The following is a 72,089-nucleotide window of genomic DNA, read 5'->3' as shown; positions in this document are numbered from 1 at the left end:
AATTCATATTCAAAATGAGTTTAAAAGTCTAAAATCTTCATTTAAAATGAAATTATGGTTATTTGAATATAATAAGAAAATAAAAGAAATATTAAGTAAAATATTCTATTTTCTTATAAAACAATATTTATAGAGTTATACGTGAATAATTTTTATAGCGTAAAAGCTAAATAAATTTATACATACTTAAATACAGTAAGCTAAAATATTTAATTTAATTTACAATAACAAGAGTGCCCCCGAATAAACAAAAGTAAAGAAGACTGTGATCCTACGATTTGGAAAATGCAGATCCCACTGTAGTCCTCGATGAGATCAGCTATCTACAGTCTATACTGAACCTAAAATGGGTGGAAAGGAGGGTGGTGAGATTATAAAATCTCAATGAGTAAACAGACATCATCATAAACATCTAAAGTTGAGTACATGGAGATAATAAAGTAAATCATCGTAAACTGGGTTATACAATTAGAACACATCTCGTTCAAAATGCGTAAAAAGGCTTATGAATCTCACAAAAATCTAGGCTTGTGCCATAAATCTATTCTCGGGGACACCTTGGCCGAGGCATCCTACCGAGACCGCCAAGGCTATTAAAACTCACATTTCACATAAATCATGTTTTTGTTTTGAAAACATAACCGTTCATTGGCGTTGGCTGAGTTCCCCCTTACGTGGTGGTTTAACGTGAAGTGAACCCTAAGCTTTACCCCAGGAGATACCCTACGCGCCTCTCCGTTCAAGGTAAGAATATAATGGGGTTTACCGTGCCCCTCTAAAAGGCTGGTCCACAGAAACCCCCTACTGTAGTGATTAATTAATATATAATCCACCATATAATAAAACTCAATAACATGATATGGCAATTTTGTAATTCGCAGTTTTTCAAGGCAACCAAACAATTCGCATTTCAATACAATTGCCAACTAGCCAATCATGCTCGATTTATCATAAGCCAGTCAATTTAAACAATCAAATTGTCACAATTAACAATCTTCGTGTACTCTATTTTTCAAAATCATTATTAATTCCAAAATAATTTATAAATTAATTTCATTGAAACTCATTTATTCATAAAACATGAAAATTTACCTTTTTAAATTCCTTTTTCCATAGAATTCAGGAAAGCATCTAAAAACCACCCTAGATAATTAAAATGACAGTAAGTTTTACTCACAATGTCTAGAATGTAGACTTTCGAAGCACTCTGTCTACTGGTCCTCGGATGCAATTTCCTTGCCTTTATCGGAGGACTCACCACCTTGACACAGTACAAAATCGAGAATTTCACCAAGTTGGTACTAAATCAAAATTAAACTAATTTCAACTATCAATGCATGATATGGAATGCAAAAATGCACTGGTAACTATCTAAACTCAATATTGGCCTAATTCGTCTTATCACCCGATTAAATTCCTAACGCGTTCGTTTAAATTCCAATTTAATTCTTTTCAGTTTCTATACCTCAATTGCACCCAAATTAACTTAATGTCCCTCAGTGTGGTGCAAATTATCAGTCTTGATAGTAAATTATGAAAATACCCCTAGTGGGAAAAATTCATATTTTTGCTCCAAAAATTCCCATTATTTTTCTAGGCTTATAATTCATTATTCCTTAACCAATTCTCCTAGAATAAAATCAAACTCATCCTTACTCACTACATGGTAAATTCAGCCATTAATGGTTGGGGGAGAAAATAAATTCTTTTCTTATTGTTTTGTTTCTAAATATGCTAAATTAACTAAAAACACTAACATAAATTAAAATCAAATAAATCCAACAACTTTCTCTCTCCTAATCCATTTTTTCAGAATTGAATTCATCATGAAAACATGTAATTTAATCCTGGAAAATAAAGAGAAATGCTTGGGAATAAGAAAACTCAAGCTTAATAGAAAAATCTCATCTTTTTCACTTAATTTCCTTGAAAATTCACACTTTTTCTTTGATTTTCTCTCTCTAGGGTTTTGTTTTTGTTTTCTCTCTCTTCTTGCTGGTTTGGCCGGCCATGGGGTGGAAGATGAGCTGATTTTTGTGCCTTTTAAAAAGGAAAATAATAAATTAATAAAGGCATGACACGTGGCATCATGTCATTGGTCCGTTTTTAAATTTTTAAAAATTTAAACATTTTATCTCCACCACATGATTAGTCAAGGGTCCAAGATGAAGATAAAGGAAGACCATGTGCTGGAAAAATATCCTGGTGGTGGAAAATTACAATTTTGCCCCTGAGATGGTAAAATTACTATTTTACCCTTTTACTCTAAATTATACCGAAATTAAAACTTTTCACTTTTAAACCTTAAATCATACTCCAATAAGTCAAATGGGGTCAAAAAAATCTTTTCTAAAATTTCCACTTTGTCCCCAGGTGGCAAATGATCATTTTACCCCTGGTTAGTGAAAATTCTTATTTGACTCCAAATTGATCTTCAAACTCCAAATTACCATTTTAAGTCATCCATGAACTATGAAACTCTTAATCTCACCTTAAAATTCTTATTTGATCTAGTTCGAGGATTAAATAAACTTTGTTGTACTTCTAGGTACAATACCGACTTTTGTAAATTTTTCGAGACTCTCTTAGCATGCAATCATGCTATCATCACATGTATGTCATGAATAGTATTTTATAAGGTCGGGCTTTACAAATATGTTCACACAGGCTGAGAACACAATTGTGAAAGAGAAACCTTCAGTTCATCTTGTCTTTTATAAGAAAAATGAAAACAAGAAAAGAAAATTTTCTAAGAAAGACCAAGGTGAAAAGGCATCAACTTCGAAAGGTATAAAGCCTACTGGAGGAGTGTAGAAGGACAAGGACAAGGACAATGACAAATGTCTTTTTTGTGGCAAACTAGGGCATTAGAAGCGCAATTGCAAGGATTATCTTGAATCCGTCAAGAGGAAGAAACAAAAGGAAGCTTCCACATCAGGTATGAATCATATGATGATTTATTTTTCACTACTTGATATATGGTACCTTACTTTTTATTAATGGTTTTAATATGTATCACATATTAAAGGAACTAATGATCTAGAGCAATGAAGAATAGGACCATGAAGCCAACAACCTTAGTTGATGGTGGTCAAGCTTGTCGACTTAGATTTTATTGTGGAACAATAAATAATTTTAGAATATTGAATGTTTTCATGGCATGATTGTTAAGATGAGATGCTTTGTTTATAGGTCTATGAATGAATATTTTATTTTATATTTAGGAAACATAGATTTATATTTTTCTAGCATGAGATCCTTAGCTTATATATATTTATATATTTACATTACATCTCATTTTATTTTGAAATTGTTCTAAATTATTTATCCTTACGTATAGCTTTGCATACATGATAATCAATACTAAGTCATAAGATCATTGTGAGATTTTTTTTCTTTTGTTTATAAATCCGAAAGGAAATTAATGAGAGGACTTAGATAAAATTGAGCCATAACTCAATAAATTCATAATAGGATTATCAACAAATTTAGTTAAGAAGCATTTTTATTAAGATAAAATATCTAAATTAAGATTGCTTAGAGCTAAATAACAATTGATTATTATATTGGATTCATAAGAAATGAATTACAAAGCATTCCAAACCCAATTAATTGGATGAATTAACCTTTGAGATGATTTCATCCCATAACCAATGATTAACGACTTATGATATGAAAGTATACATGAAAGTTATTGTCACGACCCGGTATACCCCTTGAGCCTGTGACAACCGCCGCGGTGTCCCGGTAGACACTCATTTGTCCGGAATGTCAACCCGAAACCCCGCAAGGCTTTACTATCAGTTTTTCTGTTTCCTTGTGAGCAACCATTGTCAAATATCGTGTTCTAAAAGATTTTAAGCCATTTCCAACTTAAAACAAATAAAATATAAATTTTCGTCTCACAAGGATATTTTGGTCATTTTTCTAAAAAATTTTGAAATTGGCTAAAATGTAATATACAAGTACAAAAGACATAATTCATAATCAAAATGAGTTTAAAAGTCTAAAATCTTCATTTAAAATGAAATTATGGTTATTTGAATATAATAAGAAAATAAAAGAAATATTAAGTAAAATATTCTATTTTCTTATAAAACAATATTTATAGAGTTATACGTAAATAATTTTTGTAGCGTAAAAGCTAAATAAATTTATACATACTGCAATACAGTAAGCCAAAATATTTAATTTAATTTACAATAACAAGAGGGCCCCCGAATAAACAAAAGTAAAGAGGACTGTGAACCTACGGTTTGGAAAATGCAGATCCCTCGGTAGTCTTCGATGAGGTCAGCTATCTACAGTCTATACTGAATCTGAAATGGGTGGAAAAGAGGGTGGTGAGATTATAAAATCCCAATGAGTAAACAGACATCATCATAAACATCTAGAGTTGAGTACATGGAGACAATAAAGTAAATCATCATAAACTAGGTTATAGCATTAGAACACATTTTGTTCAAAACACGTAAAGAGGCTTATGAATCTCATAAAAACTAGGCTTGTGCCATAAATCCATTCTCAGGGACACCTTGGCCGAGGCATCCTACCGAGACCGCCAAGGCTATTAAAATTCACATTTCACATAAATCATGTTTTTGTTTTGAAAACATAGTCGTTCCTTGGCGTTGGCTGAGCTCCCCCTCACATGGTGGTTTAGCGTGAAGTGAACCCTAAACTTTACCCCAAGAGATACCCTACGCACCTCTCCGTTCCACGTAAGAATATAATGGGGTTTACCGTGCCCCTCTAAAAGGCTGATCCACAGAAATCCCATACTGTAGTGATTAATTAATATATAATCCACCATATAATAAAACTCAATAACATGATATGGTAATTTTGTAATTCGCAGTCTTTCAAGGCAACCAAACAATTCGCATTTCAATACAATTGCCAACTAGCCAATCATGCCCGATTTATCATAAGCCAATCAATTTAAACAATCAAATTGCCACAATTAACAGTCTCCGTGTACTCTATTTTTCAAAATCATTATTAATTCCAAAATAATTTATAAATTAATTTCATTGAAACTCATTTATTCATAAAACATGAAAATTTACCTTTTAAAATTCATTTTTTCATAGAATTCATGAAAGCATCTAAAAACCACCCTAGCTAATTAAAATGACAGTAAGTTTACTCACAATGTCTAGAATGCAAACTTTCGAAGTACTTTATCTATTGGTCCTCGGATGCAATTTCCTCGCCTTTATTGGAGAACTCGCGACCTTGACACTGTACAAAATCGAGAATTTCACTAAATTGGTACTAAATCAAAATTAAACTAATTTAGACTACCAATGCATGATATGGAATGCAAAAATGCACTGGTAACTATCTAAACCCGGTATTGGTCTAATTCGTCTTCTCACCTGATTAAATTCCTAACGCATCCGTTTAAACTCTAAATTAATTTTTTTCAGTTTCTATACCACAATTGCACCCAAATTGACTCAATTTCCCTCAGTATGGTGCAAATTATCAGTCTTGGTAGCAAATTACGAAAATACCCCTAGTGGGTAAAAATTCATATTTTTGCTCCGAAAATTTCCGTTATTTTTCTAGGCTCATAATTCATCATTCCTTAACCAATTCTCCTAGAATAAAAATCAAACTCATCCTCACTCACTACATGGTAAATTCGGCCACTAATGGTTGTGGGAGAAAATAAATTCTTTTCTTGTTGTTTTGTTTCTAAATATGCTAAACTAACTAAAAACACTAACATAAATTAAAATTAAATAAATCCAACAACTTTCTCTTTCCTAACCCATTTTGATCAGCCAACAATTCATCATAAAAACATGTAATTTAAGCATGGAAAATGAAGAGAAATGCTTAAGGAAAATAGATTTCAAGCTCAAGTTGAAAAATCCTACCTTTTTCACTTGTTTTCCTTGATTTTCCACACTTTTTCTCTTGAAATTCCTCACCTAGGTTTTGTTTTTCCTTTCTTTCCCTCTCTTCCTTGCTTGGCCGAATATTTGGGGAATAATGGGCTGATTTATGCTGATTTTTAAGTCCAAATTGATCCTTAAGCTCCGAATTACCATTTTGAGTCATCTTTGGACTGTGACGCTCTTAATCTCACCTTAAAATTCCTATTTGATCTAGTTCGAGGATTAAATCAACTTTGTTGTACCTTTAGGTACAATGCAGACTTTTGTAATTTTTTCGGGACTCTTCTAGCATGCAATCATGCTATCATCACATGTATGTAATGACTAGTATTTTATAAGGTCAGGCTTTACAGTTATAGTGTCATGACCTGGAACTCCCATCGGGCCCGTGACAACCGTCGCGACGTCCCGATAAGCACTCATTACCCCGAATGCCGATCAGAATCCCGCAAGGCTTAGCATCAACTTTCGCATCTTCCTGGTGAGCGACAGTTATTAAATCTCACATTTCAAGAAATCATAAGTCGTTTCCAACTCAAAACAATAAAATATTATTTTCTAGCTCACAAGGGCATTTTCGTCTTTTTTCTTCAAAAATACTGAAACCCGCCAAAAACATGGTGTAAAAGATAAATATGTTCATACATACTTTAAATCAAATAACTAAAGTATAAACTTACTTTTACAATGACACGGGGGCCCCTAACTAACTAAGAAGATCTAGGGCTACGAACCCTTACTTTCTAAGATGCAACTCCGAGATTAATTCTCATCTTGATCAACTATGAACAAACTGTCCTGAGCCTGAAAAATAGATAAAAAGAGTGGTGAGATTAAATAATCCCAGTGAGTAAACAATTACCATCAAAAGCATCTAAAGCCGAGTAGATGGAGACAATATAAAAACGTTATATCTCAATAATGTTCATAACACAAATTTCGTTTCAATCTATACCAAACAATTTATTTTCATCAAAATTTCCCGGCTTACGAATTTCTTAAACTTGGCCCCTGTTAGAATCATTCTCACGAGTACCTTCGTCAAGGTATCCCACTGAGACCGCCAAGGCTGTTCAATGACCCATACCCATAAACATGTTTTCACATCTAACACACAGCCGTTCCTTGGCGTTGGTTGAGTCTCACTCTCACGTGGTGGCCCGAACGTGAGGTGCACTGAAATCATACCTTAGGAGATACTTCACCCAACATCTCCCCCTAGAGGTAAGTATATAATTGAGTTACTGTGCCCCTCTCATAGGTAGTTCACGGAAACCCCCACCACTGCAGTGACCATTTAATATACCACCAGACCCATAAAATTTTCAGTAGCATAATATGGCGAATAAAATTTAATCCAATCTATCGAGACCAATCCAAAACTGTTCATATATTTCATGAGAACCCCAAAAATTTAGCCATCATGCTACCATAGTGTCATAAGCCCCAATTTCAATAACATATAAAATCATAAATTCCAACACAGTCTCCATATACTCAATTTTCCCAAAACAATATTTGATTTCAAAACCAGTATAAATCTCATTTTTATTAAAAAAAACATTTTAATTAGAAAACATAATATTTTATAATTTAAGCTCACCATTCAATAACAGCATCAAACAAGTATAATAACTCTAGATATTTAAGACGATAAGTTGTCCACTCACAGTTCTAGGAGTCGATATACTCTTAATCCTAGTCTTCAAGCACAATCTCTGTACTTTTACCAGTGTAATTTGCTCACCACCTATCCACAATGTACAATACATAATTCACCACATCAATGCTTGACCATTATAAAATCAATTCAGGCTTGGTATATATGCATGATATGATATACAACTTATCCGACTACCGCTTAAATGCGGTACTGACCTAATTCGACCTATTACTCGATTAAATCGATATACGCATCCGTTTAAACTCCAAATTAATTTTTTTTTTCAGTTTCTATACCTCAATTGCACCCAAATTGACTTAATGTCCCTCAGTGTGGTAAAAATTATCAGTCCCGATAGCAAATTACGAAAATACCCCTAATGGGTAAAAATTCATATTTTTGCTCCGAAAATTTCTATTATTTTTCTAGACTCATAATTCATCATTATTCATCAAATAAACATCAAGATTGTAAAACCCGACCCTATAAATACATGTCATGACATACATGCATTGAGTAGCATGTTATTACGCTAGAAAAGCACCTAAGAATAAACGAAACCCGATATTGTACCTAACGGTACACTTAAATTGATTTAACCTCGAACTAGTTCAAATAGGAATTGTAGGATGAAATTTAATATTTTATAGTCCAGGAATGACTAAAAATGATTGTTCGGAGTTCGAGGGTTCATTTGGGGTAAAATTAGAAATTTTGATATTCAAGGGCAAAATCGTCATTTTGCCACCTAAGATAATAATTTGATCATGGAGTGAAATTTTTGACCAAGATTAACTATTTGGAGTATAATTTAATGATAGGAAGTGCAAAAGTTTAATTCTGGTGATTTTTGGAATGTAGGGGCAAAATCGTAATGTTGCCACCCACGGACAAAATTTGAGATTTTGAGAGAATTTAGATCAATTTTGACAAATTGGAGAATGGTATGAGTATAAGAGATGAAAAATATGTCTATGGGCAATTTTTCAATTTTTGGGGCAAAAATGTAATTTTTGACTTTTACGGGGGTAAAAGTGTAAATTTCAAAAATTACTCCACCGAGACTTTGGATGAGTCTGAGAATTTTATCTAAGCTATGAATATATGAGACAAGTGTATGTTGAAAATTTGGAAACAAATGGATGAAATTTTAAAAATGGGCCAATGGGAAAGTGACACGTGGTATTTTTTTTAATGAAATAATATTATTTTAATGAAAAGTCAGCCCATTTAAACCCAAATTTTGAGTGCTGGCCGGCCATAAGGAAGAACAAGAGAGGAAATAGAGAGGAAAGGAAGAAAAAAAGAAAAACCAAAGAGAAACAAGAAAATTCAAAGGGAAATTCGCGTTTTTCGCCCTTTTACACGTCTAACGATAAGATTTTTCGATTTTAGCTTGATTTCTACCTTTCCTATGCCTTTATTTCCATTTAGCATGCTTGAGGAGAGAGATCAAAAAGTGATATCAAGGTCTGGACGAAGTTCTAGGGGAGAGAAATTGAAATTTTTAGGTTTTGATTTTTAGTTAAATTGATAGTTTTAGTTAGTTAAATTGATAGTTTTAGTTAGTTAAATGTGTTTAGAAATTAAATTGGGCAAGAAATCATTGAATTTTCACAATACCCACTCTTGGCTGGATGCTCAATGCTGTACAATGATGATGAATTGATTTTATTCTAAGGAAAATGAAGAGAAAATGATGAAAAATGATTAAACGTGATAGAAAAACAAAGTAGAAAATTAACCGAGTTAATGTCCAATTTTTGGCCGAATTTTCCAAGGAAGGGAGTGAGCTGATTTTGTTGTTTTTAGAAGGTTATTGGCTGATATTTAATGGTTAGAAATGTTGGAGAGAGAATGGGATGATTTAGAGCTAAAATGGAGCGCGTTAGCAATTTATCGGGCAAAGTGCCAAAAATAGGTTAATACCGCATTTAAGCCGTTTTAGGCTATTGCATTTCATACCATGCATTAGTATAGGATTTAAGTTAATTATATAGTGATTTAGCATCAATGTGATGAATTGTGTAAATTTTTGTAATGTGTCTAGGAGGAGAGCCTTCCGGAAAAGGCAAAGAAGTCGTACCCGACGAGTAGTGATCGGGGCGCTTAGAAAGCTTTTAGTTTGTACAAACGGTGAGTAAACTTATTATTATTGTAAATTATCTATAGTTTATTTTTAAATGCCTTTTATGTATTTTATGAAATGAAAACGAGATTTTTGATGTTTTAGGAATAAATGTGATAGATAAAAATATATTGTATTGATTATGAAATTGAGTAATTGGAGGCTGCAAACTGACTTGAAAAATATATGTTTTCCTAGGAATGGCTTATGAGAAATGAGTATATGTGGCTATATTTTGTGAGTGCATTTGGGAAAGTTATGTAAGTTGATTTTACTATGCAAGCTGGATAAATAAATAAAAGCCACGTTATACTGTCGAAATTTTGTTAAAATTGGTGGGTTAGTCACTGCAGTAACGGGTTTCCATGGACTGCCTATTAGAGGGGCACGGTAAACCCAGTTATATAGTTACTCCGGTTGTAGAGGCGAGGAGGGTAACTCCTGGGGTAGTATTAGAGCTCACTTCACGTCGAACCCCCACGTGAATGTGTAACTCGGCCAACACCAAGGAACGGCTGGTTTTTAAAAATAAAAATGTGTTTCACGTGTGAATATTTTAACACCCTTGGCAGACTCGGTTAGATGCCTCGACCAAGGTATCCCCCAAGATTAGTTTTGGCTTGAGCCTTGTTTTAATAAAAAACATAAGCCTTAACAATTGTTTTGGTAAATTACAAATATTTTATGGTTTAAGAAATAAATTGAAAACATTATGAAATGAGTTGAAATTTGTTGTTTAACCTTGCCTCTATTTTACTCGCCTTTAGATATTTATGATAATGTCTGTTTACTCATTGGGATTGCAAAATCTCACCCAACTCCTTTCCACCCATTTCAGGTTCAGTATAGACTGTAGATAGCTGATCTCATTGAGGACTACCATTGGATCTGCATTTTCCAAACCGTAGGTTCACAGTCCTCTTTATTTTTGTTTATTCGGGGGCCCTCTTGTTATTGTAAATTAAATTAAATATTTTGGCTTACTTTATTTCAGTATGTATAAATTTATTTAGCTTTTACGCTATAAAAATTATTCACGTATAACTCTATAAATGTTGTTTTATAAGAAAATAGAATATTTCTCTTAATATTTCTTTTATTTTCTTATTATATTCAAATAATCGTAATTTCGTTTTAAATGAAGATTTTAGACTTTTAAACTCATTTTGAATATGAATTATGTACTTTGTACTTGTATATTACGTTTTAGCCAGTTTTGAAATTTTTGAGAAAAAAATGACCAAAATACCCCTGTGTGGCGAAAATTTTATTTTGATTGTTTTTGATCTAAAATAGTATATATTCTCTAAAAACTCGATATTTAACAATGATTGCTCACAGGAAAGGAAAGAAACTGATATGTAAGCCTTGCGGGGTTCCGGTTGGCATTCCGGATAATGAGTGTCAATCGGGACGTCGCGGCGATTGTCATGGGCCTGAGGGAGGTTCCGGGTTGTGACAATTCTATTGGTATAAGAGCTTTTGGTTTTAAAAATAAGAGCTTTTGGTTTTACAGATAAGAGTTTTTGGTTTTAAAGTGGTTTTAAAAAAATTACAATATCAGTGTGGCCCCGGATTAAGTTAAGTTAGGTTGAATAGAATGCATGCATTTTCATATAGAGCCTAAAGTTCCCTAAGCTTGCTCGTTTTCTCTTATAGATTATTATGCCTCCTCGACGCGGACGCCCACCTCTCACTAGATCGATTGAGAGGGGAAAAGGTCGTTCCCAACGTCGTTAGCTAGATGTAGTAGGGGAAGAATCGGCTGCGTCTACCATTCGGGCAGCACCTACTGCTGAGCAGGCCGATAGTCCTCCACATCCTCCACCTCCTCAGCCACCTACGGGTATTCCTGCCATGCCTACTGAGGCAGCACAAGCATTGGCAGCTTTCTTTGCAGCAATGGCTGGTCAAGCTCAGACTGGTCAAGTTCCACCTGTAGTGCCTCCAGCTACTCCTTTAGTTCCACCACCAGTATAGGATGTATCCATTTCCAAGAAGCTGAAGGAGGCTAGGCAATTGGGTTGTGTATCTTTCACGGGTGAGTTGGATGCCACTGTGGCAAAGGACTGGATTAATCAGGTTTCAGAGACTCTCTTTGATATGAGATTAGACGAAGACATGAAGCTGATGGTGGCTACGAGATTATTAGAGAAGAGGGCTCGTACTTGGTAGAATTCAGTGAAGTCTCGTTCCACTACTCCTCAGACGTGGTCCGATTTTCTCAGAGAATTTGATGGTCAGTATTTCACTTATTTTCATCAAAAAGAAAAGAAGAGAGAATTTTTGAGTTTGAAACAGGGGAATCTAACTGTAGAGGAGTACGAGACTCGTTTTAACGAGTTAATGTTATATGTGCCGGATCTGGTGAATTCTGAGCAGGATCAGGCCAGTTATTTCGAGGAAGGGCTCCGTAATGAGATTAGAGAGCGGATGACAGTGACTGGTAGGGAGCCGCATAAGGAGGTGGTACAGATGGCTTTACGAGCTGAGAAGCTCACGACTGAGAATAGAAGGATTCGAACTGAGTTTACAAAAAGGAGGAATCTTGGTATGTCTCCTAGTCAGCCAGTAAAAAGAGGCAAGGACTCAACGACTTTAGGGAGCACTACTTTTATTTCCGTGACATCTCCTCGACCTCCATTTCCACCATCACAGCAGAGACCTTCGAGGTTTAGCAGATCTGCTATGACTGGTTCTGGGAAACGTTTCGGAGGTTTTGACAGATGCAGAAATTGTGGGAATTATCATAGTGGGCTATGTAGAGGGCCAACAAGATGTTTTCAATGTGGACAGACGGGTCATATTAGGAGTAATTCCCCACGGTTATGACGAGCCACTGTAGCTGCATCATCTCCACCAACTCGCACTGATATGCAGAGGAGAGATTCTTCTGGGTTACCACCGAGACAGGGAGTAACCATACGGTCCGGTGTGGAGAGTAATACCTCGGCACATCCACCTTCGAGACCACAGACTCGTACCTCAACAAGAGTTTTCGCTGTGACGGAAGATGAGGCACGGGTCTGACCTGGAGCAGTGATAGGTACTATGTCTTTATTTGATAAAGATGCTTATGTTTTGATAGATTTTGGCTCAGATAGGTCTTATGTGAGCACCACATTTGCATCAATTGCTGATAGAAACTTGTCACCATTAGAGGAAGAAATTGTAATTCACACCCCTTTAGGAGAAAAGCTAGTTAGAAACAGTTGTTATAGAGACTGTGGGGTAAGGGTAGGCGAGGAAGAATTTAGGGGTGACTTAATTCCTCTAGAGATCCTGGATTTTGATTTAATATTGGGTATGGACTGGTTAACTACACATCGGGCGAACGTGGATTATTTTCAAAAGGAAGTTGTTCTTCGAAATTCGGAGGGAGCAGAGATTGTGTTTGTAGGGAAACGCCGAGTATTACCGTCCTGTGTAATCTCAGCCATCAAAGCTTTGAAATTAGTGCAGAAAGGGTATCCGACTTATTTGGCATACGTAATTGATACTTTAAAGGGGGAACCTAAGTTAGAGGATGTCCCGATAGTAAGTGAGTTTCCTGATGTATTTCCTGATGATTTACCGGGACTACCTCCTGATCGAGAGCTTGAGTTCCCTATTGATTTACTTCCGGGTACCGCACCTATTTCTATCCCTCCATATAGAATGGCTCCGACAGAGTTGAAGGAGTTGAAAGTACAATTGCAAGAGTTGGTGGACAAGGGTTTTATACGCCTTAGTATATCTCCGTGGGGAGCACCGGTTTTATTTGTGAAAAAGAAAGATGGTACACTTCGGTTATGTATCGATTACCGATAGCTTAACAGAATGACCATTAAGAACAAGTATCCGTTACCGAGGATTGATAATCTTTTCGATCAATTACAGGGAGCTACAGTGTTTTCCAAGGTTGATCTAAGGTCTGGGTATCATCAGTTGAGGATTAAAGAACAGGATGTACCCAAGACAGCGTTCAGGACTCGGTACGGTCATTATGAGTTCTTGGTCATGCCTTTCGGGTTAACTAACACACCGGCAGCTTTTATGGATCTCATGAATAAGGTGTTCCACCCTTACTTGGACAAGTTTGTTATTGTGTTCATTGATGACATACTGGTTTACTCGAGAGATAATGATGAGCACGCTGCCCACTTGCGTATAGTATTACAAACTTTGCGGGAAAGACAGTTGTATGCAAAGTTTTCGAAGTGTGAGTTTTGGTTACAGGAAGTGGTATTCTTGGGACACGTAGTATCGAAAACTGGAATATATGTTGATCCTAAGAAAGTAGAGGCAATTTTACAATGGGAGCAACCTAAGACAGTGACGGAGATTCGTAGTTTTCTCGGATTAGCCGGTTATTATCGGAGGTTTGTTCAGGGGCTTTCCTTAATAGCAGCTCCTTTGACCCGTCTAACTCGTAAGGGAGTTAAGTTTGTGTGGGATGATGTTTGTGAGAATCGATTTCAGGAGCTAAAGAACCGGTTAACCTCTGCTCCCGTTTTAACACTTCCTGTTAATGGTAAGGGATTTGTAGTATATAGTGATGCCTCAAAGTTGGGGTTGGGGTGCGTATTGATGCAGGATGAAAAAGTTGTGGCTTATGCTTCTAGACAGCTAAAGAGGCATGAAGCAAATTACCCTACCCATGATTTAGAGTTAGCAGTAGTGGTGTTTGCTTTAAAAATCTGGAGGCATTACTTGTATGGTGAGCATTGTCGGATATTTATGGATCATAAGAGTTTAAAATATTTGCTCACCCAAAAGGAGCTTAATTTGAGGCTACATGGAGTTCTCGTTTCTATAGTGTCAGACCGAGATCCTCGATTCACTTCTCGATTCTGGCCAAAATTTCAAGAAGCTCTCGAAACCAAATTGAAATTTAGCACTGCTTTTCACCCACAGACGGATGGTCAGTCAGAGAGGACTATCCAGACCTTGGAGGATATGTTACGGCCTTGTGTCATTGACTTTATGGGGAGTTGGGACAGACATTTGCCATTGGTGGAACTTGCTTACAACAATAGCTTTCAGTTTAGCATTGGTATGGCACCATACGAAGCTTTATATGGAAGGAAATGTCGTACTCCACTTTGTTGGGATGAAGTGGGTGAAAGAAAGTTAGTGAGTGTGGAATTGATCGAGCTAACTAATGACAAGATCAAGGTTATACGAGAGAGGCTAAAGGTAGCCCAAGATAGGCAGAAGAGCTATGCAGATAAACGGAGAAAAGACTTGGAGTTTTAGATCGATGATAAAGTTTTTCTTAAGGTTTCTCCTTGGAAAGGTAATAATTTGAATACTTTGAAGTATTAAATCTTATTGATTATACTATCATGATAAATTATGGTGTTTTATTGGATAATGAAAGGTGTGATTCGATTTGCGAAGAGGGGAAAGCTCAACCCCAGATATATTGGACCATTCCGAATCATTGAAAGGATTGGACCAGTGGCTTATCGGTTAGAATTACCTCTGGAGTTAGATCGGATCCACAACGTTTTCCATGTCTCCATGCTTAAGAAATATGTACCAGACCCCTCTCACGTCCTCGAAGTACCTCTGATCAAGTTGCATGATGATTTGAAGTTCGAGGTACAACCTGTGAGTATCTTGGATCGAAAGGATCGAGTACTGAGAAACAAGAGTATTTCAATGGTCAAAGTGTTGCAGAAAAATGCTCGAATGGAGGAAATGACATGGGAAGTAGAGTATGAGATGAGGAACCAATACCCGTATCTATTTGTCGAATCCGGTAAGTGAAATTTTGAGGTCAAAATTTTATTTTAAAGGGGGTAGAATTGTAAAACCCGACCCTATAAATACATGTCATGACATACATGCATTGAGTAGCATGTTATTACGCTAGAAAAGCACCTAAGAATAAACGAAACCCGATATTGTACCTAACGGTACACTTAAATTGATTTAACCTCGAACTAGTTCAAATAGGAATTGTAGGATGAAATTTAATATTTTATAGTCCGGAATGACTAAAAATGATTGTTCGGAGTTCGAGGGTTCATTTGGGGTAAAATTAGAAATTTTGATATTCAAGGGCAAAATCGTCATTTTGCCACCTAAGATAGTAATTTGATCATGGAGTGAAATTTTTGACCAAGATTAACTATTTGGAGTATAATTTAATGATAGGAAGTGCAAAAGTTTAATTCTGGTGATTTTTGGAATGTAGGGGCAAAATCGTAATGTTGCCACCCACGGACAAATTTTGAGATTTTGAGAGAATTTAGATCAATTTTGACAAATTGGAGAATGGTATGAGTATAAGAGATGAAAAATATGTCTATGGGCAATTTTTCAATTTTTGGGGCAAAAATGTAATTTTTGACTTTTACGGGGGCAAAAGTGTAAATTTTAAAAATTACTCCACCGAGACTTTGGATGAGTCTGAGAATTTTATCTAAGCTATGAATATATGAGACAAGTGTATGGTGAAAATTTGGAAACAAATGGATGAAATTTTAAAAATAGGCCAATGGGAAAGTGACACGTGGCATTTTTTAAATGAAATAATATTATTTTAATGAAAAGTTAGCCCATTTAAACCCAAATTTTGAGTGCTGGCCGGCCATAAGGAAGAACAAGAGAGGAAATAGAGAGGAAAGGAAGAAAAAAAGAAAAACCAAAGAGAAACAAGAAAATTCAAAGGGAAATTCGCGTTTTTCGCCCGTTTACGCGTCTAACGGTAAGATTTTTCGATTTTAGCTTGATTTCTACCTTTCCGACGCCTTTATTTCCACTTAGCATGCTTGAGGAGAGAGATCAAAAAGTGATATCAAGGTCTGGACGAAATTCTAGGGGAGAGAAATTGAAATTTTTAGGTTTTGATTTTTAGTTAAATTGATAGTTTTAGTTAGTTAAATGTGTTTAGAAATTAAATTGGGCAAGAAATCATTGAATTTTCATAATACCCACTCTTGGCTGGATGCTCAATGCTGTACAATGATGATGAATTGATTTTATTCTAAGGAAAATGAAGAGAAAATGATGAAAAACGATTAAACGTGATAGAAAAACAAAGTAGAAAATTAACCGAGTTAATGTCCAATTTTTGGCCGAATTTTTCAAGGAAGGGAGTGAGCTGATTTTGTTGTTTTTAGAAGGTTATTGGCTGATATTTAATGGTTAGAAATGTTGGAGAGAGAATGGGATGATTTAGAGCTAAAATGGAGCGCGTTAGCAATTTATCGGGCAAAGTACAAAAAATAGGTTAATACCGCATTTAAGCCGTTTTAGGCTATTGCATTTCATACCATGCATTAGTATAGGATTTAAGTTAATTATATAGTGATTTAGCATCAATGTGATGAATTGTGTAAATTTTTGTAATGTGTCTAGGAGGAGAGCCTTCCGGAAAAGGCAAAGAAGTCGTACCCGACGAGTAGTGATCGGGGCGCTTAGAAAGCTTTTAGTTTGTACAAACGGTGAGTAAACTTATTATTATTGTAAATTACCTAGAGTTTATTTTTAAATGCCCTTTATGTATTTTATGAAATGAAAACGAGATTTTTGATGTTTTAGGAATAAATGTGATAGATAAAAATATATTGTATTGATTATGAAATTGAGTAATTGGAGGCTGCAAACTGACTTGAAAAATATATATTTTCCTAGGAATGGCTTATGAGAAATGAGTATATGTGGCTATATTTTGTGAGTGCATTTGGGAAAGTTATGTAAGTTGATTTTACTATGCAGGCTGGATAAATAAATAAAAGCCACGTTATACTGTCGAAATTTTATTAAAATTGGTGGGTTAGTCACTGCAGTGACGGGTTTCCGTGGACTGCCTATTAGAGGGGCACGGTAAACCCAGTTATATAGTTACTCCGGTTGTAGAGGCGAGGAGGGTAACTCCTGGGGTAGTATTAGAGCTCACTTCACGTCGAACCCCCACGTGAATGTGTAACTCGGCCAACGCCAAGGAACGGCTGATTTTTAAAAATAAATATGTGTTTCACGTGTTAATATTTTAACACCCTTGGCAGACTCGGTTAGATGCCTCGACCAAGGTATCCCCGAGGATTAGGTTTGGCTTGAGCCTTGTTTTAATAAAAAACATAAGCCTTAACAATTGTTTTGGTAAATTACAAATATTTTATGGTTTAAGAAATAAATTGAAAACATTATGAAATGAGTTGAAATTTGTTGTTTAAACTTGCCTCTATTTTACTCGCTTTTAGATATTTATGATAATGTCTGTTTACTCATTGGGATTGCAAAATCTCACCCAACTCCTTTCCACCCATTACAGGTTTAGTATAGACTGTAGATAGCTGATCTCATTGAGGACTACCATTGGATCTGCATTTTCCAAACCGTAGGTTCACAGTCCTCTTTATTTTTGTTTATTCGGGGGCCCTCTTGTTATTGTAAATTAAATTAAATATTTTGGCTTACTGTATTTCAGTATGTATAAATTTATTTAGCTTTTACGCTATAAAAATTATTCACGTATAACTCTATAAATATTGTTTTATAAGAAAATAGAATATTTCCCTTAATATTTCTTTTATTTTCTTATTATATTCAAATAACCGTAATTTCATTTTAAATAAAGATTTTAGACTTTTAAACTCATTTTGAATATGAATTATGTATTTTGTACTTGTATATTACGTTTTAGCCAGTTTTGAAATTTTTGAGAAAAAAATGACCAAAATACCCCTGTGTGGTGAAAATTTTATTTTGATTGTTTTTGATCTAAAATAGTATATATTCTCTAAAAACTCGATATTTAACAATGATTGCTCACAAGAAAGGAAAGAAACTGATATGTAAGCCTTGCGGGGTTCCGGATAATGAGTGTCAATCGGGACGTCGCGGCGATTGTCATGGGCCTGAGGGAGGTTCCGGGTCGTGACAAACATCATCAGCCAATATTCCACTAAAAAATTCGGCCAATAATGGTAATGGAGGAAAATAAATTCTTTTCTTGTTGTTTTGTTCCTAAATATGCTAAACTAACTTAAAACACTAACATAACTTAAAATCAAATTAATCTAACAAGTTTCTCTCTCCTAACCCATTTTTCAGAATTGAATTCATCCTCAAATCACATGATTCAACCATGGAAAATGATGGGAAATGCATGGGAAAGGTAAAGCACAAGACAAATTTAAGAAATGTTACCTTTTTTTCACTTGATTTTTGAATTTCCGCCTATTTTCCCTTTAAATTTCTTGGCTAGGTTTTATTTTCTCCTTTCTCTCTCTTGTTTCTTGCTTGGCCGAATGTTGAAGAAGAAGAATGGGTTATGGGCTGATTTTTTTTTTATGCCTTTTTATCAGTTTAATGAAATCATATTATTTTTTTCATTTTTTTGTTTTTTTTCTAGCCATCCACTTGTCCTATTTTTTTCACCATGCATTCCCTTTGACTTATCCAAGTCTTAAGTGGAATTTCCAGATTTTTCCAAAGTTTTGGTGGAGCAAATTTTTTAAAATTACACTTTTGCCCCCGAACTTTTCAAAAATTACATTTTTGCCGCAAAAATTAAAAATTTGCCATAATGCATAATTTTCACTCCTCATACTCATTTCACACTTCAAATAATTAAATTTGATAAAAATCCTTTCAAAAAATTAAATTTTCAATTTTGGATTGTAAAATTACCATTTTGCCCCTATACTCCAAATTATACCGAAATTAAAATTTTTCACTTAAAAACCTCGAATCATACTCCAATACTCAAATCATACTCCAATAAGTCAAATGCGGCCAAAAAAAATCTTTTCTAAAAATTTTCATTTTGTCCCTAAGTGGCAAATGACCATTTTGCCCTTGGATAGTGAAAATTTCGGTTTGACTCCAAATTGATCCTCGAACTCCAAATCACTATTTTAAGTCATCTCTAGACCATGAAACTCTTAATTTCAACTTAAAATTTATATCTGAACTAGTTCGAGGCTTAATCAACTTAATGATACCATTAGGGGCAATATCATCTTTCAACAATTTTCTCAAACTTCCTAAATATGTAACCATTCTATTGAGCATGTAAATGACGTCATAATTATTTTATAAAATAGGGTTTGACATATAGATATAACACCCTAAAGAAAAATAAATAAGTTTACTTGGCAAGATTTCTATACATGATAGAAATAGTGAGAGCTAATGACACTTTAAAGGTCAAGGGTTATGAAATTATGAAATCTAATAGATAAGATCTATGCACAGTGATTGATTTAATGGGATGCATAAAGATGCATAATTCATCTATTAAATACAAGCCATTAGGAGGATGCATATTGATGCACTACTCATATATAGCAAGTCTACTAAAAGATCCAATATGAATAATTGGGTAATAATCTTTATTTAATAAAATAAATTCAAAATAGTTGAATACTTTGAATAAGATAAACAATATAATTTTTTATATTAATTTTTATAGGTTTACGTAAAGGTTTTTCAATTTCTATATTTTATTACAACTATTTTTTTGTTATTATTATTCTTTTATAATTTCAAATTTGTAAACTGTTAAATATTTTTAGCTGGACAATATAAATTTAAATGTTTAAATTTTATAATAATTATGTTTATTTGACTTTTTTTTAAAGTTATTATGTTTATTTGACTTAATTGACTTGTTACATTCAATCTCACACATTTACACAATATTTTAATAATACTTGTTCGAATTTTATAATTTTTTACGTTAATTCTTATAAGTTTACATAAAGGTTTTTCAACTGATATTTTTTATTATAATTATTTTTATTCTTAGTATTAATCCTTTATAAATTTAAATTTGTAAACTATTAAATACTTTAAACTCGAGAATATAAACTTAAGTGTTTAATTTTCTGAAAAAATTATGTTTATTTGATTTAATTTATTTGTTATATTAAATCTCATATATTTACATCAATATTTTAATGATCCTTATTCCACCTTTATAATTTTTACATTAATTCTGATGGGTTTATGTCAAGATTTCTCAATTACTAATTTTCACTATAGTTATTTTTATCCTTATGATTATTCATTTATAAATTAAAATTTATAAATCATTAAATACTTTTAGCTCAATCATAAAAATTTAAATGCAAAATTTTCTCAAAAATTATATTTATATTAACTTAATTGGATTGTTATACTAAATCTCACACATTTACATCAATATTTTATCAAAACTTGTTCTGTCTTTATAATTTTTTATGTTTACTCTTACAAGTGTACACCAATGTTTTTTAGTTGCTAGTTTCACCATAATTATTTTTATCTATATTATTATTCCTTTATAAATTAAAATTTGTAAATTGTTAAATACTTTTAGCTCAATAATATAAATTTAAAGGTTTAACTTTCGCAAAAGTTATATTTATTTTAACTTAATTGACTTGTTACGCTAAATTTCACATATTTATGTCAATATTTTAACAATGCTTATTCTACCTTTATTGTTTTTTACATTAATCTTTACAAGTTTACGGTAAGGATTTTCAATTGCTATTTTCCTCTATAATTATTTTTGTCCTTATTATTATTCATTTTTAAATTAAAATTTATTAAAAGTTATGTTAGTGTAATAAGCTCAATGTGAGTAATTCCAAAAGGGGGTGAATTGGAATGTTTTTAAAATTTTGATGATTCCTTTTCTTATTTCGAGAAAATAGAATTCCTTTGATCCAAATCCCAATTTGAAATTTACAGGTTGAATTCTTACTATTTATTGTAAGAGGCTTTGGAGGCCGTTGGAGAGTGAATGGAGGATGAAGAAATGAAAAATGAGAAGTAAGGCTTGAGTTGGGGCTTTTTATTTTTTCCCACTAAACCCTAGGGATTGACCCCAAGGGTCTATCCCTGAATGTATTTTTCCTTTTCAAGGCTGTAGGGATCAACCCTTTAACCTCAGGGAGTCGATCATTTTGATTTCGAATAGCTATTTTTAGGTTCTTGCTTGTAAGGATTAACACTTTAACCATTGAGGGTCAATCCTTTTGGCTCTAAAAGCTTTTCTAAGTATTTTATCTTGCAGTAGTCAACCCTTTAACCCTTGAGGTAGATCCTTAATAGTTCCAATAGCCAAGTTGAGCCAAAATACTTCCAAGGATCGACCTTCCTTGCCTAGGGATTGACTTTCCTTACCTAAGGATTGACCCTTCATGCCTTAACTTGCAAAAATCTATGCTTTTGGTTTCCTTTCACTTCTATTCTTTCAACCATCAATCATCCACAAATATAACACTATATTATGAAAAAAATTTATAGCCAAATAATTGAGAGAACTTATCCAATAATCAAATCAAAATATTATTAAGTAAACGCTCAAAATTTACCAAGCTTCACTTAATGAAAAATCAGGGGTTCACATAAACGTTTTCTCTAAATTCTATGATGGGTGGGACTGTGGATTCACTATATAAAGGTAAGGCTAAGTCTTTTCTTTTGTCTACAACAACATTAAGATCTCACCCATTGGAGAGTTATTTATTAGAAAAGGATGAGGAAGTTCCTTGTGCATTGAATCCAATCAATTAATCTAGTCAGTATTATTTTCGTTGTCAACTCACGTATCGAGAGTAAGGTATGTTTTTATATTCCAAATTCCTGCTATGGTATATTATGGGTTAATATAAATTTTTTATATACAAAGTTTAACATATTTTTCATCAATCCACTTAGTGCCACATCATATTATTGTTGCCCACTAGTGAACTTTTTCTTGATATTAAACTAAGTGGCTGATTGTTTTAAAAGCTTAGTTAATAGGAAAGAATTCAATTATTACATAAATTTAAGTTTTAATGTTATGAAATTTAAGAGTTTGCATTTCATTGCACAGTAGTTTATATATGAGTTTAGTCTTATTACTTTCATTTGGTTTATTTGTTTAATTTGTGTTTTTTTTATTTCTTCTGTTAATGTGGTATGTAAAATGATATATTTTTCACATTTGAAAATTTCAAAATTATATTAGAAAATGATTGAAATTTGAATTATTTAGAGTTTTTACTTGTTTTTCTTCAAAATTTGATGTTGGTTTAGGATTTAAAAAGAAGAGAAAAACTGAAATTAAGTACGTTGCCATACTTACATATAAAAAATTACTTAGACATGCTCCTTAATTAGCACAATAAGATCAACAAATATACATTTTCTTCTAGTCCACATCTCCCACAAAAACACTAGTAATAAACAATTATCAATATTATATATATATATATATATATATATATATATCACCTTTGTAGTGTTAAAACTTTTTGGAAACTAATACTTTGGCCTCTTACTATATTTTCCATTGTTCTAAATTCTTTGTTCTTTTATGGATCGCGCGATCGCATGAGTCCTTAAGAAATATCTTATAAGTAAAAAAGAGTTGCACACTTTTTAAAGTTAAAAATATTAATTCTTTTTTAAAAATTAAATAGATTAATTAAAAAATCATTTTGCTTGTAAGTACCATCCCTGAGGAACAAAAAAATAGTGTAGATCTGAAGAGAAACCCTCAGTGCGCTCTGCCTCTCTCACAATCTCTCCAGCCCTCTGTTAACAGAGACATGAACAAGTGTCTTGAGACCGGCCAATCCTCCACCAAGGAAACTTTAAGGTATACTAAAATGTAATTCTTTCTTTTGTGAAGTCCTTTACTCATGAACAACTGTTTTCTTCTTCTTCTACATGTGAATAACACAATATATTGACTTGACGACTGCAGAGACGAGAGAAAAGGGGAGAAGCCCATGGCTCCCAGGAAGGAAAGTGAACTGAGAGTTTCCAAGCACAAGAAGCATACATGTTCTAAAAGGAGGTTTGAGGTTAGTTATGTAGCTAATTAACTTCTTTCTTTTTGTGGAATTGATTCCAGTTTGCAATGCTTTTGTGCCTTTTCCTGCTTTGCTGATGATGTTTCCAAAAATTCTGCCTGCTTTCACTTTTATTTATTAGCCTGACCAAAACAAGAGACTCATGAAGAAACAGAAAAGTTTGGAATCAAAGTTAGCAGATCTTAAGAAAGAAATGAACCACGAGGAATTGCAGGAATACCAAGAAAAGCTGGGACAATTGGAACAGAACCTTGCAGAGATTAGAATGGATATTTCTTGAGCAAAAGCAATAAATGATAAGAGCCAGATTTACTTGAATTCTATAATTGCTCGTTTGTTCTCTTGAACTGAAGGTGATTTATTGGCGAGTTTCATTTTTCTCAGGGCAAACCAGAAAAGGAGTTAATTGAAGAATAAAAAACCTTGGGCTAAAATTCAAGGCAAAGCAGCAATTTCTTCTACCTTTAATTGCTCTCCGTATATCAAACTTTTATAGTCCCTTCCTTGTTTCTTTTCCCTCAGGAGATGGAGGCAAGAGCGGTGGGGAGCCAGCTCCAGGTGACTAAAATTTCTTACTTGTAACTTTTAATGTGCTTGAACTTCATTTCTCTTTTTATTTCGTATGCTGAAATTATGCTTGTTTCGTTTCATTACTGGTTGAAATTATGTCACAGTGTGATGACATTTTCAAACATTTAATCATCGAAAATCCTTGGGAAAAAATTGGATAAGAAGTTTATGCTCACAGGTCTCACTCACTAATGATGTTACAATCAACTCCCAATCAATTAACATCCCAAGTAAATAGAATCATAATCTAATAATAAATTATACATACAAGTTATAAGAATTTAATGTGATTCTGTCACTTCAACTTGCCTAGATCAAAAGATGAGAGAAAAGATTCATTAGTTGTAAACAATTACAATCAACAAAGATATCATCAACGCCCAACTCACAAAATAATCCCAAATCCAAACAAACATGACCATTCTCGCTCTGTTTCACTAAACACAATCACTCACAAAATCAAATTTAAACTCAAATTTACACATCAATGAACACTCTCCCTTAGAGTCATGAGGTGTCTGCCCACCCTATCATGCAAACTTTACAACTTTCTTGTAATATCCCGTACTTTGATATAGTGGCTAATAAACTTTACGGATGTCAATTGAGGTTAATTACTGAGTTAAAAAGGTGATTCGAAAGTGAACCTGTGAAACCTTGACTTCCATAGACACGTAACTAAGAGTAGACGCGATAACGCGGACTAGGGGTAATTTCATTATTTCTCGCGATGGGCTCCTAGAAGTGAGTTTTTATAGTATTATTAAGGCCTGAGTAGGCCTAAGGAATAAATGAATGATATTGATGATGGTGAAATAAATGTGGAAAATAGAAATAATGATAATTTCCACGATAGAGGAAAAATAGTCATTTTACATCTAAAGTCTAAATTTTTTTTTTTTACGTTTTCATGAACTCGAGTATTTCTAAACTATTATGGACTTTGTCTCAATGTCAAAAGAGTAAAAAAATTGCACAAAGGATAGGAAGAAGACAAAATCACCTTGTTGAGGGCATTTTGGTAAATTACATGAAACTTGGATAAACTTTAAGCATAAATATCTAATTTCCAGCAGCTTCTTCTAGCTTCCAACAACTTCTTCTTCTTCCTCATCCATCCAATGCCATTTTCATTCCACCTCCATGAAAATCAAAATTTTCATGTGATTTTTCCTTGTTTTCTTTTCATTTCTTTTCTTTTCCTAATCTTTCCTTCTTCTAAATTCTTGGGCACTAAACCTGCAACTTCTAACCCTAATTTTCAGCACATCTAAACCCTAAGAGAGAGAAAGAAAAATCTATCTTTTTTTCTTTTATTTTTTATTTCTACTTCACTTTCAACAACACTTGGATTTTTGGCTTCAAATCTTCATTTTCAATGTTGAAAGGCATGTATTTCCAACTTTTAGAATTTTTGAATTTATGGTTATATTTTCAGATTTATTTCCTAATTTCTTCAAATTCTTGGAAAGATTAGGTCTTTTTATTGATCTTCATGCCTCCAAGCTCATCTAGGTAATGAAATTTTAAATTGGAGTAGTTGGTCAAATGGGTTTGTGAATTAGACTAGAAACTTAGGTTAAATGTTAGGTTAAAGGGTAGATTGCCTAATGTAAATTCATTAGAATGATTAGATTTAATTTATGACTTAATTGAGGTTGTTATGGTTTATTGATAAGTATAGGTTTTAATGGTATTTCAGGACTACCTGAATTAGGACCTTGTTGGTGCTAGTTTTGTCAGGTGAGTGAACTTGCATTAAAATGTTTTGGGATAAATGTATATGTGTTTAATTGAATCATCTGAAATGTTTTATCGGACTTTTCTTTAAAAAATGCTTGGGAACAAGCCCTTGATGAAATGTTTTTATGTGGTGAAATATGTGATATAATGAAACCATATGTTCTTATATTATGTGGATATGTATGTTATGCTTTGAGTGATAATGTTATATAATAACTATAACCTTGCATGTGCGGTGTGGGAGTGCACATGCCGAAAATGATGTGGGTGGGAATGCATATGATGATATTGATATGTGCGAGTAAGGAGTGCACATGATGATATTGAAATGTACGAATAGGGAGTGCACATGATAATATTGAAATGTGAGTGTAAGGAGTGTACATGAGCTGAGTGAAGTAGCGGGGGTGTACATGTATATGTATATATATGCTATAGACAAGTTATGAAAATAAAAAATGTGATTGCACTATATGCTATAAAATGCCTTTTCGCTACAGCGAGAAATTCTCTGTTTTGCTTGTCTTGTTTATGGTTTGTGACTGTAGCACAAGTCATAGACAAGAGGCTACATAAACTCCTATTCTTGGTAACCTACCATTTTGCTAACGTCATATAAAGGTCATAAGTGGTGCTGTTGTCCGAGTTTGAGATGCCACCCGAGACACAAGCTGTTGTTGGTAAAATTTTAAAGCAAATGCTCTTAATGAATGGTTACTATAATGACGTATCTCTTCGACTAAGGATTAAGGGAAATGTAGCTAGACTAATAGGTCCGTAAGAACTTAGTCATTTGATGAAATTATAATTTGAGCCCATGATAGTCAATGGGAAGACAATTAGATGACTATGGATTGCATTTGAGGTCAATATAGAGGAACACGTGTGATAATGGTAATCAGGGGCATACTTTGATTGGAACAAATAATGATGGTTGTAATTCACTTGAAGTTTACAAATCTAAGCATTGAGGGAGGTGTAAACCAATAGTTATGTGCACAGGGGTGAGTGCACTATGTTAATTAAGCTTGTTATGCCCATATATAAAAGGTGTTGGGCTTTTGAAATATTTACATGCGAATATGTGTCGAATATGTGTATAGCAGCTTAGATGGAGTTGGCTTTAATTTCAATTAAGTGACTGTGAGATCTCAAGAATTGATTTGAACTATTATGGTGTATAATTATAAGTACATGAATTAACTCAAGGGTGAAAAATCAATGACTATTATAATTCATGTGTGGTCAAGAAGTAAAAGGTTAGTAAACAAATCTGCTCTAAGGATGAGCTTGAATTTGCTATGCTTAGCGTGAAGTCAAAGGATTAAAGGGTTAGCTGTGGATTTGGTAGCTTGAAGTTAAATGACTTAGAAATATTGATTTTAGTCTAAATGCCATATGGAGTTCTATATTTGAGCTTGATACACAAATTGCTTTAAAGATCGATTTAGGAGTCTATTTGGATTAAGTATGCAAACTATGATGAAAATGATTAGCCTTGAATGTGACTTCTCCAAAGGTAAGGGACTTGGGAAATGTGGATTGTTGGATAAGCTCAAAAAGGGAACTTCTGCATCCTAAGTTTAGGAAATTTTGATTTTTATGATCGCAAAGGCAAGATGCAAAAATTAAGTGAATGCCTATCCTATATATGCAATTGGTTAAGAATTGATGAGTAGAGTCAAGATCTCAACACTAAGTGGTGTACAATTTGATATATGTGTATCTAAAAGAAAATTTGGAGATCATTGTTTAATCAAATTTGTGCCAAATGTTATGGTAAAGGTATATGAATGCTAATAGTGAACTATGCCCAAAAGATAATCTAGGCATACCATAAAGGGTGAAATGGGGAATAGATATGTCGAAATTGAGGAAAGTAAGAAGGGTTCTTACACATGGTAAGGGATGTTGACATTTAAATGGATGTATATATGTAAACGTGGAGTTACTCATGTCATCAGTGGGAATAAAGAATTATTCTTAGTGATTTGAGATTTGAACACAATGTGCTTGATGGGTTCCATAAATGGTATTATAAGATACTAATTGACATAATATACATTATTGGAAATAATTATGAAAATAGGGGAAGAATAAATTCTAGAATTTCGAAGTAATAATGTGAACATAAGTAGAATGATCAAGATAGACAAAATTCATGATGATATTAAGTTGAAGTGGTTAAACTATTTGAGTTATAAGATAAGAAAGAAAATTAGTTGTGAATACTAAGGAATTGTGGAACACTGGAAATAGTGAATAATGATGTGTGTGGTGTTATACATATATGGTGAAGTCATTATACAATATGAAAACAATGTTCTAAGGTGGAATTTACTGATGGTTGACAAGTGTTAAAGAATGTCATGAATTTGAAAATATTAGCTTGGTCAATTATATGTGATAAGCACAAGAGAATATAAATGGTTACGAAAATTATGACGTAAGCTTGGAGGAACACCAAATGGTTAAGGATGATTAATGTAGCAACCTTCAATGTAGATGAATAACGTTGATTAAGTAAACTTTAGCAGTCACCGTGCCGTAGCGTTAGGAACACCTCATGTTTAGGACGCATGAATAAGATGTGAAAGGCGTGAAGTTGAACTTATGAATTGAATTAAGGTCATTGGACTTGATGATAAGCTTCGTTAATCAGAGTTTTAAGGTTTTGGAAGGTATTTATATGAATGAATTAGGAAGTTTCTTTGTGGCCTTATATATTGGCATGTAAGTAAATGAGAAGTTGGAGAGCTTTCGATATAAATTACCATGTGAAATATTAAGATAAACATTATGCTGACTAAAGTCAAACCTTAAGAAATAAAGGAGACAAGAGATTAAGCCTTGTTAAAGACTAAGGAAAGAGTGAACGGGAAGTAAGATAAATGATGGGAGAAATGTGGATGTTGTTATAACAAACATAATAAGCTTAAGGATAATCAATGCAAGTATACTAAGTTTGTCACGACCTGGAACCTCCCTCAGGCCATGACAAACGCCGTGACGTCCCGATTGACACTCATTATCCGGAATGCCAATCGAAACCCCGCAAGGTTAACGAATCAGTTTCTTGCCTTTCCTGTGAGCAATCATTGTTAAATATCGAGTTTTAAGAAAATATAAACTATTTTAGATCGAAAACAATCAAAATAAAATTTTTGCCACATAAGGGTATTTTGGTCATTTTTATCAAAAAATTTCAAAACCTGATAAAGATACAACGTATGGTAGAAAAATATCCACTGTCGATTAAAATAAATTTTTGTAATCTAAATCATTCATTTAAAGTGAAACGTTGACTAATTAAACTAAATAAAAATATTTGATAATATATTTTATTTTCTTATAAAACAATTTTTATAGAACTATACATAAATAATTTTTGTAGCGTGAAAATAAAATAAATTCATGCATACAATAATTTACAAAGTTATAATGTACAATAATAATTACAATGACAAGTGGCCCATGAATACACCAAGTACTGGTGATAGTAACCTACTGTCTGTGAGGTAGAGAGGTCAACTGGAATCATTGACAAAATAGGGTATCTACAAGCTAGCACAGACCTGAAATGTTTGAAAAGGAGGTGGGTGAGATTTTGCAATCCCAATGAGTAAACAGACATTATCATAAAAATCTAAAGGCGAGTAACATGGAGGCAAGTTTAAACAACAAATTACAAACCATTTCATAAGGTTTTCAATTTATTCCTTAAACCATAAAATATTTGTAATTTACCAAAATAGTTGTTAAGGCTTATGACTTTTATTAAAACAAGGCTCAAGCCAAAACTAATCTTCAGGGATACCTTGACCGAGGCGTCTAACCGAGTCCGCCAAGGTAGTTATGATATTTACATATGAAACACATTTTTATTTTTAAAACAAGTCGTTCCTTGGCGTTGGCCGAGTTACACATTCATGTGGGGGTTCGACGTGAAGTGAGCTCTAATACTACCCCGGGAGTTACCCTCCTCGCCTCTACAACCGGAGTAATTATGTAATCGAGTTTACCGTACCCCTCTAATAGGCAGTCCACAAAAACCCGTCACTACACTGACTAAACCCACCAATTTTAATAAAATTTCAATAGTATAACGTGACTTTTATTTATTTACCCAGTCTGCATAGTAAAAACAGCTTACATAAATTTCTAATGCAATTTATCAAATATAGCCACATATACTCATATTTCATAAAGCCATTCATAGGAAAATATATATTTCAAAATAATTAGCAGCCTCAAATTACTCAATTTCATAATCAACACAATATATTTTTATTTGTCACATTTATTTCTAAAACATCAAAAATCTCGCTTTCATTTCATAAAATACATAAAGAGCATTTAAAAATAAACTCTAGATAATTTACAATAATAATAGGTTTACTCACCGTTTGTACAAGCTAAAAGCTTTTTAGGTGCCCCAATAACTACTAGTCGGGTATGATTTCCTTACTTTTACCGAAAGGCTCTCCTCCTAGACACATTGTAAAAATTTACTCAATTCATCACATTAATGCTAAAATACTATATATTTGACTTAAATCCTATACTAATGCATGGTATGAAATGCAATAGCCAAAAATGGCTTAAACGCGGTTTTAACCAATTTTTGGCACTTTACCCAATAAATTGTTAACGCTCTCCATTTTAGCTCTAAATTATCCCATTCTCTCTCCAACCTTTCTAACCATTAATTATCAGCCAATATTCCTCTAAAATCACCAAAATCAGTTCACTTTCCTCCTTGAAAAAATTCGGCCAAAAATGGGACATTAACTCCGTAAATTTTCTACTTTGTTTTTCTATAACATTTAACCATTTTTCATCATTTTCTTTTCATTTCTCTTAGAATAAAAATCAGATCATCATCATTGTACCTCATTGCAGATTCGGCCAAGGGTGGGTATTGTGAAAATTTAATGCTTTCTTGCTCAATTTAATTTCTAAACACATTTAACTAACTAAAACTACCGATTTAACTAAAAATCAAAATCTAAAAATTCCAAAATCTCCCCCCTAGAAATTCGTCCAGCCCTTGATGTCACATTTAGATCGCTCTCCTCAAGCATGCTAAATGGAAACAAAGGCATAGGAAAGGTAGAAATCAAGCTAAAGTCAAAAAATCTTACCGTTAGACGCGTAAACGGGCGAAAAATGCAAATTCCCCTTTGAATTTTCTTGTTTCTCTTTGGTTTTTCTTTTTTTCTTCCTTTCCTCTCTATTTTCTCTCTCATTCTCCCTTATGGCTAGCCATCACTTAAAATGGGGTTTAAATGGACTAACTTTTCATTAAAATAATATTAAATCATTAAAAAGTGCCATGTGTCACTTTCGCATTGGCCCATTTTTAAAATTTCATCCATTTGTTTCCAAATTTTCACCATACTCTTGTCCCACATATCCATAGCTTAGATAAAATTCTTAGACTTATCCAAAGTCTTGGTGGAGTAATTTTTGAAATTTATACTTTTGTCCCCGTAAAAGTGAAAAATTACATTTTTGCCCAAAAAATTGAAAAATTGCCCATAGACATATTTTTCATCCCTTATACTCATACCATTCTCCAATTTGTCAAATTTGATCTAAATTCTCTCAAAATCTCAAATTTTGTTCGCGGGTGGTAAAATTACGTTTTTGCCCCTACACTTCAAAAATCACCAGAATTAAACTTTTTCACTTTCTATCATTAAATTATACTCCAAATAGTTAATCTTGGTAAAAAATTTCACTTCATGATCAAATTATTATCTTAGGTGGCAAAATAACGATTTTTGCCCCTAAACATCAAAATTTTCAAGTTTACCCCTAATGAACTCTCGAACTCCGAACAATCATTTTTAGTCATTCCTGGACTATAAAATATTAAATTTCATCCTATAATTCCTATTTGAACTAGTTCGAGGTTAAATCAACTCAAGTGTACCGTTAGGTACGATATCGGGTTTTGTCTATTCTTAGGTGCTTTCCTAGCATAATAACATTCTACTCAGTGCATGTATGTCATGACATGTGTTTATAGGATCGGTTTTACAAAGTTAGATGGTATGGTCAGGATTAAGAACACGGACACTTTGGAAGATCTTTAAATAATGTCTATCGAGGTCAATGAGCAAAAATTAAGCATACATTAAATCGTTAAAGTTATGAGTGGCTTTAAAAATAAGCCTTTGATTGTTTAAGTTCTCAATAAAACCATATTAAAGGAAGTGTTTAAGTGTTTTGGAAGTGTATCGAAAAGCATAAGGGAATATACTAGCTTAACTTGCTATAAGAGGTCGAATTTGGATGGCCTTGAGTGGCTTGTGGTAACCCAGCAATGTATAAGTAAATGTGCAAGGAGCTATGATTGATAGATAAGGATAGAACTTTAACGATAAGATGGTGTTCACTACTTTAGGCATTGAACTGTAAGTTATGGACTTGTAACCACTTTGTGAACATTCTCGTGAGATAAATTTGAGAGATTTCTCACAATGAGAAAAACACTAAAGCTCGAAGAGTGAATGGCTATATAGTTAAGTTGGGACTCATGACTGGTATGTCACATAAGTGTAAAAATATGTTGCAAATATAAGGATGCCTGGAAATGTTGGTTTAAGGCAATGATTATCTTACCATTAGGTAGACCTGATGAGGTTATGGTCTCGATATACTTGTAGACGTAAGGCATAAATTGTGAAATGTGCTCCCCCCAAAAGTTCCAATTTATTTTGAGTAATTATCAAAGGAAAGTGCCCGATAAGGGTAGGCAAAGGTTGAATTGTGTTTCAAATGTTTAGAGAACGAGGGTGATACGATTTGATTAAATGATACTACTACTGGTGAGGGAATAGAAATACGCTACTAGAATTGTAGAGATCTACTTAGAAAAGAGATGATGATTTGAGAATTCAAGTACTCATATACGAGTAAAGATTTGGTAATGAGACATGACCTATAATTGGAATACTACACTATGAATTTTGGCTAAGAAAATCGACTATAAAACATGTGATGTTTAGCGATGGTGCCAATTAGTGGTTGACTCTCGTATGAGAATGGAATATTGAAATTAGCTTTGTGAATTCACCACAAATGATGAGCATGATCTAACCAGCTATAAGAAGAAATGATTCTAAACTTGATTTTCAATTATTTTGGTTTACAGATGGCTTATTGAGCTTGATATGCCTAAGGCTACTCGAAGTTAAAATTTTTGGAAATATATATGTATGGATATATATGTTGCATATTGGTACAAAAGCTCATACAGGTTGGTTATAATTTAATTCGATGATGATATTCTATCAATGGTTATAGTGCCAGACAATGATTAAGATAATTTATCGCTGATTTTGGCAGTGAACAAGTTGATTATGATGCTGTTAACTTAAAAGTAAGTGTTTATACTTTTTGTATAAGTTCATCAAATTCTATTATATCGTGATCAAACTTGGTGTTTTGATTAACCTGAGAGGCTTGGCATATGAACTAGCTTAACTGTGAGCTAGAAATTGTTAGGCTATTATGAAGTACACAAATAGAGAAGTATGTGTCACAACTTAATTTTCGGGCCATGACAGGCGCAAGGGCCTAATAGGCATAGCCCACTAGGCCCTAGCAAGCCTTCCTGTATAAACCTATACATTAGCCCATTTATTCTCCATATTCCTTTTTTAAAATCTATAACTCATAATGTTCAGATAATAACGTCATTGAAATCAATTCATAAAATCCAAACTTATACTCATAATGGTATTCATCAATCATAATATACATAAATAGTTTACCAAACGATTCTTAGCAAATTACATCCAGTTTACATGTACACATTCAAAGACTCTAACCATCATTAGAGTGACTTTGGACGTGGGTGCTAACACTTAGTATCATGGCAAACCTAACGAACAATGGATAGGGAAAATCACCTTGTTCTAGGATCTAGTCACCTTTTACTCAGAAACCTAAAACATGAAGTTTAAAAACGTGAGTATAAACCCAGTGAGTGAACATAAGAAGGGAACAAGTAAAAAGTACGAAAAGTTTAGAAAACATGATGCATTTATATTCGAAAAATAATGCAATTTAGTTTAATTCTTATTAAAATCCCTCATTTCAAACTTGATTAATTAATCCCTTGATATTGAAAATCCATGATAATCCATGAAGTTGAAAAGAATGAAAATTTCAATAAATATCCAAGCAAGACAAGTATGACAGATATGACAGAGGGTTTCTCACTGCAGCGAAATTCGAAACACAATTTTTAAACCACCCAAGGGTTTCTCGCTACAGTGAGATTCACTTTCGCTGTAGCGAAATTCAGAGCATAGATTTTTGACCTAAACTCGAGAGTTTCTCACTGCAACGAGAATGAATTCTCATTACAGTGAAAGCCACCGCAAGATCCTTGCTGCAACAAGAATGCATTCTCGCTGCAGTGAAACCAGGGCCAGTGTAATGCCCTCACCACCCGAAAGTTTCTTGTTACAGCGAAAATGCATTCTCGCTACAGTGAGAAATATGGCACTTAAGTAAAAAGAATCATTTTTCAACAAAAATCCATTTTATGCTACAATAACAATCAATTTGAAAGTATTTAGCAATTTTCAAGATTCAACATGCAATGCATTCACATATTATAATCATAAAATTTCTATCGTATATGTATACATAAACATATATAAACACGTATACCACCACCTCACTCAGCCAATGTGCACTCCCAACATGCACAAGGTAATATCATCATGTGCACTCCCTACTTGCAGATTTCAATATCATCGTGTGCACTCCCTATTCGCACAAGCAATATTATCATCCACACTTCCGCACCCCATCATGACCGGCATGTGCATCCCCCACATTGCGCACACGGACGATTATATTTATTACACAATATTAACAATCAATACACAACATATATATCAACATAATATAGGAGCATGAGGATTCATCATATTGAACACTAACAACATAACACGTTTCAATAAAGGCTTGTTCCCATGCATAATCTTTAAGGAAAAATCAAATAAAAATCATTCACCTTCTTCATCCAAATACTAATGCATTTCCCAAAACATTTTAAATGCAAGTTCACTCACCGGTCTTTGTTGATGCTTTGATCGACTCTAACTTCGACCAATGCTCTGAATAGAGATGTGGGATCTCATTGGAACCTTGGGGTTTCTTTGTAATTGAATTCCTTTACAAAAGTTTTCAAACTATTGTGGGAATTCTCTCTCTAAAACAACTAGTTAGTGAGAGAAAGGGTTAATGTAAGACTTTTGAGGGTTTTTGAAGTGTAGAAGTGAAAGAGCATGAAAAATCCTATGACAAGGTGTCACGACCCGGTACTCTCCTCGAGCCAGTGACAACCGCCGCGATGTCCCGATAGATATTCTTATCCCGGAATGCTGATCAGAACCTGGCAAGGCTTTAATGTCAGTTTTCTCACATCTTCTGTGATCAATAGTTGTAAAATAACATGTTTTGGGAGGTTATAAACTATTTCCAAATCAAAACAATAGAAAAAAATTTTTTTGTCTCACAGGGGCATTTTGGTCATTTTTCCACACTAATCTCGAAACTAGTTAAATATGTAGTATACGAGTGGAAAACACATATTTCATAATCAGAAATAAATTTAGATGTCTAAACAATTCATTTTAAACGAAACTATATCTATTTGAATATAACAAAAATATTCAATAAAATATTTTATTTTCTTATAAAACAATATTTATAGAGTTACCAGTAAATAATTTTTGTAGCACAAAAGCTAAATAAATTCATACGTATTGTAATACAGATAACCAAAGTATAAAATTTAATTTACAATGACACGTGGGCCCACGAATGACCAAAAATATCATAAAAAATGAACCTACAGTTTTTGGATGATGTAAGTCCAACTGTAGTCCTCGATGATACTAGCTATCTACCGTCTCTTATGAGCTTGAAATGGGTGGAAAGAAGGGTGGTGAGATTATAAAACCCCAGTGAGTAAACAAACACCTTTCAAAATATCTAAAGTTGAGTAAATGGAAACGATCAAAATATCCCATAACAATACATATTTCATAACTCAAAAATTTCATCTCAACCCATGCAAACGGTTGTATTTCATTTAATTTTTCAATAAGGCTTATGACTTTCATAAACATTTGGCTCATGCCATCAAATAGTACTCGATGACACCTTGATCAGAGGTGTACACTTGAGCTCGCCAAGGTTGTTAAAATTTTCGTATACACGTAAAACATATTTTTATTTCGTTTTGAAAACACAGTCGTTCCTTGCCGTTAGTTGAGTTCATCGTCACGAGGTGGTTCGGCGTGACGTGAACTCTAACCATACCTCAAGAGATACCCTACGTGCCTCTCTGACCGTGGTATGAATATAATCGGATTCTGTGCCCCTCTAATAGGTTGGTCCACAGAACTCGCCCACTGCAGCAAGCTAAACCCACCATACAATAAAATTTATAATAGCATGACATGGCAATTATTTTATTTTACAGCCTCTCAAGGCAAATCAATAATTCATGCATTTTCAGCACATTTAGCAATTTAACCATTCCTGCCAATATTGCCATAAGCCAATCAATTAAAATAATAAATTTACAATATATCAAGTGGTCTCCAATTACTCTATTTTCAAAGTCATCATTCAATTTCAAGACAATTTACAAATTCATTTCATTTAAACACATTTTTCATAAAATTCACAAAATCGAATAAAAAGACCACTTTAGATAATCAAAATGATGATAAGGTTACTCACTTCACAATAGTGGGATTTTTACGTCGCTATTGATTCGTACTTGTATAATTATTCTTAGTTGTCAGTCACTTACGTCGTTCGGCACGCTCCCACAACAAACTTTCCTAGCAACAATTTAAATCCAATATACTTAACGCATCAATTCCACTTCTCTCTCTCATTCTATCACAAATCTACATTATTTCTCCTCATTTCTTCCAATATTTTACCATTCAACTTAACACTCTCAACCAAATTATGCATCTAAATTCCTTCGACATCAATAATTCTTTACAACGAATCATTTAAAATTTCTTAACTTCATTCAAGCACTATTCGTAAATTTCACATTTTCTTCTTTACTTTAGTCCTATGACACCTCCTAATAAAATATTTAATTGTTGTATTAAAGTAATTTAAATTTAATTCATATCACCAAATAACCAATGTATAATTAAATAAAATGGGCTATCCTCCATATAGTCTAATTTCACTATAAGCCATGGAGTAAAGTAAAGAAATTTACCCAATTAGGCTATGTTGGCCCAAGTCTCCACCTTCATTTTCTTTTGGATTTTTCTTCCTTTGTTGTTTTTGTGTCCTTTTTCATGGACTTCTCCCATTTCTTTTTAATTGGGTCATGCCCATTCTTTCGTTATTGGGCCATGTCCATTTATATGCATATATTTTCTTTTCTTTTCTCTTATTTTTTTTTCTTTTCTTTTCTCTCCAGCCGACCAGCAGCTTCTTGCTTGTCTTTCTTTTTCCTTTCTCATGTACAAGAGCTGTCCACAATTTCCTCTCTCTCTCCCCATCTCACCGTCGGCCACACTTTCTAGCTTTTTCAACCATAATTTTTTTTCAGCAACTAAGGCTGCTCATATTGACTTCAAAATCAACAGCTAAGTTACTCTATTTCTTCTCAAAAATTAGTAGATAAGTTGCTCTATTTGTCCTCCAAAAATCAGCAGCCAAAACAACAAAGATTTAACAACCAAAACCACACTTTACAACCTTCAAAATCAGCTGCAAAAATCTGCACTTTTTAGCCTCCAAAACCAGCAGCAAAACTGCATTTTTCAGCCTTCAAAATTAGCAGCTAAAGCTGCTCCTCTCATCCCTTAAATGGACAGAAAAATTGCTTTCTTTTCCTCCTTAAATGGTAGCAAAATCGCCCCCCTCAACTCAGCTCTTTCACCTTTCTTTTCTTCCTCACCACTCGGCCTTCTCTGGTTTCTTTTTGTTCTCTTTGCTCACGCCTTCTTCTTGTTTCTTTTTCTTCTCTTAACTAACCGACTTCTGTCTTTCATCTTGTCTTCTTCACTTTACTTATTCACCCATATATATATTTTATTCTTTCCATTTTATTCCAACTTGGCTGGCCCCTCACATTTTTCTTTCTTTCTTTCTTCATTTTGTTCCACATGGCCGACCCCCCCTTCCATCAGTTAAATTAAAGAGTCTTTTGACTCTTTTTATTGACTACATGGGCGGCTGCCCATGTTGGTCTATCTTTATCTAGATATATATATATATTTTTGTATACTATTATTATTTTACTATATGTTCATTTTATTTCACTCATTAATTCTAGTACATATCCTTTAATCTTTATATTTCAAATTCGATGCCTTCATTACGTCTAAAAATTTTAATTTTCATCTATCTCTTTCCTTTACACGAGTATAATCAAAACATAGAAATTTTACTTTAACGCGGTGTCACGACCCGGTACCTGCCTCAGGCCCATGACAATCGCCGCGACGTCCCAATTGACACTCATTATCCGGAATGCCAACCGGAACCTCGCAAGGCTTACATATCAATTTCTTTCCTTTCCTATGAGCAATCATTGTTAAATATCGAGTTTTTAGAGAATACATACTATTTTAGATAAAAAACAATCAAAATAAAATTTTCGCCACACAGGGGTATTTTGGTAATTTTTTTCTCAAAAATTTCAAAACTGGCTAAAACGTAATGTACAAGTACAAAACACATAATTCATATTCAAAATGAGTTTAAAACTCTAAAATCTTCATTTAAAATGAAATTACGGTTATTTGAATATAATAAAAAAATAAAAGAAATATTAAGGAAAATATTCTATTTTCTTATAAAACAATATTTATAGAGTTATACGTGAATAATTTTTTTATAGCGTAAAAGCTAAATAAATTTATACATACTGAAATACAGTAAGCCAAAATATTTAATTTAATTTACAATAACAAGAGGGCCCCCGAATAAACAAAAGTAAAGAGGACTGTGAACCTACGGTTTAGAAAATGCAGATCCAATGGTAGTCCTCGATGAGATCAGCTATCTACAGTTTATACTGAACCTGAAATGGGTGGAAAGGAGGGTGGTGAGATTATAAAATCCCAATGAGTAAACAGACATTATCATAAATATCTAAAGGCGAGTAAAATGGAGGCAAGTTTAAATAACAAATTTCAACCCATTTCATAATGTTTTCAATTTGTTTCTTAAACCATAAAATATTTGTAATTTACCAAAACAGTTGTTAAGGCTTATGTCTTTTATTAAAACAAGGCTCAAGCCAAAACTAATCCTCGGGGATACCTTGGCCGAGGCATCTAACCGAGTCCGCCAAGGGTGTTAAAATATTCACACGTGAAGCACATTTTTATTTTTAAAACTGACCGTTCCTTGGCATTGGCCGAGTTACAATTCACGTGGGGGTTCGACGTGAAGTGAGCTCTAATACTACCCCGGGAGTTACCCTCCTCGCCTCTACAACCGGAGTAACTATATAACTGGGTTTATCGTGCCCCTCTAATAGGCAGTCCACGGAAACCCGTCACTGCAGTGACTAACCCACCAATTTTAATAAAATTTTGACAGTATAACGTGGCTTTTATTTATTTATCCAGCCTGCATAGTAAAATAACTTACATAAATTTCTCAATGCATTCACAAAATATAGCCACATATACTCATTTCTCATAAGCCATTCCTAGGAAAATATATATTTTTCAAGTCAATTTGTAGCCTCCAATTACTCAATTTCATAATCAATACAATATATTTTTATTTGTCACATTTATTCCTAAAACATCAAAAATCTCGTTTTAATCTCGTTCTCATTTCATAAAATACATAAAGGGCATTTAAAATAAACTCTAGATAATTTACAATAATAATAAGTTTACTCACCGTTTGTACAAACTAAAAGCTTTCTAAGTGCCCCGATCACTACTCGTCGGGTACGACTTCTTTGCCTTTTCCGGAAGGCTCTCCTCCTTGACACATTACAAAAATTTACACAATTCATCACATTGATGCTAAATCGCTATATAATTAAATTAAATCCTATACTAATGCATGGTATGAAATGCAATAGCCTAAAACGGCTTAAACGCGGTATTAACCTATTTTTGGCACTTTGCTCGATAAATTGTTAACGCGCTCCATTTTAGCTCTAAATCATCCCATTCTCTCTCCAACATTTCTAACCATTAAATATCAGCCAATAACCTTCTAAAAACAATAAAATCAGCTCACTCTCTTCCTTGGAAAATTCGGCCAAAAATGGGACATTAACTCGGTTAATTTTCTACTTTGTTTTTCTATCACGTTTAATCGTTTTTCATCAATTTCTCTTCATTTTCCTTAGAATAAAATCAATTCATCATCATTGTACAGCATTGAGCATCCAGCCAAGAGTGGGTATTGTGAAAATTTAATGATTTCTTGCGCAATTTAATTTCTAAACACATTTAACTAACTAAAACTATCAATTTAACTAAAAATCAAAACCTAAAAATTTCAATTTCTCTCCCCTAGAATTTCATCCAGCCCTTGATATCACTTTTTGATCTCTCTCCTCAAGCATGCTAAATGGAAATAAAGGCATAGGAAAGGTAGAAATCAAGCTAAAATCAAAAAATCTTACCGTTAGACGCGTAAACGGTCGAAAACCGCGAATTTGCCTTTGAATTTTCTTGTTTCTCTTTGGTTTTTCTTTTTTTCTTCCTTTCCTCTCTATTTCCTCTCTTGTTCTTCCTTATGGCCGGCCAGCACTTAAAATTTGGGTTTAAATGGGCTGACTTTTCATTAAAATAATATTATATCATTAAAAAATGTCACATGTCACTTTCCCATTGGCCCATTTTTAAAATTTCATCCATTTGTTTCCAAATTTTCACCATACACTTGTCTCATATATTCATAGCTTAGATAAAATTCTCAAACTCATCCAAAGTCTCGGTGGAGTAATTTTTGAAATTTACACTTTTACCCCCGTAAAAGTCAAAAATTACATTTTTACCCCAAAAATTGAAAAATTGCCCATAGACATATTTTTCATCCCTTATACTCATACCATTCTCCAATTTGTCAAATTTGATCTAAATTCTCTCAAAATCTCAAATTTTGTCCGTGGGTGGCAACATTACGATTTTGCCCCTACACTCCAAAAATCACCAAAATTAAACTTTTTCACTTCCTATCATTAAATTATACTCCAAATAGTTAATCTTGGTCAAAAATATTACTCCATGATCAAATTATTATCTTAGGTGGCAAAATGACGATTTTGCCCTTGAATATCAAAATTTCTAATTTTACCCCAAATGAACCCTCGAGCTCCGAACAATCATTTTTAGTCATTCCTGAACTATAAAATATTAAATTTCATCCTACAATTCCTATTTTAACTAGTTCGAGGTTAAATCAATTTAAGTGTACCGTTAGGTACAATATCGGGTTTCGTCTATTCTTAGGTGCTTTTCTAGCGTAATAACATGCTACTCAATGCATGTATGTCATGACATGTATTTATAGGGTCGGGTTTTACAATTCTACCCCCCTTAAAATAAAATTTTGACCTCAAAATTTCACTTACCAGATTCGACAAATAGATGCGGGTATTGGTTCCTCATCTGATGCTCTACTTCCCATGTCATTTCCTCCATTCGAGCACTTTTCCACAACACTTTGACCATTGAAATACTCTTGTTTCTCAGTACTCGATCCTTTCGATCCAAGATACTCACAGGTTGTACCTCGAACTTCAAATCGTCATGCAACTCGATCGGAGGTGTTTCGAGGACGTGAGAAGGATCTGGTACATATTTCTTAAGCATGGAGACATGGAAAACGTTGTGGATCCGATCTAAATCCTGAGGTAATTCTAACCGATAAGCCACTGGTCCAATCCTTTCAATGATTCGGAATGGTCCAATATATCTCGGGTTGAGCTTTCCCCTCTTCGAAAATCGAATCACACCTTTCATTATCCAATAAAACACCATAATTTATCATGATAGTATAATCAATAAGATTTAATACTTCAAAGTATTCAAATTATTACCTTTCCAAGGAGAAACCTTAAGAAAAACTTTATCATCGATCTCAAACTCCAAGTCTTTTCTCCGTTTATCTGCATAGCTCTTCTGCCTATCCTAGGCTACCTTTAGCCTCTCTCGTATAACCTTGATCTTGTCATTAGTTAGCTCGATCAATTCCACACTCACTAACTTTCTTTCACCCACTTCATCCCAACAAAGTGGAGTACGACATTTCCTTCCATATAAAGCTTCGTATGGTGCCATACCAATGCTAGATTGAAAGCTATTGTTGTAAGCAAATTCCACCAATGGCAAATGTCTGTCCCAACTCCCAATAAAGTCAATGACACAAGCCCGTAACATATCCTCCAAGGTCTGGATAGTCCTCTCTGACTGACCATCCATTTATGGGTGAAAAGCAGTGCTAAATTTCAATTTGGTTCCAAGAGCTTCTTGAAATTTCGGCCAGAATCGAGAAGTGAATCGAGGATCTCGGTCTGACACTATAGAAACGGGAACTCCATGTAGCCTCACAATCTCATCTATATAGAGCTGAGCCAGCTTCTCAATAGAGTATGTACTATGGACAGCTAAAAAGTGAGCGGACTTAGTCAATCGATCTACGATCACCCAGATCGCATCCTTTCCCCTTTATGTCCGCGACAATCCCAAAACAAAATCCATAGTTACATGCTCCCATTTCAACTCGGGAACAGGTAAAGACTGAAGTGTACCTGCTGGCCTTTGATGCTCCGCCTTAACTTGCTGACATACGAGACACTTTGCTATGAATTCTGCTACGTCTCGCTTCATACCTGGCCACCAATAATTCTCCCTGATAGTCTTATACATCTTGGTGCTTCCGGGATGTAATGCATAGGCAGATGAATGGGCTTCTTCCATGATCGCTTGTCTCAACTGGTTTCCCTCAGGAACACAAACTCGATCTCTAAACATCAAGACGTTATCCTCTCCAAATCTGAACTCACTGACTCCCCCATCGGTCAGTTTTTGAATTTCTTTTCTCAACTCATCATCAGACCTCTGAATGTCCTTATTCTGATTAAGTAACGAAGGTCGCATAATGAAGTTTGCCAATAAGGATCCATCCTCACCATTTCTCAACTGGACCCCAAGAGATTTCATCTCTATTAATATTGGAAAATAACAACTCTGAAGTGCTGCTAAAGATAATGAAGACTTACGACTTAAGGCATCAGCTACAACGTTCGCCTTTCCCGGATGATAGTCTATCACAAAGTCATAATCTTTTATCAACTCCAACCATCGCCTTTGCCTCAAATTAAGCTCCTTTTGGGTGAGCAAATATTTTAAACTCTTATGATCCGTAAATATCCGACAATGCTTACCATACAAGTAATGCCTCCAGATTTTTAAAGCAAACACCACTACTGCTAACTCTAAATCATGGGTAGGGTAATTTGCTTCATGCCTCATTAGCTGTCTAGAAGCATAAGCCATAACTTTTTCATCCTGCATCAATACGCACGCCAACCCCAACTTTGAGGCATCACTATATACTACAAATCCCTTACCATTAACAGGAAGTGTTAAAACGGGAGCGGAGGTTAACCGGTTCTTTAGCTCCTGAAATCGATTCTCACAAACATCATCCCACACAAACTTAACTCCCTTATGAGTTAGACGGGTCAAAGGAGCTGCTATTAAGGAAAACCCCTGAACAAACCTCCTAAACTCTTCCCAGAACCAGTCATAGCAGATCTGCTAAACCTCGAAGGTCTCTGCTGTGATGGTGGAAATGGAGGTCGAGGAGATGTCACGGAAACAGAAGTAGTGCTCCCTGAAGTCGCTGAGTCCTTGCCTCTTTTTACTGGCTGACTAGAAGACATACTAGGATTCCTCCTTTTTGCAAACTCAGTCCGAATCCTCCTATTCTCAGTGGCGAGCTTCTCAGCTTGTAAAGCCATCTTTACCACTTCCTTATGCGGCTCCCTACCAGTCACTGTCATCCGCTCTCTAATCTCATTACGAAGCTCTTCCTCGAAATAACTGGCCTGATCCTGCTCAAAGTTCACCAGATCCGGCACATATAACATTAACTCGTTAAAACGAGTCTCGTACTCCTCTACAGTTAGATTCCCCTGTTTCAAACTCAAAATTTCTCTCTTCTTTTCTTTTTGATGAAAATAAGTGAAATACTGACCATCAAATTTTCTGAGAAAATCGAGCCACGTCTGAGGAGTAGTGGAACGGGACTTCACTGAATTCCACCAAGTATGAGCCCTCTTCTCTAATAATCTCGTAGCCACCATCAGCTTCATGTCGTCGTCTAATCTCATATTAGAGAGTCTCTGAAACCTGATTAATCCAGTCTTTTGCCATAGTGGCATCCAACTCACCCGTGAAAGACACACAACCGAGCTGTCTAGCCTCCTTTAGCTTCTTGGAAATTGATACATCTTGTACCGGTGGTGGAACTAAAGGACTAATTGGTGGTACTATAGGTGAAACTTGACCAGTCGGAGCTCTACCAGCCATTGCGGTAAAGAAAGCTGCCAATGCCTGTGCTGCCTCAGTAGGCATGGTGGGAATACCCGTAGGTGGCGAAGGAGGTGGAGGATGTGGAGGACTATCGGCCTGCTCAGCAACAGGTGCTGCCCGAATGGTAGACGCAGCCGATTCTTCCCCTACTGCATCTAGCTGACGACGTTGGGAACGACCTTTTTCCCTCCCAACCGATTTAGTGAGAGGTGGGCGTCCGCGTCGAAAAGGCATAATAATCTATAAGAGAAAACGAACAAGCTTAGGGAACTTTAGGCTCTATATGAAAATGCATGCATTCTATTCAACCTAACTTAACTTAATTCGGGGCCACACTGATATTGTAATTTTTTTAAAACCACTTTAAAACCAAAAACTCTTATCTTTAAAACCAAAAGCTCTTATCTTTAAAACCAAAAGCTCTGATACCAATTGAATTGTAACGACCCGGTACCTGCCTCAGGCCCATGACAATCGCCGCGACGTCCCAATTGACACTCATTATCCGGAATGCCAACCGGAACCCCGCAAGGCTTACATATCAATTTCTTTCCTTTCCTATGAGCAATCATTGTTAAATATCGAGTTTTTAGAGAATACATACTATTTTAGATAAAAAACAATCAAAATAAAATTTTCGCCACACAGGGGTATTTTGGTAATTTTTTTCTCAAAAATTTCAAAACTGGCTAAAACGTAATGTACAAGTACAAAACACATAATTCATATTCAAAATGAGTTTAAAAGTCTAAAATATTCATTTAAAATGAAATTACGGTTATTTGAATATAATAAAAAAATAAAAGAAATATTAAGGAAAATATTCTATTTTCTTATAAAATAATATTTATAGAGTTATACGTGAATAATTTTTTTATAGCGTAAAAGCTAAATAAATTTATACATACTGAAATACAGTAAGCCAAAATATTTAATTTAATTTACAATAACAATAGGGCCCCTGAATAAACAAAAGTAAAGAGGACTGTGAACCTACGGTTTGGAAAATGCAGATCCAATGGTAGTCCTCGATGAGATCAGCTATCTACAGTCTATACTGAACCTGAAATGGGTGGAAAGGAGGGTGGTGAGATTATAAAATCCCAATGAGTAAACAGACATTATCATAAATATCTAAAGGCGAGTAAAATGGAGGCAAGTTTAAACAACAAATTTCAACCCATTTCATAATGTTTTCAATTTGTTTCTTAAACCATAAAATATTTGTAATTTACCAAAACAGTTGTTAAGGCTTATGTCTTTTATTAAAACAAGGCTCAAGCCAAAACTAATCCTCGGGGATACCTTGGCCGAGGCATCTAACCGAGTCCGCCAAGGGTGTTAAAATATTCACACGTGAAACACATTTTTATTTTTAAAACCGGCCGTTCCTTGGCGTTGGCCGAGTTACACATTCACGTGGGGGTTCGACGTGAAGTGAGCTCTAATACTACCCCGGGAGTTACTCTCCTCGCCTCTACAACCGGAGTAACTATATAACTGGGTTTATCGTGCCCTTCTAATAGGCAGTCCACGGAAACCCGTCACTGTAGTGACTAACCCACCAATTTTAATAAAATTTTGACAGTATAACGTGGCTTTTATTTATTTATCCAGCCTGCATAGTAAAATAACTTACATAAATTTCCCAATGCATTCACAAAATATAGCCACATATACTCATTTCTCATAAGCCATTCCTAGGAAAATATATATTTTTCAAGTCAATTTGTAGCCTCCAATTACTCAATTTCATAATCAATACAATATATTTTTATTTGTCACATTTATTCCTAAAACATCAAAAATCTCGTTTTAATCTCATTCTCATTTCATAAAATACATAAAGGGCATTTAAAATAAACTCTAGATAATTTACAATAATAATAAGTTTACTCACCGTTTGTACAAACTAAAAGCTTTCTAAGTGCCCCGATCACTACTTGTCGGGTACGACTTCTTTGCCTTTTCCGGAAGGCTCTCCTCCTTGACACATTACAAAAGGTTACACAATTCATCACATTGATGCTAAATCACTATATAATTAACTTAAATCCTATACTAATGCATGGTATGAAATGCAATAGCCTAAAACGGCTTAAACGCGGTATTAACCTATTTTTGGCACTTTGCCCGATAAATTGCTAATGCGCTCCATTTTAGCTCTAAATCATCCCATTCTCTCTCCAACATTTCTAACCATTAAATATCAGCCAATAACCTTCTAAAAACAACAAAATCAGCTCACTCCCTTCCTTGAAAAATTTGGCCAAAAATGGGACATTAACTCGGTTAATTTTCTACTTTGTTTTTCTATCACGTTTAATCGTTTTTCATCATTTTCTCTTCATTTTCCTTAGAATAAAATCAATTCATCATCATTGTACAGCATTGAGCATCCAGCCAAGAGTGGGTATTGTGAAAATTTAATTATTTCTTGCCCAATTTAATTTCTAAACACATTTAACTAACTAAAACTATCAATTTAACTAAAAATCAAAACCTAAAAATTTCAATTTCTCTCCCCTAGAATTTCGTCCAGCCCTTGATATCACTTTTTGATCTCTCTCCTCAAGCATGCTAAATGGAAATAAAGGCATAGGAAAGGTAGAAATCAAGCTAAAATCGAAAAATCTTACCGTTAGACGCGTAAACGGTCAAAAACCGCGAATTTTCCTTTGAATTTTCTTGTTTCTCTTTGGTTTTTCTTTTTTTCTTCCTTTCCTCTCTATTTCCTCTCTTGTTCTTCCTTATGGCCGGCCAGCACTTAAAATTTGGGTTTAAATGGGCTGACTTTTCATTAAAATAATATTATATCATTAAAAAATACCACATGTCACTTTCCCATTGGCCCATTTTTAAAATTTCATCCATTTGTTTCCAAATTTTCACCATACACTTGTCTCATATATTCATAGCTTAGATAAAATTCTCAAACTCATCCAAAGTCTCGGTAGAGTAATTTTTGAAATTTACACTTTTACCCCCGTAAAAGTCAAAAATTACATTTTTGCCCTAAAAATTGAAAAATTGCCCATAGGCATATTTTTCATCCCTTATACTCATACCATTCTCCAATTTGTCAAATTTGATCTAAATTCTCTCAAAATCTCAAATTTTGTCCGTGGGTGGCAACATTACGATTTTGCCCCTACACTCCAAAAATCACCAAAATTAAACTTTTTCACTTCCTATCATTAAATTATACTCCAAATAGTTAATCTTGGTCAAAAATTTCACTCCATGATCAAATTATTATCTTAGGTGGCAAAATGACGATTTTGCCCTTGAATATCAAAATTTCTAATTTTACCCCAAATGAACCCTCGAGCTCCGAACAATCATTTTTAATCATTCCTGGACTATAAAATATTAAATTTTATCCTACAATTCCTATTTGAACTAGTTCGAGGTTAAATCAATTTAAGTGTACCGTTAGGTACAATATCGGGTTTCGTCTATTCTTAGGTGCTTTTCTAGCGTAATAACATGCTACTCAATGCATGTATGTCATGACATGTATTTATAGGGTCGGGTTTTACACGCGGTGTTACCATAATATTTTAAATATTTACTTACTCGCGCTAACTCGATTTAATAAAATCACGTGGTTTAACTTATGTCATTTATCTCTAAAAATTTATTTGTATTTCTTCTCCCCCACTTAGATCAACCATATGATCCTTCTTCATGACTAATTTTGATTTCGACATTCGGTTAAATATTAATATTTTAATATTATTTTATTAATAAAATATTATTTTATTCTAAAAATTTTCTTTTGTCTCCTTGGTACTTAAAATACCTTATTATGCCTCAATTGACTTCCGAATCACCCTTTTATCTAACAAATTCTCTTTCGATAAAAATATTATTATTTTATTATTATTTCCTTGTGTGCGGAATATTTTATCTTAAACTATTCCTTTCATCTTTCATCACTTTTAGACATTATAATTGACCTCAATTTGCATCCGATCAACTTTATTTATCACTGTTTCAAAATATGGGGTATCACAATCTCCCCCACTTAAATAAAATTCGTCCTCGAATTCACGTCGATGTTGCGTTATCAATCTCCTTCTATGATCCTATTCTTTTTCTACTTCTATAGGGACATTCAATTTATTCACCTCGTTCACCTTCAGCTGAATTTAAATACTTTATTTATGTCAATTATCATCCTTTGGAGTCAGATCAGCAGTACCTTTCACAATCATGATCTCTTATATCGAGTCACTAAACATGCTTTTATCACCCTTATTAAATTTGAACCATAACTTCATTACAATTATACCGATTTTAATAACATATTATACTTACTTATGTATACCTAATCATCATTTTATTAATTTGCTCCTTGCCAAACTTCTCAACCTTGATTCATTCATCTTATGCTTTTTCATACACTTCCTTTAATAAAAGTTCCATTGAGAACTTAAACAATCCAAGGCTTACCTTCAAAGTCACTCATAACTTTAATCATTCATTGCATGCCTGATAACACTTTAGCTCATTGACCCCATTGGACATTATTTCAAAATCTCTCAATTACTAAGAACAATTCTTCACCTTAGTTAGTGAAATTATCAATTTCATATATACATTTATACATGCATTTTCAAATGTCAACATCTCTCGTTATGTATAGGGATCCATGTGTTCACATGCCTTGGACTACATTCCCTTTTATTCATCCGCATCTCAATCCTAGTTTCAATATAATAATCCTTATAGTGCATGTCAACCTTCTTATTATGCTTACGTATAACTTCATATCATTTGTATCATTTCCAATCATATGCTCGAGTTTCATCATGCTATATCCTCACATCACAATGTCATTAATCACATCTCACTTACTAAATGTCACTTAAAAACTTAGACTGATTCGAATCATGCATGCCTTAAGCGTTTTCAAATTCCAATTTCCATTTTACCTTAGGAAGTTTTCATTATTGGTTTCATTATCCAAATTATCTTTAATCATCCTTTGTTCTATTATTCTATACTAATGTGACATCATTCTCCTCGAACCAATCTGTAGTTTGTACTTGGAACTGCAAGGCTTGAAACAAAGTTCTTCTTAAGTACTTTTTAACGTTAACACAAATTTCACTTTCAGCTTACGGCTTCCTCTTTATAGCCACATAGCTTAATGCTAACTTTCACAAAATCCATAGCAAAACTCCTGTTGAGCATCTCCTTGGGAATATCTATCTTAGACTTATGTCTCACAGTATGTGATTACTTAGCTTGTGACTTAGCCGTTAGGCTCCTTAGCAAGTTTTAAAAATCTCACATTTTATACTTGTCGTGTATGATTAGAAATTTCTTTTCAAAGATACTTGTGCATTTCTAAAACACTTAATCTTTTATTTGCTCCTTAAAATCTCGAGCATATCATTCTACAGATGTGCACATATTCTTAAAGGTATATAAATACATATTCATCCATTCAATCGCCAACTCATTTTCATAGGTTCCTAGGGTGCTACACAATTGGCCTCGTGTTGTTACTAACCCTTGTCGTTTAACTAAGTCAAGACAATAATTGTAAATTCTCATAAGGATATTCTATATAAACTTGTTTTCTATACCACCCTTATAATCCTTCATTCACACTTTCATCATTTGGTATCTTATCTCAATATAGCCATCTCAAGAATCTTTTAATTTTTTTCTTTTAATTATATGCCCATACACAAGGCCATAAAGAAGCTTTTCAATTCATTCAGGTAGACATTCTCCAGAATATTTAAAACTTCCAAATAACAAAGCTCAATAACCAATAACCAAAATTCAATTTGTAAGCTCATTATCGTGTCACTCCCATCTTACTCATGTATCATAGGCGTGAGGTATACAGAGTATTATAGCGTTGGACAGTTAGTGCTGCAGCGCTGTGACTACTAGAAATTTCCTCATCAAAGCTATTTGTCTACATTCAAAGTCACTACATCAATCATCCTCAACCATTGGGTTTCCCTTCTAGGCATATATCATGAGTTCCATAAGTATAGATTCCTTCTCTTTGCTTGTCATACGCACTAAGCAAAGTTAATACTTTCATCTCATGTCATCTTTTGACTTTCATCAACGTTCATAGAATCCTACCTCAAAACATCCTTTCCATACGATGTAATAAATTCATAACACATATACCACCTCACACATAAGTTGCTTATTGTCTATAGTTGTAAAACTCGACCCTATAATCACATGTCATGACATACATGCACTGAGTAGCATGTTATTATGCTAGGAAAGCACCTAAGAATAGACGAAAATCGGTATCGTACCTAACGATACACTTGAGTGGATTTAACCTCGAACGAGTTTAAATAGGAATCGTAGGATGAAATTTAATATTTTATAGTCAAGGAATAACTAAAAATGATTGTTCAGAGTTCGAGGATTCATTAGGGGTAAAATTGAAAATTTTGATGTTTAGGGGCAAAATCATCATTTTGCCACCTAAGATAATAATTTGATCATGGAGTGAAATTTTTGACCAAGATTAACTATTTGGAGTATAGTTTAATGATAGGAAGTGAAAAAGTTTAATTCTGGTGATTTCTGGAGTGTAGGGGCAAAATCGTAATTTTGTCACCTACGGACAAAATTTGAGATTGAGAGAATTTAGATTAAATTTGACAAATTGGAGAATGGCATGAGTATAAGGGATGAAAAATATGTCTATGGGCAATTTTTCAGGTTTTTGGACAAAAATGTAATTTTTCACTTTTACGGGGGTAAAAGTGTAAATTTCAAAAATTACTCCACTAAGACTTTGGATAAGTCTGAGCATTTTATCTAAGCTATGGATATGTGGGACAAGTGTATGGTGAAAATTTGGAAACGAATGGATGAAATTTTAAAAATGTGCCAATGCAAAAGTGACACATGGCACTTTTTAATGATTTAATATTATTTTAATGAAAAGTCAGCCCATTTAAACCCCATTTTAAGTGATGGCTGGCCATAAGGGAGAACAAGAGAGAAAATAGAGAGGAAAGGAAGAGAAAAAGAAAAACCAAAGAGAAACAAGAAAATTCAAAGGGGAATTCACTTTTTTCGTCCGTTTACGCGTCTAACGGTAAGATTTTTCGACTTTAGCTTGATTTCTACCTTTCCTATGCCTTTGTTTCCATTTAGCATGCTTGAGGAGAGAGATCTAAAAGTGACATCAAGGGCTGGACGAAATTCTAGGGGAGAGATTTTGGAATTTTTAGGTTTTGATTTTTAGTTAAATTGGTAGTTTTAGTTAGTTAAATGTGTTTAGAAATTAAATTGGGCAAGAAAGCATTAAATTTTCACACTACCCACCCTTGGTCGAATCTGCAATGAGGTACAATGATGATGATCTGATTTTTATTCTAAGAGAAATGAAGAGAAAATGATGAAAAATGGTAAAATGCGATAGAAAAACAAAGTAGAAAATTTACCGAGTTAATGTCCCATTTTTGGCCGAATTTTCCAAGGAAGAGAGTGAGCTGATTTTGGTGATTTTAGAGGAATATTGGCTGATAATTAATGGTTAGAAAGGTTGGAGAGAGAATGAGACAATTTAGAGCTAAAATGGAGCGCGTTAGCAATTTATCGGGTAAAGTGCCAAAAATAGGTTAATACCGCGTTTAAGCCATTTTTGGCTATTGCATTTCATACCATGCATCAGTATAGGATTTAAGTCAAATATATAGTAATTTAGCATTAATGTGATGAATTGAGTAAATTTTTGGAATGTGTCTAGGAGGAGAGCCTCCCGGTAAAGGCAAGGAAATTGTACTCGACGAGTAGTTATCGGGGCACCTAAAAAGCTTTTAGTTTGTACAAACAGTGAGTAAACCTATTATTATTGTGAATTATCTAGAGTTTATTTAAAAAAATGCTCTTTATGTATTTTATGAAATAAAAATGAGATTAAAACGGGATTTTTGATGTTTTAGAAATAAATGTGACAAATAAAAATATATTGTGTTGATTATGAAATTGAGTAATTAGAGACTGCTAATTATTTTGAAATAAATATATATTTTCCTATGAATGACTTATGAAATATGAGTATATGTGGCTATATTTGATAAATTGCATTGGGAATTTATGTAAGCTGTTTTTACTATGCAGGCTGCGTAAATAAATAAAAGCCACGTTATACTGTCGAAATTTTATTAAAATTGGTGAGTTTAGTCACTGCAGTGACGGGTTTTCGTGGACTGCCTATTAGAGGGGCATGGTAAACCCGATTACATAATTACTCCGGCTGTAGAGGCAAAGAGGGTAACTCCCGGGGTAGTATTAGAGCTCACTTCACGTCGAACCCCCACGTGAATGTGTAACTCGGCCAACGCCAAGGAACGGCTTGTTTTAAAAATAAAAATGTGTTTCATATGTAAATATCATAACTACCTTGGCGAACTCGGTTAGATGCCTCGGCCAAGGTATCCCCGATGATTAGTTTTGGCTTGAGCCTTGTTTTAATAAAAGTCATAAGCCTTAACAACTGTTTTGGTAAATTACAAATATTTTATGATTTAAGGAATAAATTGAAAACCTTATGAAATGGTTTGTAATTTGTTGTTTAAACTTGCCTCCATATTACTCGCCTTTAGATATTTATGATAATGTCTGTTTACTCATTGGGATTGCAAAATCTCACCCACCTCTTTTCCAAACATTTCAGGTCTATGGTAGCTTGTAAATACCCTATTTTGTCGAGGATTCCAGTTGACATCTCTACCACACAGACAGTAGGTTTCTAGCACCAACATTTGGTGTATTTTGGGCCACTTGTCATTGTAACCATTATTGTACATTATAACTTTGTAAATTTTTGCATGTGTGAATTTATTTTACTTACACGTTACAAAAAATTTCTTACACGTGTTTCTATAAATATTGATTTATATAAAAAATTGTTATATTTTAATCAATATTTTGAATAGTGATATTTATATATAAATCTTTTTAAAATATTTTTGTATTTTGATTTACTTGAGTAGGAAACTACTAAAAATTGTTTAAAATGGAATGTTTAAAAACGATTGCTCACAGAAAAGGCAAGAAACTGATATGTAAGCCTTGTGGGGTTTTGATTGGCATTTCGAGTAATGAGTGTCAATTAGGACGTCGCGGCGGTTGTCATGGGCTAGAGGGAGGTTTCGAGTCGTGACAATTCAATTGGTATCAGAGCCTTTGGTTTAAAAACTTATGGTTTTAAAAGAAGTTTTTGATTTTTAAAGTTCTTGGATTTAAAGTTATTTTAAAATAATTTAAATGTTAGTGTGCCCCAGTTAAGATTAGTTAGTTGCATGTAGTTGCATATAGAGCCTTTAGTAGTCTAAACTAATTTCATTCTTTTTGTAGACCATTATGCCTCCTCGACGTGAGCTACCACCTATCACTAGATCTACCGATAAGGGAAGAGGTCGCCTTAGACAGAGTCGACCGAATTCCATAGAAGAGGAGTTGGCTGCATCTTTTTTTAGAGCAGTTCCTACTCTGAGTCTACTGACATTCCTGTACCTCCTCCACCGCCTGTTGCTACTCCTGGAGTACCTACCATGACACCCGAGGCAGCTCAAGCATTAGCGATTTTTCTCAATGCTCTTACGGGCCAAGCTCAGGCTAGTCCAGTTCCACCCGCTAATTCCCCTGTAACAGCCCTAGTACCACCACCTCCTATTCAACCCCAGACACCGGACGTCTCCATTTCTAAGAAGTTGAAGGAAGCTAGACAGTTGGGTTGCGTCTCGTTTACTGGTGAGTTGGATGCGACCGCAGCTAAGGATTGGGTTAATCAAGTTTCGGAGACTCTTTCTGATATGAGATTAGATGACGATATGAAGCTAATGGTGGCTACTAGATTACTAGAGAAGAGGGCTCGTACTTGGTGGAATTCGGTGAAGTCCCGTTCCATTACTCCTCAAACATGGTCTGACTTCCTCAAAGAATTTGATGGTTAGTATTTTACTTACTTTCATCAGAAAGAAAAGAAAAGAGAATTTCTAAGCTTGAAACAAGAAAATCTAACTGTAGAGGAGTACGAGACTCGTTTTAACGAGTTGATGTTATATGTGCTGGATCTAGTGAAATTTGAGCAAGATCAGGCAAATTATTTTGAGGAAGGGCTCCGTAATGAGATCAGGGAATGGATGACAGTGACTGGTAGGGAGCCACATAAGGAAGTTGTGCAGGTGGCCTTACGGGCTGAGAAGCTCACCATTGAGAATAGACGGATCCGAGCTGAGTTCGCAAAGAGAAGGAATCCGCCTACATTCTCAGGTCAGTCTTCAAAGAGAGGCAGAGATTGGACATCTACTGCAGGAAGTACTACCTCAGCGACTGTGGCATCCACTAGACCTCCATCTCAGCAGTCACAGCCGAGATCTTCTAGATTTGATCTGCCAGTGATGAGTAGTCAGGGGAGGACTTCAGGAGGATTGAACAGATGCCGTAATTGCGGAGGATTTCATGTTGGATCATGTAGATAACTTGTAAAGTGCTTTCAATGCAACCAACAAGGGCATATTAGGAGAGATTGTCCTCAATTGAGACGGGGTACAATAGCTACTTCTACTCCTCCAACTTGTCCTAGTATACTATGAAGAGACACTTCGAGATCACAGTCCAGACAGAGTCCAGTGATACTGTCAGGCATGGGAAGTAATACCTTAGAGCAGCCATCTTCTTGACTGCAGCCCCAGATTTTGACCAGGGTCTTTGCAGTGACTGAGGATGAAGCCCGAGCTTGACTTAGCACAGTGATAGGTACTATGATTGTGTTTGATAGAGATGCATATGTTTTAATAGATTCAGGCTCCGATAAATCATACGTGAGCATATCATTTGCATCATTCTGAGATAAGAACCTGTCATCATTAGAGGAAGAGATTATAGTGCATACTCCTCTATGCGAGCGGTTAGTAAGAAATACGTATTATAGAGACTATGGTATTAAAGTTGGGAAAGAAGAATATATGGGTGATTTAATCCCTTTGGAGATTCGGGACTTTGATTTGATCTTGGATATGGATTGGTTGTCCACTCATCGAGCAAAGGTGGATTGTTTTAAGAAAGAAGTGATTCTCCAGAGTTCAAAGGGAGTAGAAGTTGTATTTATAGGGGAGCGTCGAGTATTACCGTTTTGTGTAATCTCAGCCTTCAAAGCTTTGAAATTGGTGTGAAAGGGATATCCGGCATACTTGGCTCACGTGATTGATATATTGAGGGAGGAACTTAAGTTAGAGAATGTCCCTATAGTGAGTGAGTTCCCTGATGTATTTCCTGATGAATTACCAAGACTTCCTCCTGATCGTGAGTTCGAATTCACTATTGATTTACTTCTGGGTACCACATCTATCTCTATTCCTCCATATAGAATGGCTCCGACAGTGTTGAAGGAGTTGAAAGTACAATTGAAAGAGTTAGTGGACAAGGGTCTTATACGCCCTAGTATGTTTCCGTGTGGAGCACCGATTTTATTTGTGAGAAAGAAAGACGGTACACTTCGGTTATGTATAGATTACCGACAACTTAACAGAATGACCATTAAGAACAAGTATCCGTTGCCGAGGATTGATGATCTTTTCGATCAATTACAAGGAGCTATAGTGTTTTCTAAGGTTGATCTAAGGTGTGGGTATCATCAGTTGAGGATTAAAGAATAGGATGTACCCAAGACAGCGTTCAGGACTCGATACGGTCATTATGAGTTCTTGGTCATGCCTTTCGAGTTAACTAACGCACCGGTAGCTTTTATGGATCTCATGAACAGGGTGTTCCACCCTTACTTGGACAAGATTGTTATTGTGTTCATTGATGATATCCTGGTTTACTCGGAAGATAATGATGAGCATGCTAACCACTTACGTATAATATTATAGACTTTGCGGGAAAGACAGTTGTATGCAAAGTTTTCGAAGTGTGAGTTTTGGTTACAAGAAGTGGTATTCTTAGGACATGTAGTATCGAGATCTGGAATATATGTTGATCCCAAGAAGATAAAGGCAATTTTACAATGGGAGCAACCTAAGATAGTGACGAAGATTCATAGTTTCCTCAGATTAGCCGGTTATTATCAGAGGTTTGTTCAAGGGTTTTCCTTAATACCAGTTCCTTTGACCCGTCTAACTCATAATGGAGTTAAGTTTGAGTGGGATGATGTTTATGAGAATCGATTTCAGGAGCTAAAGAACCGATTAACCTCCACTCCCGTTTTAACACTTTCTGTGAGTGGTAAGGGATTTGTGGTGTACAGTGATGCATCTAAGTTGGGGTTAGGGTGTGTGTTGATGCAGGATGAGAAAGTAATAGCTTATGCTTCCCAGCCGTTGAAGAAGCATGAAGCAAATTACCCTACCCATGTTTTAGAGTTAGCAGTAGTGGTGTTTGTTTTAAAATCTGGAGGCATTACTTGTATGGTGAGTATTGTCGGATATTTACAGATCACAAGAGTTTAAAATATTTGCTCACTTAGAAGGAGCTTAATTTGAGGTAAAGGCGATGGTTGGAGTTGATAAAAGATTATGACTTGGTGATAGACTATCATTCGGGAAAGGCGAACGTTGTAGCTGATGCCTTAAGTCGTAAGTCTTCATCGTCTTTAGCAGCACTTCAGAGTTGTTATTTTTTAGCATTATTAGAGATGAAATCTCTTGGGGTCCAGTTGAGAAATGGTGAGGATGGATCTTTATTGGCAAGCTTCATTGTACGACCTTCGTTACTTAATCAGATCAAGGACATTCAGAGGTCTGATGATGAGTTAAGAAAAGAAATTCAAAAATTAATCGATGGGGGAGTTAGTGAGTTAAGACTAAGAGAGGATAACATCTTGATGTTTAGAGACCGAGTTTGTGTTCCTAAGGGAAACCAGCTAAGACAGGCGATCATGGAAGAAGCCCATTCATCTGCCTATGCATTACATCCTGGAAGCACCAAGATGTATAGGACTATCAGGGAGAATTATTGGTGGCCAGGTATGAAGCGAGACATAGCAGAATTTGTAGCAAAGTGTCTCATATGTCAGCAAGTTAAGGCAGAGCATCAGAGGCCAGTAGGTACACTTCAGTCTTTACCTGTTCCCGAGTGGAAATGGGAGCATGTAACTATGGATTTTGTCTTTGGGAATACCGTAGACACAAAGGGGAAAGGATGCAATTTGGGTAATCGTACATCGGTTGACTAAGTTTGCTCACTTTTTAGCTGTCCATAGTACATGCTCTATTAAGAAGCTGGCTCAGCTCTATATAGATGAGATTGTGAGGCTACATGGAGTTCCCGTTTCTATAGTGTCAGACCGAGATCCTCAATTCACTTCTCGATTCTGGCCGAAATTTCAAAAAGCTCTCGAAACCAAATTGAAATTTAGTACTGCTTTTCACCCATAGACGGATGGTCAGTCAGAGAGGACTATCCAGATTATGGAGGATATGTTGAGGGCTTGTGTCATGGATTTTCTTGGGAGTTGGGATAGACACTTGCCGTTAGTGGAATTTGCTTACAACAACAGCTTCCAGTCTAGCATCAGTATGGCACCGTACGAAGCTTTATATGGAAAGAAATGTCGTACTCCACTTTGTTGGGATGAAGTGGGTGAAAAGAAGTTATTTAGTGTGGAATTGATCGAGCTAACTAATGATAAGATCAAGGTTATACGAGAGAGGCTAAAGGTAGCCCAGGATAGGCAGAAGAGCTATGCAGATAAACAGAGAAAAGACTTGGAGTTTAAGATCGATGATAAAGTTTTTCTTAAGGTTTCTCCTTGGAAAGGTAATAATCTGAATGCTTTGTGGTATTAAGTTTTATTTGATTATATTATTGTGGTAAACTATGATATCTTGTTGGATAATGAAAGGTGTGATCCGGTTTGCAAAGCGAGGAAAGCTCAATCCGAGATACATTGGACCTTTTCGTATTATTGAAAGAATTGGGCCAGTGGCGTATAGACTAGAACTACCGCCAGAGTTAGATGGGATCCACAATGTTTTCCATGTTTCCATGCTTAAGAAATATGTACCAGATCCCTCTCACATCCTCGAAGAACCTCCGATCGAGTTGCATGACGATTTGAAGTTCGAGGTGCAACCTGTGAGTATCTTAGATCGAAAGGATCGAGTATTGCGGAATAAGAGTATATCAATGGTCAAAGTGTTGTGGAAAAGTGCTCGAATGGAGGAAATGACATGGGAAGCAGAGCATCAAATGAGGAACCAATACCCGCATTTATTTGTCGAATCTGGTAAGTGAAATTTTGAGGTCAAAATTTTATTTTAAGGGGGGTAGAATTGTAAAACTCAACCCTATAAACACATGTCATGACATACATGCACTGAGTAGCATATTATTATGCTAGGAAAGCACTTAAGAATAGACGAAAACCGATATCTTACCTAACGGTACACTTGAGTTGATTTAACCTCGAACTAGTTCAAATAGGAATCGTAGGATGAAATTTAATATTTTATAGTCAAGCAATGATTAAAAATGATTGTTCGGAGTTCAAGGGTTCATTAAGGGTAAAATTGAAAATTTTTATGTTTAGGGGCAAAATCGTCATTTTGCCACCTAAGATAACAATTTGATCATGGAGTGAAATTTTTGACCAAGATTAACTATTTGGAGTATAATTTAATGATAGGAAGTCAAAAAGTTTAATTCTGGTGATTTTTGAAGTGTAGGGGCAAAATCGTAATTTTGCCACCCGCGAATAAAATTTGAGATTTTGAGAGAATTTAGATCAAATTTGACAAATTGGAGAATGGTATGAGTATAAGGGATGAAAATATGTCTATGGGCAATTTTTCAATTTTTTGGACAAAAATGTAATTTTTCACTTTTACGGGGGTAAAAGTGTAAATTTAAAAAATTACTCCACCGAGACTTTGGATAAGTCTGAGAATTTTATCTAAGCTATGGATATGTGGGACAAGTGTATGGTGAAAATTTGGAAACAAATGGATGAAATTTTAAAAATGAGCCAATGCGAAAGTGACACATGGCACTTTTTAATGATTTCATATTATTTTAATGAAAAGTCAGCCCATTTAAACCCCATTTTAAGTGATGGCCTGCCATAAGGGAGAACAAGAGAGAAAATAGAGAGGAAAGGAAGAAAAAAAGAAAAACCAAAGAGAAACAAGAAAATTCAAAGGGGAATTCGCATGTTTTGCCCGTTTACAAGTCTAACGGTAGGATTTTTCGACTTTAGCTTGATTTCTACCTTTCCTATGCCTTTGTTTCTGTTTAGCATGCTTGAGGAGAAAGATCTAAAAGTGACATCAAGGGCTGGATGAAATTCTAGGGGAGAGATTTTTGAATTTTTAGGTTTTGATTTTTAGTTAAATTGGTAGTTTTAGTTAGTTAAATGTGTTTAGAAATTAAATTGGGCAAGAAAGCATTAAATTTTCACAATACCCACCCTTGGCTGAATCTGCAATGAGGTACAATGATGATGATCTGATTTTTATTTTAAGAGAAATGAAGAGAAAATGATGAAAAATGGTTAAATGCGATAGAAAAACAAAGTAGAAAATTTACCGAGTTAATGTCCCATTTTTAGCCGAATTTTTCAAGGAAGAGAGCGAGCTGATTTTGGTAATTTTAGAGGAATATTGGCTGATAATTAATGGTTAGAAAGGTTGGAGAGAGAATGGGACAATTTAGAGCTAAAATGGAGCGCGTTAGCAATTTATCTGGTAAAGTGCCAAAAATAGGTTAATACCGCATTTAAGCCATTTTTGGCTATTGCATTTCATACCATGCATTAGTATAGGATTTAAGTCAAATATATAGTAATTTAGCATTAATGTGATGAATTGAGTAAGTTTTTGCAATGTGTCTAGGAGGAGAGCCTCCCGGTAAAGGCAAGGAAATCGTACCGGACGAGTAGTTATCAGGGCACCTGAAAAGCTTTTAGTTTTTACAAACGGTGAGTAAACCTATTATTATTGTGAATTATCTAGAGTTTATTTTAAAAAATGCTCTTTACGTATTTTATGAAATGAAAATGAGATTAAAACGAGATTTTTGATTTTCTAGAAATAAATGTGACAAATAAAAATATATTGTGTTGATTATAAAATTGAGTAATTGGAGGCTGCCAATTATTTTGAAATAAATATATATTTTCCTATGAATAGCTTATGAAATATGAGTATATGTGGCTATATTTGATAAATTGCATTGGGAATTTATGTAAGCTACTTTTACTATGCAGGCTGGGTAAATAAACAAAAGCCACGTTGTACTGTCAAAATTTTATTAAAATTGGTGGCTTTAGTCATTGCAGTGACGGGTTTCCGTAGACTGCCTATTAGAGGGGCATGGTAAACCCGGTTCCATAATTACTCCGATTGTAGAGGTGAGGAGGGTAACTCCCGGGGTAGTATTAGAGTTCACTTCACGTCGAACCCCCACGTGAATGTGTAACTCGGCCAACGTCAAGGAACGACTTGTTTTAAAAAAAAAATGTGTTTCATATGTAAATATCATAACTACCTTGGCGGACTCGGTTAGATGCCTCGGCCAAGGTATCCCCGAGGATTAGTTTTGGCTTGAGCCTTGTTTTAATAAAAGTCATAAGCCTTACAACTATTTTGGTAAATTACAAATATTTTATGGTTTAAGAAATAAATTGAAAACCTTATGAAATAGTTTGTAATTTGTTGTTTAAACTTGCCTCCATGTTACTCGCCTTTAGATTTTTATGATAATGTCTATTTACTCATTGGGATTGCAAAATCTCACCCACCTTCTTTCCAAACATTTCAGGTTTGTGGTACCTTGTAAATACCCTATTTTGTCGAGGATTCCAGTTGACATCTCTACCATACACAGAGTAGGTTTCAACACCAACACTGGGTGTATTTTGGGGCACTTGTCATTGTAACCATTATTGTACATTATAACTTTGTAAATTTTTGCATGTGTGAATTTATTTTACTTACACGTTACAAAAGATTTCTTACACGTGTTTCTATAAATATTGTTTTATATAAAAACAATGCTATATTTTAATCAATATTTTGAATAGTGATATTTATATATAAATCTTTTTAAAATATTTTTGTCTTTTGATTTACTTGAGCAAGAAACTACTGGAAATTGTTTAAAATAGAATGTTTAAAAACGATTGCTCACAGAAAAGGCAAGAAACTGATATGTAAGCCTTACAGGGTTCTGATTGGCATTTCGGGTAATAAGTGTCAATTGAGACGTCACGGCGGTTGTCATGGGCTCGAGGGAGGTTCCAGGTCGTGACAACAACTTTCCTCAAATTTATTGTGATCCTTATCTAATTATTTTTCTTGTCTTGTACTCCAATAATTTTATTGACTATCGGAATAATTAACTACGAAAATAGCTCAGCTTCTTCCTCACTTTATTCTCTCAATCCTTACTAAATCAAAATTTCATATTCCCCATATTCCATAATTTAACTTCATTGGCTATATTTGTGCCCAATTATTACCTCATAGTGTCATGGCATCACTGAGTAATCCCCTTCATGCTTAAATTACAATCATTAACTTAATCACGTTATCCATTTCGAATGTCATTTATAACCTTATTGCTTCCTTCTATAACCTTTCTCAATAATTATATTACCAATTTGTCCCTGTCATACTAAAAGATTCTCATACATATCCAGTTATTTAAATAACTACTTTACATTCCGTTTAAGTCATACACTTTAAAAGTCAAACTATTAACTTCTTTGTACAAATTACTATTATCTCCTTTACACGACATCTACCTAGAGTTAAAGCAGTACAAAATCCTACGAAAATATTACATATCATTGGGATCATCATCTTAATCTGATCTTATCGAAAGATTCTACTTCAAGTCCTTCTTAAGATCCTTTTCTAGGTTCTCCTCCTCTTGAGATTTTCTCCTTTGTTCCTTAATCAAGGCTTGTTGTATTCTCCTACGTTCCTCATCACTCACCGATGTAACATTTCTTTCAAAATCGTGAGGAAAATGTTGTACAACTGACACGTCCTTCCTAGAACGAATATATCCCCTTGCAATTTCCTCCCTCGTCCATTTTCTATGGTACTCTTCAGGTTGTTTCAAAAGGAAATCTTTTTCAGTTTTCGGAGTATCAAAGCTACTCTCACTTTCAAAATTCTTGCTACTCTCAAAGCTTTCCTTATTACGAAACCATTCTATTAAGTTCAAAGGAATTCTATTAATAGGAATTCGAGATGGACCATTTTTTGAATTACTTGAATCAAAGCGCCATTGGCTTCTAGTAGTGGAATCTAATGATCCCTCACTAGTACTATGAGGGGTATTGGGACTACCGCCTCTTCTAGACATTGTGTGTATGTCACCAGTGCACCTCAAAACCTATACGCAACCAAGTAGTAATTACTTAATTATTCATGCATCACAAAAGTAGGTAGGTTTCTATATGTAGATGCATGCATTCTATTCAATCTAATCTAACTTAACTTAACTTGGGCCACAATGACACTATAAATTTTAAAACAACTTTAAAACCAAAACTCTGATCTTTAAAACCAAAAACTCTAATATCACCTGAATTGTCAAGACCCGGTTGTCACGACCCGAAACCTCCCTCAGGCCCATGACAATCGTCTCGATTAACACTCATTATCCGGAATGCCAACCGGAACCCCGCAAGGCTTACATATCAGTTTCTTTCCTTTCCTATGAGCAATCATTGTTAAATATCGAGTTTTTAGATCAAAAACAATCAAAATAAAATTTTCGCCACACAAGGGTATTTTGGTCATTTTTTTCTCAAAAATTTCAAAACTGGCTAAAACGTAATATACAAGTACAAAATACATAATTCATATTCAAAATGAGTTTAAAAGTCTAAAATCTTCATTTAAAACGAAATTACGATTATTTGAATATAATAAGAAAATAAAAGAACTATTAAGGAAAATATTCTATTTTCTTATAAAACAATATTTATGGAGTTATACGTGAATAATTTTTTTATAGCGTAAAAGCTAAATAAATTTATACATACTGAAATACAGTAAGCCAAAATATTTAATTTAATTTACAATAACAAGAGGGCCCCCGAATAAACAAAAGTAAAGAGGACTGTGAACCTACGGTTTGAAAAATGCAGATCCAATGGTAGTCCTCGATGAGATCAGCTATCTACAGTCTATACTGAACCTGAAATGGGTGGAAATGAGGGTGGTGAGATTATAAAATCCCAATGAGTAAACAGACATTATCATAAATATCTAAAGGTGAGTAAAATGGAGGCAAGTTTAAACAACAAATTTCAACCCATTTCATAATGTTTTCAATTTATTTCTTAAACCATAAAATATTTGTAATTTACCAAAATAGTTGTTAAGGCTTATGTCTTTTATTAAAACAAGGCTCAAGCCAAAACTAATCCTCGGGGATACCTTGGCCGAGGCATCTAACCGAGTCCACCAAGGGTGTTAAAATATTCACACGTGAAACACATTTTTATTTTTAAAACAAGCCGTCCCTTGGCGTTGGCCAAGTTACACATTCACGTGGGGGTTCGACGTGAAGTGAGCTCTAATACTACCCCGGGAGTTACCCTCCTCGCCTCTACAACCGGAGTAACTATATAACTGGGTTTACCGTGCCCCTCTAATAGGCAGTCCACGGAAACCCGTCACTGCAGTGACTAACCCACCAATTTTAATAAAATTTCGACAGTATAACGTGACTTTTATTTATTTATCCAGCCTGCATAGTAAAATCAACTTACATAAATTTCCCAAATGCACTCACAAAATATAACCACATATACTCATTTCTCATAAGCCATTCCTAGGAAAATATATATTTTTCAAGTCAATTTGCTGCCTCCAATTACTCAATTTCATAATCAATACAATATATTTTTATTTGTCACATTTATTCCTAAAACATCAAAAATCCCGTTTTAATCTCGTTCTCATTTCATAAAATACATAAAGGGCATTTAAAAATAAACTCTAGATAATTTACAATAATAATAAGTTTACTCACCGTTTGTACAAACTAAAAGCTTTCTAAGCGCCCCGATCACTACTCGTCGGGTACGACTTCTTTGCCTTTTCCGGAAGGCTCTCCTCCTAGACACATTACAAAAATTTACACAATTCATCACATTGATGCTAAATCACTATATAATTAACTTAAATCCTATACTAATGCATGGTACGAAATGCAATAGCCAAAAACGGCTTAAACGCGGTATTAACCTATTTTTGGCACTTTGCCCGATAAATTGCTAACGCGCTCCATTTTAGCTCTAAATCATCCCATTCTCTCTCCAACATTTCTAACCATTAAATATCAGCCAATAACCTTCTAAAAACAACAAAATCAGCTCACTCCCTTCCTTGGAAAATTCGGCGAAAAATGGGACATTAACTCGGTTAATTTTCTACTTTGTTTTTCTATCACGTTTAATCGTTTTTCATCATTTTCTCTTCATTTTCCTTAGAATAAAATCAATTCATCATCATTGTACAGTATTGAGCATCTAGCCAAGAGTGGGTATTGTGAAAATTTAATGATTTCTTGCCCAATTTAATTTCTAAACACATTTAACTAACTAAAACATCAATTTAACAAAAAATCAAAACCTAAAAATTTCAATTTCTCTCTCCTAGAATTCGTCCAGGCCTTGATATCACTTTTTGATCTCTCTCCTCAAGCATGCTAAATGGAAATAAAGGCATAGGAAAGGTAGAAATCAAGCTACAATCGAAAAATCTTACCGTTACACGCGTAAACGGTCGAAAACCGTGAATTTCCCTTTGAATTTTCTTGTTTCTCTTTGGTTTTTCTTTTTTTCTTCCTTTCCTCTCTATTTCCTCTCTTGTTCTTCCTTATGGCCGGCTAGCACTTAAAATTTGGGTTTAAATGGGCTGACTTTTCATTAAAATAATATTATATCATTAAAAAATGCCACATGTCACTTTCCCATTGGCTCATTTTTAAAATTTCATCCATTTGTTTCCAAATTTTCACCATACACTTGTCTCATATATTCATAGCTTAGATAAAATTCTCAGACTCATCCAAAGTCTCGGTGGAGTAATTTTTGAAATTTACACTTTTGCCCCCGTAAAAGTGAAAAATTACATTTTTGCCCAAAAAACTGAAAAATTGCCCATAGACATATTTTTGATCCCTTATACTCATACCATTCTCCAATTTATCAAATTTGATCTAAATTCTCTCAAAATCTCAACTTTTGTCCGTGGGTGGCAAAATTACGATTTTGCCCCTACACTCCAAAAATCACCAGAATTAAACTTTTTCACTTCCTATCATTAAATTATACTCCAAATAGTTAATCTTGGTCAAAATTTTCACTCCATGATCAAATTATTATCTTAGGTGGCAAAATGACGATTTTGCCATCGAATATCAAAATTTCTAATTTTACCCCAAATGAACCCTCGAACTCTGAACAATCATTTTTAATCATTCCTGGACTATAAAATATTAAATTTCATCCTACAATTCCTACTTGAACAAGTTCGAGGTTAAATCAATTTAAGTGTACCGTTAGGTTCAATATCGGGTTTCGTCTATTCTTAGGTGCTTTTCTAGCGTAATAACATGCTACTCTGTCACGACCCGGAACCTCCCTCAGGCCCATGACAATCGTCGCGACGTCCCGATTGACACTCATTATCCAAAATACCAACCGAAACCCCGCAAGGCTTACATATCAGTTTCTTTCCTTTCCTGTGAGCAATCATTGTTAAATATCGAGTTTTTAGAGAATATATACTATTTTAGATAAAAAAACAATCAAAATAAAATTTTCGCCACACAGGGGTATTTTGGTCATTTTTTTTTTCAAAAATTTCGAAACTGGCTAAAACTTAATATACAAGTACAAAACACATAATTCATATTCAAAATGAGTTTAAAAGTCTAAAATCTTCATTTAAAATGAAATTACGATTATTTGAATATAATAAGAAAATAAAAGAAATATTAAGAGAAATATTCTATTTTCTTATAAAACAATATTTATAGAGTTATACGTGAATAATTTGTATAGCGTAAAAGCTAAATAAATTTATACATACTGAAATACAGTAAGCCAAAATATTTAATTTAATTTACAATAACAAGAGGGCCCCCGAATAAACAAAAGTAAAAAGGACTGTGAACCTACGATTTGGAAAATGCAGATCCAATGGTAGTCCTCGTTGAGATCAGCTATCTACAGTCTATACTGAACCTGAAATGGGTGGAAAGGAGTTGGGTGAGATTTTGCAATCCCAATGAGTAAACAGACATTATCATAAATATCTAAAGGCGAGTAAAATGGAGGCAAGTTTAAACAATAAATTTCAACCCATTTCATAATGTTTTCAATTTATTTCCTAAACCATAAAATATTTGTAATTTACCAAAACAATTGTTAAGGCTTATGTCTTTTATTAAAACAAGGCTCAAGCCAAAACTAATTCTCGGGGATACCTTGGCCGAGGCATCTAACCGAGTCCGTCAAGGGTGTTAAAATATTCACACGTGAAACACATTTTTATTTTTAAAAACCAGCCGTTCCTTGGCATTGGCCGAGTTACACATTCACGTGGGGGTTCGACGTGAAGTGAGGTCTAATACTACCCCAAGAGTTACCCTCCTCGCCTCTACAACCGGAGTAACTATATAATTGGGTTTGCCGTGCCCCTCTAATAGGCAGTCCACGGAAACCCGTCACAGCAGTGACTAACCCACCAATTTTAATAAAATTTCGACAGTATAACGTGGCTTTTATTTATTTATCCAGCCTGCATAGTAAAATCAACTTACATAAATTTCCCAAATGCACTCACAAAATATAGCCACATCTACTCATTTCTCATAAGCCATTCCTAGGAAAATATATATTTTTCAAGTCAGTTTGCAGCCTCCAATTACTCAATTTCATAATCAATACAATATATTTTTATTTATCACATTTATTCCTAAAACATCAAAAATCCCATTTTCATTTCATAAAATACATAAAGGGCATTTAAAAATAAACTCTAGATAATTTACAATAATAATAAGTTTACTCACCGTTTATACAAACTAAAAGCTTTCTAAGCGCCCCGATCACTACTCGTCGGGTACGACTTCTTTGCCTTTTCCGGAAGGCTCTCCTCCTAGACATATTACAAAAATTTACACAATTCATCACATTGATGCTAAATCACTATATAATTAACTTAAATCCTATACTAATGCATGGTATGAAATGCAATAGCCTAAAACGGCTTAAACGCGGTATTAACCTATTTTTGGCACTTTGCTCGATAAATTGCTAACGCTCTCCATTTTAGCTCTAAATCATCCCATTCTCTCTCCAACATTTCTAACCATTTAATATCAGCCAATAACCTTCTAAAAACGACAAAATCAGCTCACTTCCTTCCTTGGAAAATTCGGCCAAAAATTGGACATTAACTCGGTTAATTTTCTACTTTGTTTTTCTATCACGTTTAATCGTTTTTCATCATTTCTCTTCATTTTCCTTAGAATAAAATCAATTCATCATCAGTGTACAGCATTGAGCATCCAGCCAAGAGTGAGTATTGTGAAAATTTACTGATTTCTTGCCCAATTTAATTTCTAAACACATTTAACTAACTAAAACTATCAATTTAACTAAAAATCAAAACCTAAAAATTTCAATTTCTCTCTCCTAGAATTTCGTCCAGCCCTTGATATCACTTTTTGATCTCTCTCCTCAAGCATGCTAAATGGAAATAAAGGCATAGGAAAGGTAAAAATCAAGCTAAAATCGAAAAATCTTACCGTTAGACGCGTAAACGGTCGAAAACCGTGAATTTCCGTTTGAATTTTCTTGTTTCTCTTTTGGTTTTTCTTTTTTTCTTCCTTTCCTCTCTATTTCCTCTCTTGTTCTTCCTTATGGCCGGCCAGCACTCAAAATTTGGGTTTAAATGGCTGACTTTTCATTAAAATAATATTATTTCATTAAAAAATGCCATGTGTCACTTTCCCATTGGCCCATCTTTAAAATTTCATCCATTTGTTTCCAAATTTTCACCATACACTTGTCCCACATATCCATAGCTTAGATAAAATTCTCAGACTTATCCAAAGTCTCGGTGGAGTAATTTTTTGAAATTTACACTTTTGCCCCCGTAAAAGTCAAAAATTACATTTTTGCCCCAAAAATTGAAAAATTGCCCATAGACATATTTTTCATCCCTTATACTCATACCATTCTCCAATTTGTCAAATTTGATCTAAATTCTCTCAAAATATCAAATTTTGTTCGTGGCTGGCAAAATTACGATTTTGCCCCTACACTCCAAAAATCACCAGAATTAAACTTTTTCACTTCCTATCATTAAATTATACTCCAAATAGTTAATCTTGGTCAAAAATTTCACTCCATGATCAAATTATTATCTTAGGTGGCAAAATGACGATTTTGCCCTTGAACATCAAAATTTCCAATTTTACCCCAAATGAACCCTCGAACTCCGAACAATCATTTTTGTCATTCTTGGACTATAAAATATTAAATTTCATCATACAATTCCTATTTGAACTAGTTCGAGGTTAAATCAATTTAAGTGTACTGTTAGGTACAATATCAGGTTTCGTCTATTCTTAGGTGCTTTTCTAGCGTAATAACATGCTACTCAATGCATGTATGTCATGACATGTATTTATAGGGTCGGGTTTTACAATTCTACCCCCCTTAAAATAAAATTTTGACCTCAAAATTTCACTTACCAAATTCGACAAATAGATGCGGGTATTAGTTCCTCATCTGATGCTCTACTTCCCATCTCATTTCCTCCATTCGAGCACTTTTCCACAACACTTTGACCATTGAAATACTCTTGTTTCTCAGTACTCGATCCTTTCGATCCAAGATACTCACAGGTTGTACCTCGAACTTCAAATCGTCATGCAACTCGATCGGATGTGCTTCGAGGACGTGGGAGGGATCTGGTACATATTTCTTAAGCATGGAGACATGGAAAACGTTGTGGATCCGATCTAACTCCGGAGGTAATTCTAACCGATAAGCCACTGGTCCAATCCTTTCAATGATTCGAAATGGTCCAATATATCTCGGGTTGAGCTTTCCTCTCTTTGCAAATCGAATCACACCTTTCATTATCCAATAAAACACCATAATTTATCATGATAGTATAATCAATAAGATTTAATACTTCAAGTATTCAAATTATTACCTTTCCAAGGAGAAACCTTATGAAAAACTTTATCATCGATCTCAAACTCCAAGTCTTTTCTCCGTTTATCTGCATAGCTCTTCTGCCTATCCTGGGCTACCTATAGCCTCTCTTGTATAACCTTGATCTTGTCATTAGTTAGCTCAATCAATTCCACACTCACTAACTTTCTTGCACCCACTTCATCCCAACAAAGTGGAGTACGACATTTCCTTCCATATAAAGCTTCGTATGGTGCCATACCAATGCTAGACTTAAAGCTATTGTTGTAAGCAATTTCCACCAATGGCAAATGTCTGTCCCAACTCCCAATAAAGTCAATGACACAAGCCCGTAACATATCCTCCAAGGTCTGGATAGTCTTCTCTGACTGACTATCCGTCTGTGGGTGAAAAGCAGTGCTAAATTTCAATTTGGTTCCGAGAGCTTCTTGAAATTTCTGCCAGAATCGAGAAGTGAATCGAGGATCTCGGTCTGACACTATAGAAACGGGAACTCCATGTAGCCTCACAATCTCATCTATATAGAGCTGAGCCAGCTTCTCAATAGAGTATGTACTATGGACAGCTAAAAAGTGAGCGGACTTAGTCAACCGATCTACGATCACCCAGATCGCATCCTTTCCCCTCTGTGTCCGCGGCAATCCCAAAACAAAATCCATAGTTACATGCTCCCATTTCCACTCGGGAACAAGTAAAGACTGAAGTGTACCTGCTGGCCTCTGATGCTCCGCCTTAACTTGCTGACATACGAGACACTTTGCTACGAATTCTGCTACGTCTCACTTCATACCTGGCCACCAATAATTCTCCCTGATAGTCTTATACATCTTGGTGCTTCTGGGATGTAATGCATAGGCAGATGAATGGGCTTCTTCCATGATCGCTTGTCTCAACTTGTTTCCCTCAAGAACACAAACTCGATCTCTAAACATCAAGACGTTATCCTCTCCAAATCTGAACTCACTGACTCCCCCATCGGTCAGTTTTTGAATTTCTTTTCTTAACTCATCATCAGACCTCTGAATGTCCTTGATCTGATTAAGTAACGAAGGTCGCACAATGAAGTTTGCCAATAAGGATCCATCCTCACCATTTCTCAACTGGACCCCAAGAGATTTCATCTCTATTAATGCTGGAAAATAACAACTCTGAAGTGCTGCTAAAGACGATGAAGACTTACGACTTAAGGCATCAGCTACAACGTTCGCCTTTCCCAGATGATAGTCTATCACCAAGTCATAATCTTTTATCAACTCCAACCATCGCCTTTGCCTCAAATTAAGCTCCTTTTTGGTGAGTAAATATTTTAAAGTCTTGTGATCCGTAAATATCCGACAATGCTCACCATACAAGTAATGCCTCCAGATTTTTAAAGCAAACACCACTGCTGCTAACTCTAAATCATGGGTAGGGTAATTTGCTTCATGCCTCTTTAGCTGTCTAGAAGCATAAGCCACAACTTTTTCATCCTGCATCAATACGCACCCCAACCCCAACTTTAAGGCATCACTATATACTATAAATCCCTTACCATTAACAGGAAGTGTTAAAACGGGAGCGGAGGTTAACCGGTTCTTTAGCTCCTGAAATCGATTCTCACAAACATCATCCGACACAAACTTAACTCCCTTACGAGTTAGACGGGTCAAAAGAGCTGCTATTAAGGAAAACCCCTGAACAAACCTTCGATAATAACCGGCTAATCCGAGGAAACTACGAATCTCCGTCACTGTCTTAGGTTGCTCCCATTGTAAAATTGCCTCTACTTTCTTAGGATCAACATATATTCCAGTTCTCGATACTACGTGTCCCAAGAATACCACTTCCTGTAACCAAAACTCACACTTCGAAAACTTTGCATACAACTGTCTTTCCCTCAAAGTTTGTAATACTATACGCAAGTGGGCAGCGTTCTCATCATTATCTCTCGAGTAAACCAGTATGTCATCAATGAACACAATAACAAAGTTGTCCAAGTAAGGGTGGAACACCCTATTCATGAGATCCATAAAAGCTGCCGGTGCGTTAGTTAACCCGAAAGGCATGACCAAGAACTCATAATGACCATATCGAGTCCTGAACGCTGTCTTGGGTACATCATGTTCTTTAATCCTCAACTGATGATACCCAGACCTTAGATCAACCTTGGAAAACACTGTAGCTCTCTGTAATTGATCTAAAAGATCATCAATCCTCGGTAACGGATACTTGTTCTTAATGGTCATTCTGTTAAGCTGTCGGTAATCGATACATAATCGAAGTGTACCGTCTTTCTTTTTCACAAATAAAATCGGTGCTCCCCACGGAGATATACTAGGGCGTATAAAACCCTTGTCCACCAACTCTTGCAATTGTACTTTCAACTCCTTCAACTCTGCCGGAGCCATTCTATATGGAGGGATAGAAATAGGTGCGGTACCCGGAAGTAAATCAATAGGGAACTCAAGCTCTCGATCAGGAGACAGTCTCGATAA

The 72,089-nt window shown here is 34.6% G+C and overlaps 1 protein-coding gene and 1 long non-coding RNA gene across 7 annotated transcripts; both read left to right on the top strand.

Moving 5' to 3' along the window:
- The first annotated feature begins 23,156 nt into the window (after window positions 1–23,156).
- LOC18594826 (uncharacterized) lies at window positions 23,157–53,279 on the top strand. Of its 6 annotated transcripts, none has more exons than XR_016027555.1 (5): window positions 23,157–23,276; window positions 23,385–23,484; window positions 23,615–23,846; window positions 24,016–24,051; window positions 53,086–53,279. XR_016027555.1 is itself a non-coding variant. In XM_088808489.1 (3 exons), the coding sequence occupies exons 1-3, from the start codon at window positions 23,227–23,229 to the stop codon at window positions 23,771–23,773; spliced, it is 309 nt and encodes a 102-aa protein (XP_088664615.1). In that variant the 5' UTR covers window positions 23,157–23,226; the 3' UTR covers window positions 23,774–24,202. The 6 variants fall into 6 exon arrangements, 1 of the variants encoding a protein (XP_088664615.1); XR_016027556.1 differs by lacking the exon at window positions 53,086–53,279 and adding an exon at window positions 25,766–25,882; XR_016027554.1 differs by having other exon boundaries at window positions 23,615–24,051.
- A 5,267-nt stretch (window positions 53,280–58,546) lies between these two features.
- Window positions 58,547–61,280, top strand: LOC148761814 (uncharacterized). The gene is made up of 3 exons (XR_016027409.1): window positions 58,547–58,641; window positions 60,245–60,330; window positions 61,173–61,280. It is a non-coding gene; the product is annotated as an uncharacterized LOC148761814 (long non-coding RNA).
- The last annotated feature ends 10,809 nt before the right edge of the window (window positions 61,281–72,089 follow it).

The sequence above is a fragment of the Theobroma cacao genome, chromosome 7 (genome assembly GCF_053813885.1).
Source record: "Theobroma cacao isolate CCN51 chromosome 7, ASM5381388v1, whole genome shotgun sequence".
NCBI lineage: Eukaryota > Viridiplantae > Streptophyta > Magnoliopsida > Malvales > Malvaceae > Theobroma > Theobroma cacao.
Note: the sequence above shows the minus strand (reverse complement) of the source record. Positions and strands in the feature narration are given on the sequence as shown.

Excerpts from the sequence above, each read along its gene's own strand:
- LOC18594826 (XM_088808489.1), top strand. The coding sequence starts at position 23,227 with ATGAACAAGTGTCTTGAGACCGGCCAATCCTCCACCAAGGAAACTTTA. Across the intron at positions 23,277-23,384 it reads TCCACCAAGGAAACTTTAAG|AGACGAGAGAAAAGGGGAGA; the intron begins GTATACTAAAAT and ends TGACGACTGCAG. Across the intron at positions 23,485-23,614 it reads GTTCTAAAAGGAGGTTTGAG|CCTGACCAAAACAAGAGACT; the intron begins GTTAGTTATGTA and ends TTTATTTATTAG.